The sequence below is a fragment of the Ochlerotatus camptorhynchus genome, unplaced genomic scaffold (assembly GCF_037179485.1).
Source record: "Ochlerotatus camptorhynchus isolate MF236.1 unplaced genomic scaffold, CSIRO-AGI_Acam_v1.1 ptg000146l, whole genome shotgun sequence".
Lineage (NCBI taxonomy): Eukaryota > Metazoa > Arthropoda > Insecta > Diptera > Culicidae > Ochlerotatus > Ochlerotatus camptorhynchus.
The window spans coordinates 2,156,402-2,228,490 of NW_027040636.1; the positions used below are offsets into that span (position 1 = coordinate 2,156,402).

General features: G+C 36.5%; 1 protein-coding gene across 2 annotated transcripts; it reads left to right on the forward strand.

Moving 5' to 3' along the window:
• The first annotated feature begins 14,519 nt into the window (after positions 1–14,519).
• FMRFa (FMRFamide) lies at positions 14,520–59,788 on the forward strand. Of its 2 annotated transcripts, none has more exons than XM_065221611.1 (2): positions 14,520–14,739; positions 58,468–59,788. In XM_065221611.1, the coding sequence occupies exon 2, from the start codon at positions 58,476–58,478 to the stop codon at positions 59,460–59,462; it is 987 nt and encodes a 328-aa protein (XP_065077683.1). In that variant the 5' UTR covers positions 14,520–14,739; positions 58,468–58,475; the 3' UTR covers positions 59,463–59,788. The 2 variants fall into 2 exon arrangements, with proteins under 2 accessions (XP_065077683.1, XP_065077684.1); XM_065221612.1 differs by lacking the exon at positions 14,520–14,739 and adding an exon at positions 41,718–41,949.
• Positions 59,789–72,089: the final 12,301 nt, after the last annotated feature.

The window sequence follows — 72,089 nt, forward strand, 5'->3', positions numbered from 1 at the left end:
TAAATAAAGCGAAGAAATGTTTTTCATCTAAAATTGCTAAAATATATTGTCTGTAACGAATGCAATACTTGTAGTTCACTGGCTGTGGCAACAATAATGTTTATTTACTTTGCTCGTTTGGTACTCCGCTTGACAGTTCGATTGGTATTTCTGGCTTCACTCTTGGCGGGCCTCTTATTATAACATTGACTCTGGGTATGACCAACAATCAATACGAAACTAACGATTTTAAATTGGCTCACCACTTTAGTAGCCTATTGGTCCCAAGCAAACGATTAACGTACCCCATTCTAGTAAAAATTCTACTACTACACAATGGTTGTTTTGATTTGCTATGAAAGTTTGACAGATAAAATGAGGGGTTAGTGGATTTTCCTATGTTTCGAGGGGTGAATTGATTAGCTTAGGACCGAAAATAGTACCAGAGCTGAGCCAAAAAGTTGAGCACGTTTCTTCGGGACCTACTAGTCTTAGAGTTACCTCTATGGTATAACTTATAAAAACCACAATGTACTAAATAAAGCGAAGAAATGTTTTTCATCTAAAATTGCTAAAATATATTGTCTGTAACGAATGCAATACTTGTAGTTCACTGGCTGTGGCAACAATAATGTTTATTTACTTTGCTCGTTTGGTACTCCGCTTGACAGTTCGATTGGTATTTCTGGCTTCACTCTTGGCGGGCCTCTTATTATAACATTGACTCTGGGTCTTGTATAAAAGAGAAGTGGATTCAAAACAAACTGTCTTGGCAACCTATAGATGATTTCTAGCAACACAGCGAGCCACGGTTTCAATCGGATTCAAATGACGGTGTATATAACTCTTTTTCACTGGAATTTCTAGGGTCATACCCAGGCATGGAAAATCATTTACATTCATTTAATGCATTCATTTATATTCATTTGCCTCTAACTATTCTCATCAACAGCATTCCGCAAAATGATGTATAGAGCTTTTGTAGGTTTTGTTATTAACTACAATACAACTTTTGACAATAACTCAAATCTGTATCTCTTATGCATCACGAACTAGAGCGGGCAGAACATGTTACTGTTTTTAGTGAATGTGAAATACATTCACTGAAAAACAGTAGTGGCTTCTGTTCGCTCTGGTTCGTCATGCATAAGAGATACGGATGTGAGTTTTTAACAAAAGTTGTAGCTAATAACATAGCCTACAAAAACTCCATACATCATTTTGTAGAATTCTGTTGATGAAAAAAGCTAGGGACAAATATATGTAAATGAATGCACGAAATGAATGCAAATGATTTTCCATGCCTGGTCATACCATAGAGGTAACTCTAAGACTAGAAGGTCCCGAAATAACGTGCTCAACTTTTTGGCTCAGCTCTGGTACTCTCTTCGGTCCCAAGCTAATCGATTCACCCCTCGAAACATAGGGAAAACCAATAACCCCTCATTTTATCTGTCAATCTTTCATAGCGAATCAAAACAAACATTGCGTAGTACTAGAATTTCAACTAGAATAGGGTACGTTAATCGTTTGCTTGGGACCAATAGGCTAGTCAAGTGGTGAGCCAATTTAAAATCGTTAGTTTCGTATTGATTGTTGGTCATACCCAGAGTCAATGTTATAATAAGAGGCCCGATAAGAGTGAAGCCAGAAGTACCAATCGAACTGTCAAGCGGAGTACCAAACGAGCAAAGTAAATAAACGTTATTGTTCAAACAGCCAGTGAACATTGTGTATTGTATTCGTTACTGACAATATATTTTAGCAATTTTAGATGAAAAACATTTCTTCGCTTTATTTAGTACATTGTGGTATTTATAAGTTATACCAAGCACTTATTTGAATATTTTCAGCTTCTATAATTGTTTTTGTCTACCAGAAGCTCCGCATATTAGCTTATTACTTGCTCTCAACTTAGTGTTCTAGATGCACTTCCACAGTTATTGATTGAGAGCTTTCGATGCCTGTACCATTTTTGCATTGGTATAATTGTGTGGCAAGTCCAATCATACTTTTATGCCCAGGGAAGTCGAGAAATTTTCCCACCCGAAAAATTCCTAGACCGGACCGGGAATCGAACGCAGCCACCTCCAGCATGGTCTTGCTTTGTAGCTGCGCCTTTACCGACTGAGCTTGAAGAGGGTTTGAAAATCCACGCTTCACTTATAACAAGTTTATTTTTGTAATGAAGACGATGTCGATATGTATAAATGTTTGTTATGTGCGAAAAAAGTAAATATAGGGTTTGATCGGTGCTCGATAGTTCCTGCGATTAATGTGTTGAGATGTTTCAATTGTGGAAAATTTGGGCACAAGATCATGGATTGGGAAAATTGTGAGAGACATCTATTTCATATGCTCTACACAGAAAACAAAGTTGTTGAATATTACATCCAAACTGCTGCAACCAGGTCAATCCATCGGTTGTGCTAATCGATTCACCCCTCGAAACATAGGAAAATCCACTAACCCCTCATTTTATCTGTCAAACTGTCATAGAAAATCAAAACAAACATAGTGTAGTACTAGAATTTTGACTAGAATGGGGTACGTTAATCGTTTGCTTGGGACCAATAGGCTAGTCAAGTAGTGAGCCAATTTAAAATCGTTAGTTTCGTATTGATTGTTGGTAATATAACGTTGTACGATGTACATCGATTCTGCGAACAAAATTACATCCATTGATGTAATATTGTATCTGCTTTTTGCTATTACATCATTATTTCATACATCAGCTTGAATTACATTGATCGATATTACATTTTTTTGCTGTGTAGGTGCAGCCAACAACTTAAACGGCGGAGTGTACGTCAACTGTATTGAAATGTGTTAATTGTTTGAAAATGAATAAAGAACGTAAAATGAACTTGGACGTCAACAATGCCGCATTTAGTTCTGTCTGTTTAGTTTATAAAATAGTTTTTGATCAGAAGAAAAGCAGCTTGCGTTTCAATAAATAGCAGCCAAGTTCCAGGAATGTAAATCAATTTGATTATTGTAGAAATTGAAGCATTTGATCTGGCGGTGTTGCTATTTATGTCAAAGAATCAGTTAAATCCAACCTTTGTACTAATGAAGTTATTGATGGAAAATGGATCTTAAGCATTACAGTTGTGCGTGGCATGAAGATGAGTAATTATGGTGTAGTAAATTAAATATATTAGCTGGTGATTTGAATATTAATTGGCGTGACAACCATAATTAGAATCATTTGAAGCGTTTAGTTTAGTTTTTCAATTTAAAGCAAACGGTAAATGAGTATACCCGTATTTCCAGGCACAGTAGAACTTTAATTGATCATGTTTACTTCAATTTTGATTCTATTTGTTCAGTTACGGATACTGATTTGAAAATAACCGATTATGAGACCTTAGTGATTAATCTCTTAGACCATGTTAACGAAAACGATAATTTTGTAAAATTGAAGTGCTGGAGGAAATATTCGAACCAAACTGTTTCGAATCTTGTGGAGAAATTTTCTATTCGCGGCCGGTAATTTAGACAGCTGTTATTACTAACGTTTTGAAAACGTGTACCAATAGATTAGTTGAGCAAAGTTTGTTTATTTGAAAAACTCGAACAGGTGGTACAATTTGGATCTTTTGCGCCTTAAACGGAAAAGGGACAAATGGTACAAAAAGTTTTGTAGATCAAATAAAGGCAATCATTGGAATAGGTACACAATCGCGCATAATAATAATTCACAATCGATAAAGAAAACTCGTTGTGAATATGTTCAAAGGAAGATTGATCAGCATCAAAACAACAGCAAATAGTTATGGAAAATTTTGAAATATTTATTAAAACCTAGTAATTGCAAACCGCGGTCCATAGCTTTTAATGGCACATTAGAACAGTCAGAACAAGTAATTGCATATAAGTTTATTGATTATTTTGTCGAAAGTGTTTCATTGATTAATCAATCCATTGAATTTGTCGATGAACTTGACGAAATAAAACAGCCAGTTAATAGTAGTTGTAGATTTGAAGTTTTTCACCCAATTAAATTAGATGAACTTAGAGTTATTTGTTTTTCATTAGGAAAATCTGCTGGAGTGGACAATGTTAATGCTAGAGTTATTCAAGATTGCTTTCATGTCATTGGCCACATCTTGTTGGACCTTATTAATGAATCATTGCAAACTGGACATGTGCCACAAATTTGGAAGGAATCCTTAGTGGTTCCTATTCAAAAAGTTGCTGAAACGATTAAAGCCGAAGAGTTTCGTCCCATCAACATGTTGCAAACATTACAGAAAATTTTAGAACTTGTGTTAAAGGCCAGCTGTTGGAGTATTTAAATAGTAATAGTTTGTTGATACCAGAACAATCGGGATATCGAGAAGGTCATTCTTGTGAAACCGCGTAGAATTTGGTATGAGTGAAGTGGAAAAATAACTTGGAGTGTAAAGATTGTTGCTGTTTTTTTGGATCTAAAACGCGCTTTTGAAACAATTTCTAGGCCCTTATTGTTACGATTAATCAAGCGCTTTGGAGTTACAAGTAGTGTATATAAATGGTTTGAAAGCTATTTGTGTGACAGAACTTAAAGGACTGTTTTTAAAGATTCTGTTTTCAGTCCTGTGGGGAATATCTTGAAGTACCCCAGAGAAGTGTATTAGGGCCCCTTTTATTGATTATGTATATTAATGATTTGCGACGTGTTTTACGATATTGCGACATTAATCTTTTTGCAGATGATACTGTGTTATTCATTGCAGCTAAGGGTTTAGATGATGCCGTTTCACACTTGAATGAAGATTTGCATTCTCTAAGTAGATGGTTGCAGCACTAATGAAGTGACAAACGGAGCGGTTCGAAAACTTTGGTGACGACCCTGCTATTGCAATTTTTCAGTGTACCACATGGCAACACTACTACTGGATTGTACCAACCGGTGGAAGCTAACGATTTTAAATTGGCTCACTACTTGACTAGCCTATTGGTCCCAAGCAAATCGTTTAACGTACCCCATTCTAGTCGAAATTCTAGTACTACACTATGTTTGTTTTGATTCGCTATGAAAGTGTGGCATGAGGGGCTCGTGGATTTTCCTATGTTTCGAGGGGTGCATCGATTAGCTTGGGACCGAAGATAGTACCAGAGCTGAGCCAAAAAGTTGAGCACGTTTCTTCGGTACCTTCTAGTCTTAGAGTTACCTCTATGATTGTACTAGCATTTTCACCAAATGTACTAGAATGTTTTGGTTCTATCTCTTTCACTCTACTCAAAACTGAAATGCATAAAACAAATGGCAAAATGATACTTCTAAGAAAATTCTACTACAGCGAACAACATTATTTTAATTGATTTCTTCGCCAGTTAGTCGTCTGTCACTTCGTTTGTGGTTGAAGTGTATGCAATTGAGAGTAGATAATAGAGCTTTCATTTCCAAACAGTTTCATCAAAATCGGATAATAATTGGATTATTACAGCCAAAATGTGTATTTTTTGTTTTTCGTTGGGTTGTTTTCCGTAGATCTTGTTTTCCGTACTGAGTACCAATGCTACCGATGCCAGGGAGGCAGCTCCCACACCTGGAGGACCCTACCAATCGACCCATCAACTCATGGATCGGAGATGAACGAGATGAGAGATTTTATGCCTCAGAAGATTCCGGCGGCACCGACAAGTATTTAACCCAGGCCTTTTGGGGTGAGAGGCATTCACGCTTACCACTATGGTGGAGCCGCTCCTGCAAAATTATGTAAAACAGGTACAAAACATAAGCATCCCCTGCCCGGATCCTTAGGAAAATCTACTGCCTGAACGATACCAAAAAAATATTTATCTCATCACCGCAATCTATTTTAGTTTACTACTTCGCACCTTCCAACGATCAATTTTAATGACGTACCACACTTTTCTGTTACTTTTTATAATAATGGGTGCCACTCATCATACCCGTAAGCAGATGAGTGATGCACGTGAACGAATGCAAAAATGTAGCAAAAGCAATAACATCTTACTGCTGATATGCTTCGCACTTGATCACATCGTTACTTTTGTTGTTATCATTCTTAACGTAATAAAGGTAGGGTTAAGGCATACATTTGGGCTTATGCTGCAGGTTTTTTTTTATTGCAATTGATAAAACTTTTCCATTATATTTCTATGCTAGTGAGATGATGCAAACCATTCAATACCATTGGCGTAGAAATTTCCCTTAGGAATTGCATCACAGACAGGTTTCAGTAATAGTTCCAAAATATGAGTACTGCCCTAACAAAATTGTTAAGGTTATTTTGCTTAACGACGTGTTCAGGGTATCATCCTAACCATTTGTGGAATAGTTCAATTATTTGGGCTATCGTTCGTTTAGGGGCACCAAGTTATTTTTACCTTTATTAAAGAGAGGCTTTCAGCAAATTCCATAGGTATCGTAACCCCATTTGCTGCCAAGTGGTTCTCTAGCGTATTCCTTTGAAGCTCAGTTGATTGATGTACTGTAAACTGGGAAGGGGGAGACGAATAATAAATCTGCATATTTGTAAAAGCATATGTGCTGTTTACACAAACAAATTCATTTCAAACCTGTAGTGAAAAATGCTTCATTAATGCATCCATACGGTTCAAAAAATACATTATAAACATATAAATTAATAAATTCAAATGTACTTAAAATGAAAATTTCAAATCATGGGATGAAGTTGATCAAGATGATTTTTATATACAGAAGTCTACAATTAATTTAATTCGCTTAAGCAGAACGTGATGTTAAAGCTTCTATAACAATTTAGCTGCAACATTTTTTGTAAAATATACCTAAATGTATGCTGCTGAATGTTGGCATCTATAGTGAGGTATTTAGAGCTATTTTGTAAATTGGAAACCATCACTCTAAAATGATGGTTATACATTGACTATACATTTTCATAGGCGTACAGAAATTTAAGCCGTTCAAAAAATCAATGTTTCGACAAGAAATGAGCTTAATATCTACTACTTTGGTTCCTTGTACTTAAAAAATAACAGTTTTAAAAAAATATGTTTTACTCAAATTATTCAACCTCAAAATACAAGCTCAGCCAACCAAGCCCAAAACTATATAAACAGTTGAAGCTTTCAGAAATTTAGATTTTCATCCTCGGGGCCTCCCTTAGCTCAGTCGGTAAAGGCGTAACTACAAAGCAAGACTGGAGGTGGCTGGGTTAGATTCCCGGTCCGGTCTAGGAATTTTTCGGGTTGGAATTTTTTCGACTTCCCTGGGCTATTGTGGCTACCTTGTGGCAAGTACAATTATTCTCTATTGAGAATTGTTGAGAATAATTGTACTTGCCACAAATTATACTAATGCAAAAACTGTGGAAGTGCATCTAGAACACTAAGTTAATATGCGATAAACAATCAGCTTGAAATGCTAAGAAGAATAAGAAGATCCTGAAAAATTAAAACTAATTAATGTTAGCTGCGATACTGGAGTAAATGTTGAATTTCAAGATAAATTTCGTAGCCTTTGCAACTATAATCAGAGGCAAATACTCTTAAGAATTCCATAAGGCTCGACTTATGAACGACACATATGAGTTTCATAAGCGTGACTTATAAATGATTTTCATCTAACATGAAATAACTAAGTTGTCAAGACACGGACCCCGTAATCTCAACGATCATGGTTCAGCTCCAGTCTGCTCCATTTTATTATTTTTTGTCAACATTTTTTTCAAAAGGCAAATTAATGAAATTCATACCGATTTCTTGAGGCTAAAGTTCATAAGTGGTTCTTGGTGATGATGATGATGGTCCCAACTCTTACCCCAACAAAGGATTGAGCTGGACGATTTATCTTTAAGATGATTAAATATGACATTTCAACCATATATAGTTTTTTTTCCTAGATTTGTTTTTCCGTCGATCTTGTTTTCCGTGCTGAGCACCAATGCTACCGACGCCAGGGAGGCAGCTCCCACACCTGGACCCTACCTATCGACCCATCAAATCATGAACCGGGGACCAACCCAACGGCTTTACTTCCCTTCAGATGATCAGAGATGTTATGCCTCAGAACATCCCGTCTGCGCCGACTGGGATTGAACCCAGGCCTGCTGGGGTGAGAGGTAATCACGCCACTACACCACCGGTGCCGCTAATGTACCTATAGTTGCGGGTTCAATAAATGTTGTGCCTGTTATCAAAATCTAGGAGTATAAATCTGTCGTACTCAAATATGAAATGGATACGGTGAGTCAATTCTTCACAGCTTTATAGTTCTTGATCTTAGCTTCAGGAAAACCAGTTTAACTTTGTATTTCCACTTGCCCCATTTTCCCCTATAGAACCATGAAATAAATGATAAATAAAGTTAAAATATGCTATGACTTTCCAAGAAATGATTAGGGTAAACGCTCCTATAGTTGCGGTTCGTTAGAAGCATTAGGTTCCTATAGTTGTGCATGGAGTCTCTTATAGGAGCATTTACTCTAAAGTGACTTAAAGCCTTCTACAAAAACATGTGTTTTTAGTGTTCCAATCATTCTCTAGAACATTACTTTGTTTAAATAATGAAACACAGAAAAGTAATGTACAATAAACTGAAAGGCTACCGTACTCAAATATGCACAAAAATGTAATCTTCTTTGAATATTCATGCTTTTTGTTACTTTCAGATGAGAGCGTTTGGCTTAGCTGGTTTTTGATACGGGTTTTTTTTTTATAATGGGTCAGTCAAATGGACAATCACGAAATTTTCCATTCTTTTTATCATTTTGTTCTTCGAGAATAATCTTAATCTTTTTTGTACATTCATGATTTCTGATATCTTCAGATGAGAGCCAAAGGCTTAGCTTGGTTTTGATAAGGATTTTTTTTTATGAAGGGTCATTTTGCCAAATAAAAAAAAATACCATTATTTTTCTCATGAGCTGCTCTTTGAGAAGGATTTTTGTGTTGAATCTTGAGTCATGGCATTATGCTTAACGTCATTAGGCCGAATGTGCTTAGCTTGTACGGCTTACTTGGATAAATAAATCAAGACTCCACGATGGCAATAATCTTTCAGAATCATATGATATAACCGATGGGCCCAATGGGCGTTGGTTCAATCCTAGTCGGCGCCGACGGGATTTTTAAAGCCATTGGTCCCCGGTTCATGAGTTGATGGATCGATATGTAGGGTCCAGGTGTGAGAGCTGTCTCCCTGGCAACGATAGCATTGGTACTCAGTACGGAAAACAAGATCGACGGAAAACAAATCAATGAAAAAAAATAGTTGCCCTTAAAAATACTCTAAAACTCTGAAACACTGGACTTGGAATTTTGACGTGCTTAGCCAAAGTTGTAAAATTACTTACTTAGACTTTATCTACAACTTTGCTGAAGATATCATTCCTCTAATTAAAAAAAGTTAGTTTTTCGATTTTTATCATAGAGTAAGTGTGGGGTGTCACCAAATCTCGATAGCAAACAACTTTCACAAGACGCGACGCGAGACAAGACACTAATTTTTGGTATTTTGTAATCGTAAAATTGTACTTATCGTCTTGTGAATGTCGTGTAGTTCTTACGTTAGCACAAAACATAAAAAATAAGCAAACAACTTGTTTGGTAATGAATTCATTTATTTTTATTATAATAAGCAATTAAGATTTAAGTTTACTTGTTGGTTTACTCACACTTGTATAACCCTTTCACACTTCAGTCTATATTACGGGACACAGAACAGTGGTCGGTAAAGGTAGCAACATGGAAATTTACCACTGCTCTCTGCACAGTTCCAGCCTAGGCGACTATTTGCAGCAATTCGATCCATTCCGTCTTCGCGTACCTTCAGTTGAATGCTCAGACGAGGATTGTCCAATCCAATCAGTAGTTTTGGCTGGTCTATATCATAATTCTCGAACGGAAGCCTTCGCAAATATGGATAATGTTGGCAGAGTTCATTGTACCCGAATGTTTGCGAAACCAGGACCAAACAGCAAATCGTCCGAACTTGGCACAGCTTATGACGGTTTGTATTACATTTTCCCTATATATGTTAATCTAGTTCCTGACGAGTTACCGTCCACTGTCAATGGTTCCAGTCCGGACACGCCTAAGCAAACAGTGATTTTTTTGTGAGTTTGGTAAAGGGGATGCTTAACCCGATTCGTACCTTCACCAAAATTGTCCTTTGCTCGCTTTCTACTTTTTATATAAAATTTTAGCACTGCCATACTATAACGGAACTATCAGCTCAATACTTTCATCTGCTCATCTTTCGTATAAAATGTCCACTTTAAGCCTGATATTTGACGTTAAGCATCTCCAACTATGTAAATCGTTAACTTCACGGATAAAAATAAAAACATGATTAGTAAAAGTTTTTAACACTAGTTGGGTGCTTATCATCAATCATATTGTCATTGGTCCAAAGATATATTTAGTTGCAGCATCTACCCTACCCGTGTCTCCTTGAGTCGTTAAGTTGACGACAACAGGTGCACATACAATGGTAGAGGCAGCAACAACAGGTCAGATGGCAACTTGAGTGTGAAACAATTGATAGAACTGTTTTCGCGCAACGCAGGTACATGAGCAAATCTGCGATCATCCCTTTTGCCAGTGGTGGAGGGAGGACACCCCTCACGATCTCTCATCAACGGATGAGTTTGGTAAAGAGCATTGCTCGCTTTCTACTTTCTATATACATTCACACTGTCGTACTATAACGGAACTATCAACTGTATACATTCATCTGATCATCAATCGTATTAAATGTTCACTTCAAGTTTGATATTTAACGTCAAGCATCTCCAACTATAAACAGTTGTGTTCAATCGGCAGCGCATGCCGATTTCCATACAAAATGGTCAACTTTAACATGATGCAACTTTGTTAGCTTATGATCAATTGAGCTGAAACGTTCGCCACAGAACTACAAATATGTTCAATTTTACGATTACAAAATACCAAATTTTTGGAAGCACCTTTTGGAAAGTGAGACACTAGTATTTGAATTTTTATGTACTGCAAAAAACCTTTGTAGGGGTAAAAGGTGGGACCATCATCATCATCATCATCAAATATTTTAAACATTTTTAACTACTATGCACATTTGTTAATTGGGTGGGGATTGTTAGAATTTGGAAAAATCTAAATTTTAAAATCTCAAAATTGAGCTGAAATGCAAATTATTAGTACTGCTATTATTTTGAACAATTTTACCTAGTGTCTCACTTTCCGACAGGTGCTTCCAAAAATTTGGTATTTGGTATTGAACATATTTGTAGTTCTGTGACGAACGTTTAAGCTCAATTGACCTTAAGAGAACAAAGTTACAACTTGTCAAAGTTGCCCATTTTGTATGGAAATTGGCATGCGCTGCTATTATATTGAACACAGGTGTACATACTATGGATTTTTTTCAAATGCAGTTGTAACTTAATGAAGATTTTTTTTATATCACTGGTAATTTCACAAAAAATCAATAATGCCCAATATTGGTAACATTTTACAATATTTAAAAATATATTTACATGAAAGTTTGAACATACTGAGAGGTAAGCACATATCATCGGTAAGAGCTGTAAATGAGCTGTGTTTGTTAACATCGACTGATACTGAGTGGTTGCTGTACAAGCACATATCGTCGATAATAGACGATTGTTGTGTATCAGAGAACGCTTGCGCAAAAAGACTAGGGTGGGGAACGGATTCGAAACTCAAATGTCATTAGCCAAATACATCCGTAGACCATAGGTCCACCGTTGTATAATTGGCAAATGAACCCGTGTACTGAATGGGAATTGTGGGTTCGAATCCCACCGGTGCCCTTTAGATTTTTTCGCAAATTTTCTCACACACACGTCTCTTACCGATGATATGTGCTTACCTCTCAGTATGTTCAAACTTTGCTATAAACAATTAAATTGACTGTAAAGTCGCTAAAGCGTAAATCAAAAAAAAAAAAAAAAATTAAAAATATAGATGGATTGACACTTAGTTCAATGAAAACTGTTACTTCCAAGTTAAGGACAACAATCGTTCCAACCCTATGATTGGTATGTTTAAAAACTGATATTGCAATTGAACAACAATCAAATAAAATTGAAAATAATGCAGAAAAATCTCGTCATCGCTACCATTGGAGTCTCATTATAAAATGCTAACAAATTTTTTATTGATATCTATACCCTACCATTCACTTTCACCCCAGTGATTAATTTGACCCCGGATCATAGTAGTTAAATTTTATTATCTTTTTGTGGTGAAATGTAGACTCCATACCGTTTTGATTCATATTTTGGACATCTTCATATTTTGGACACTTTGTAATTATATATTGGAACACCTATACACCTATATGATATAAACTTTAAAAATATATCACACATGTTCCTTTGATGAGCCCGCGTTTATACACCATTTTTTATAGGTATCACCTCTGAATGATCCCAGATAACCAGAAGTCGTATAACGATGTACAGACAGTATCAAAAATAACTACAGTTTAAGTCAACATCGTATATAAGTATGACATACGTCGCATTGTGCTTAAGTTAAATCGTATAGAATGCAAATTTCCGACTTATATGCGATGAATCATTTTTCCATCGTACTGTACTACAAATTAAATCGGTTTACATCGTAAGACTTTTCAAATTGAATTTGTTATGACAGATTAAATTGTATATGATGCCAAATCAACTCGTTTAATAAAAACTTAAAATTTGCACGTATATTACCTCCACTTTTGTTGGTATAAGCCCTTTTTGTTGCACTCTATACGATTTGATTGTTTGTATATATGTTTATATATCACAGAAACAACTTTGAATTTTCGTGCATCCTGGTTGTCTGGTATAACATTGCTGGCGAAAATATAAACGCGCTTTCAACATTCTTAATACATAAAGACTACGAAATCTGAATAACAATGTTTCACTGTTAAAAAATGTGATTCATATTTCGGACAAGACAGTTTTATTCATTTGTTTAATAATTTCATAAGATTGAACGACATTAAACATGAACTCAAATATAACGTAGGTATAATAAACGAATAAAATGAGATATTACAGTGATTGCTATCGTATGTAGCTTTAAAAACCATATACAAAATTGGGCATCCGAAATTTAAACCTTTTCTATCCGAAATTTAAAACTCCTCAAAGACAAGTGTCCGAAGTTTGAATCCTAGTAGCCCTAGGTAAATAATACTTTTTTTTTCGAAAAGTTTTGATATTTACTTTAAAATATCATCTCAGATAGCTCAATTTTAATATACTCCAGCAATGTATCTAAGAAACTAAACTAAATAATGTGTTACCATTGTATATAAATCCCACCGACCTCGGCTGGGGTTGAACCCAGACCCATTGGGGTGAGAAAGCAGTCACGCTTACCACTACACCACCGGCGCCAGCTATGAATAAGAACGGTATCTTTATTTGATTAAAAAAACATATTTTATTTTATAGCAGGAAAAAAACCGATCGCGTATTTGAAATTCAAACTTGGAAATCAGATAATAAGGGCCCCCAAAAGTTAGCTGCACCGGCCCCCTTGGATCCTAAATCCGGTACTGAATTGAAGACGTGTTACCAAAACTGAACAGATGCTGTAATTAATAATTATGTTTATGATCCGTGTGGAAAATTCGATGGTAATTATTTCTCATAAATTGACCCGCTATTGACCTTGTATTATTGTATCGCCTTCTTTGCAGACTTCTTTATTGTCTTTTACGAAAAAAAAGTGTCTTTTGGATAAGAACATTTCTAGACCAACAATTGAAATAGGCGGAACAACCAAACATAAACAATGGCTTTAAACGCAAATTCCTCGATAATCAAAACGCATCGAAGCAATCTAACATCACCATCTGATAGAGCAAACTTCCTTTATTGAATGGCATGGTTAGTTTGCGTGGGAGTGATTTGATTCTCAAGGAATTTGCGTTTAAAGCTATTGTTTACGTTTTGTTGTTCCGCCTATTTCAATTGTTGGTCTAGATTTAATTCAAAAACTGTTCATCGTAAACATAAAAGTGTGGTTTAGTCGGAAAATGTGATCTAGATGTCCGATTTTAATACCCACAATCTTTCAATTTTCTCTGACAACGTTTCTGATTGTCCATTAATCATTTTTTGTCAATTGTCAGCTAGACGATCTGCATATGGACAATTTCAAATCATTTATTTTAATTTGTTTGAGCCAAACCCGGTGAAATTCACTTTTCAGCAGGGCCAACGAATGACCTATTCAACGGATGTTAGGCTCCTGTAGTATGCGAAAGTGATTCCTCTGCGTAAATGAGGATTTGAATTTCACCGTTCATCAGCAGTGGCGTTATTTCTAGCAAGGGAAGCGCCAGCCAAGCTGTTAATAACTGTGGTAAAGCTAATAATGATAATCTGTAATCGTGATACCCACAGCTGCCTAGGATCGTAGTAAGTAGCATGTGGGAGCCTGTCCTCCCCCAGCACCGCAATGACCCGGCATTAGCCAGAAGTGCGTGCTGTTGTGCTCTTCCTGCCGCACATGTCCGGAAAGAAAGCTAACTTCCACCAGAGTTATAAAACCGATGTGATGTTCTGCTTTGCGGTCAGAAGATAAAAACTGTTGGTGAAGACTGGAGCAGCATTCAAAACTTGATAAGGTGGATGCACTAGCCACAGGTGCTGCCGCCGGAGAAAGGATATACATTGCTACAATGAGAACATTTATCTGAAAATTGTGCATTTGTAGTGAATCTAGCTTATAAGGTGGATACTTGAACTTGACAGAATTGTCTCGGCTTTGCTTGTGGATATTCAGTTGATCGATATATTTTTTTGGTGAGTTTTAAAACAGTTTATGTGAAGTTTGTGTTAAATGTTGTAATAAGGAATTATATCTAATCCACAAATTTAGAATGTTCTTAATCTTTCTTACATATCATCAAAAACATGTCGACTCAGCTCGACGAGTTGAAAAATGTATCTATGTGTGTGCATGTTCTTTTGATTATAAGTAAGGGGGTCTAAAATTTCTCAATAACTGTCCCGTGGTTTGTGGACAGTCACTAACTGCAAGAAACCAAAATTATATATATTTTTTTTGAACCCGCCGCCGCCATTCTTTTCTGTACCAAAAAGCTCGACGGGAGCCTCCTGGCAGTGAACGCAACTATTCTCAACTTGATGTTGATTTTTGGTAACTGTAAGAACTGTTAAGTTTCCAACTTTCGTGGAACTGTGAGATTTGTTAACAATATTGATTATATGGTTAGAATGTGTTCTTTCATTGTACATTTTACCATTAAGAGTGTTTGTAGTTCATATAACCTGCATTGGTATGACCTGCTAATTTTAATTTACATAGAGTTCAAAAGATGAGTATAACATAGGTTAGTTGAAAATTTATGTTTATGCATCTAGTCTGCAAGATTTGTACAATAATTAGAATTTACTTGCACGGCTCCAAACTTTGATAATAATAAGTAAAACATGTAAATGATACTTTAACTAATCATGTTTGTATTAGTTCTTGCGTGAAGTTAACGATTTACATAGTTGGAGATGCTTAACGTCAAATATCAGACTTAATGTGGTCATCATATAGGTGAGGAGATGAAAGTATAGGGTTGATAGTTCCGTTGTAGTACGGCAGTGTGAAAATTGTTTATAGAAAGTAAAAAACGAGCAAGGACAATTTCAAGCAAGGTTCGAACCGGATTGATTATCTCCTTTACCGAACTCCCCCGTTGGGGATGGATGGTGAGGGGTATCTTCCCCCACCACCACTGGCAAAATAGATGATCACCGATTAGCTCTCGTACCTTCGTGAACACAGTTCTATCGATTGTTTCACACTCACGTCGTCATCTGACGTACGATAGTTGGGTAGGATGGGTTAAAAGCAGGTGATGCGACCATAATAATTGTTTTGTTTTGGAGGAGTTTGGGAGTAAGCCCACGGTCTTCTACTCAGTAGGCAAAAGCAGCAGTCACAAAAATAGCCGAGCTACTCAATTTAAATTTTAGGACATTATATGGTGGATTGTGTTAGTTACTAAATTTGGTTCCTATAATAGTGGAACGCATTGGTTTCTAATCACTAGGTTAGAGAACTTCTCGTCTTCCCTGGGCATAGAGTATGATTGTACTTGCCACACAACCCAAGTAGCATTGTATACTTTATAGAGACTTTCTAGCAGGCCTGCCCAACGTTTTTGAACCGCGGGCCAAATATTAGAATCCATATCAGATGGAGGGTCAGAAATTTTCATTATGCACTGGAGCCGGTGTTTACGTGTTTTTTTTATGCGGTTTTAGGGCAAAAGTAATAAAATTTCGCACTTAAAAAAATTACAACATTTGGTGTAAATCCACATCCACAACACATTAAAAAATGTGTTTATTGACCCTAGCATGCTAAAATTATGTGAGCTAGCAGAAACCAAAAATTTTAAAATGTTAAGTTATGTGAATTTAAAAATCTCGGTTGGTCGGTTTTTACGCGGTTTTCCACATTTTTACACAATCAGAAGCTGTTGTGTCATTTAATAAGCATTAAAAATTGCTAAACTAGATAAAGAAAACAAATGAATAATCTTTCCAAGTAGCTCACTGTCATCAAGACAAGTTTCAGCAACTGTTTATGATTAAAATAAGTCGTTGTTTATGACCGAAATCCGCAAAAAATGCCACTGCCGGTGTACCTGTAAAAATGATTCTAAGATTTCGTCTGACAAATATGAACGAAGAATAGAAGAACCCGCGGGACGGGTGCGAAGGCTTTTCTAAACTTGTTGTGGGCCGCACATAATGAGGCGTACGTTAGGCAGGCCTGTTTTATAGCATTCTACGTGTCTAAATCGTGGTCTACAGAACAGAACCCTGATAAAACCAAAATTGTAATTTGGGAATACTACTAATGCATAAATGGTACAGGCTTAGAAACCTCTCAACTGTGGTCAACTGAATTGTTTTCCGTCCTTTTTGTGCTAATTTAATGTTTGAAACATGCAAATTAACTTTATTTTAGCTACCGATGAAAACTTAAATTGTCTGGTTTTCCAACATAGGTACACTACTGGAACAAATAGTCATATTAAATTTTTCGTCGGAATTTAAATTAGTAATTCACATCTCACAATTGGTGGATAAGATCAGGTTTTTATTATTGATTACTCTTGATTATAGCAAAGAGAAATGAATAACATTTTGGATAAACGCTCCTATAGTTGCGGTACGTTAGAACCGTTTTGTTCCTATAGTTGAACTATAGCACTATAGAAACCAAACGCTTCTAACGTACCGCAACTATAGAAGCGTTTAGATATTATTTCTGTTCAAATAAAAAACACTACGCTAAAAGAATGATGGCGCTTTTACCCCGTCAAAAGTGATCCGTCTGGATAGGGGACAATGGTATACAACGCACCCCCTGGGCAGAACGCACCAGCTGACAGCATAGCATCTGAAATCAAAATCCTGTATGAAAAATCCTAGAATTGGATTCAAAATTCCAAGAAAATCTCAAAATAAAATGAAAAAGTGCGTTCTACCCCAGGAGTGCGTTATGTACCTTTTTTTTATCCTTTGGTTTGTTTTCCGTCGATCTTGTTTTCCGTGCTGAGCACCAATGCTACCGACGCCAAAGAGGCAGCTCCCACACCTGGACCCTACCTATCGACCCATCAGCTCATGAACCGGTGACCAACGGCTTTACTTCCCATCCGAAAGAAGGCGTGATCAGAGATGTTATGCCTCAGAACATCCCAGCGGCGCCGACTGGGATTGAACCCAGGCCTGCTGGGGTGAGAGGTAATCACGCTTACCACTACACCACCGGCGCCGCTTTATGTACCGTTCTCCCCTAAATTTTTCAATTTATTGAAATTATTATCACATATTCATATTTTTCATATTTTGGAAAGAATTATTTTATAATTGGGTCGCCCACCTTATGAGAAGTTTGATTGAATTCATTGTGACGTTTTGTGAGTTCAGGTGTAAGATGTTGTTAATCCTTTCTTTGTTTAATATTTGCAAGAATCTTGAGGATTTCTTATATCACTGACTGTGGTCCGTCTTATCCCTCCGGGCATTCTTACTTCTTCTTATTTGTAATGGAAAACCTACTTTTTTGTTTTTTCATTCCTAGGGACCACAATTTTACTTTAACCATGCAACAAATCATGTGAAAACAGCCCAGTGGCAGGCGTGTATGCAACATGTTATACCGTGACAGCGGGTCCAGCACAGCAAAATAAACGATTTGAGCCCGGGACATGCTGCCTACTGTCAAACGCTGCTGTTGGTTATATGCCTTGTCACTGGCCTGTGTGAAAGTGTAGCCCAGGTAGTGCCTAACCGATGTCAATTATTCAAGGTCTGGCCCAACCGACTTATTGGTATTAGTGAAATGTGGAAATGTTTATTGGTTTCGTATGTCATCGCAATGTTTATATTTTTACACGAAACAGCTGTTTTCTGTGACGACACGTCTGCCATTCGCAGTATGAAATGTATTGCTGCCGTGACATCGGCATACGCTTGCACAGCAATGTTTACAACATTTTTGCTTCTAACACCAGCAAGCTGCCTGTTGTTCCAGACCTTGATATCGGTACATAACAACTTTGCCGAAGGGTGTATGGACGTATGGTGCTACAATTTATAAAAAGATACTATTTATAGCTGTTTCAAATTATATGCCAAACATCACTTTTCCTGCCAACACTGCCGGTGTACCTAGTAAATTCAGATTCCAAGCTGAAATAATTTCAGAATTTCTTTTGTAAATAAAACTCTATGTTTGAATTGTCTTGCAAATTTACATGGCAGGTTGCTATATCCAATTAATTTTTAAAAATTACTGTGCTGGAGTATGTTACCCCGTTGAACTGTGCTTAATTAAATGTAAGTTTATACTAACTTTACATAAAATCCTTATTATGGTACAACATGCCCGTTACGTGGCTAGATCACCTTTTCATGGTACGTTACGGTATGTAAGATCTACCATCGATTCCTACACAGTTCGAAAAGTAGTGTAAATTTCTGTTCAATATGATGCACATAAATGGAGCGTCATATATCATATAAGTTTACATTATATATCATGTAAAGTTCTGGCACATTTCATGGAATGTAGCAAATATTGTATACAAAAGCCCATCTTTGTAAACAACATTGTTTACAAGTTGCTCGGTTGCGTGAAATTAAATTTAAGTTTACGTGAATGAATGTTTACATCACAATTAAAATTCAAAATTTTTATCTGTGTAGTCTGGACTACTTCAAACTAGGAGAACAGGATTTTTTCAGTAATCAAAGGAACATATCCTAGTCCTTGTTACTTTTATGCTTTTATAATAGTGATAAGTCCTCGGATTGCCTGGACCGAGGATGTACTTGGAACAAGGAAAACAATAGTCTTCATATATGTGATTCTTAATCTTCTATTCGTTGTTCCATAATTTTGTTGCTAAGGAACCCAATTTTAACTGACAAATGGGTGCGCCTTGGGATGATGTTCTCACTCTTGGAAGGGTATAAATAGAGGGATGTAGTAATACGACATGGACTACACTAAGGACACGGGATATAATACAATAGATCAAATTACTGGTCGCAGTGGTTTTATGTTGCGAACAGATCAGAAAAAAATTGTACAACATTACTGAACGTTAGTAACAGGACGCATTACAAAATAAAAACAGATATTGAAAAAAATAAAACTACTGACAATTTGCAACAGTCAGTTGAACCAAATACGTTTTCCGTCTACAACATTAATTATTTATGATTGTATTGGGAATATTGAATACAGATTGGTGATTAATACCGTAAAAAAAACTACCAACCTGTCAAATTACAAAGGAAACATGTATGGCTAGCATAGCGTATTAAAATTAGATGATACTGCATTTTACGTTCGTTGACATTATAAATGCTTCATGTTAGACACACAAGTGTGAAACAAGATACACTGGTCTGTCAAAAAGTCATTTCGCTGCTCTCATTCTCCGAATAATCCAAACTTCTAAAACTAGATTATAAATAAGATTGCCGTTTTGAAACTGCCTTCTGCATATAATATTATTAGCGAGCTCTCATTTCACATTTTTATTCTGGTACCAGCAAATGTGTTTGATATTTGGTGTGCTCGCAGCAGAATTAAAACTCTTTCAATTTAACTAATTTTGCTCGGTGTATTGAAGAAAGAAGGAAAAACTTTATCGTTTAAACTTTTTCCCGAATCTGGTTGGATATCACATACAATATACAGCATACGAGTGGAAACTCTTGCGATTGGCTTAATCGGTGGAAGTACATTATAGAAAATCTGAATTTACGGAGTATTTGCGTTTGCTGTTAGCTAACCGATAATCGTATTGTGCATTTAGTTCACGTGCGTATCAAATTGCCAAATAGCGTTTCCTATTGTGCTGTTCAGTATCAGCATTATTAATAGCTTTTTCTATGACAATATGCTTTTAGGCCATGAAAGTACAACTTTCTTGGAGCTGTCTGTTTTTATCTGTATTCAGGAGAGGAAGTTTCTTTTGTACGTTGCATTGAGGCTGGTCTGCGTTGTGTTCGGTAAAAGTCATAAACTGCATTTTCCTTGAGTAACTTTAGTGGCCAACTTCTGGCAAGCGAAGCTGTCTGATACGGACGAACAAGTGCTCACCCCATCGTGACCTCTAATGTATGTACGAGCATGTATACGTAGGAGATTTGTAATTTTATTGCAAAGTTTCAAGTACGACAATGGCATTAGTCCAAAGCAATACTACCGCATGTATGTACGTTGTCTTATCGTGGTTACTTTCCTTCGGTTAGTGAATGAATCACTCAAAAATAAGGGACCTAGTATATTGCTCCACGTAGTTGTCTTTCTTACAAGTAACAGCACATAGAGTGGGCATCATATATGGGCCAGTATGTCACATCCTAGGCAGGTTTATCTTCATCAACGAGTAGATACATAATGTTGGAAGATTATGTTCATGCTCAAATTTTTTCATACCCGTCTAAGTGCCTCCACACTCTCGGTAATTAGCGGTGAGACCTAATAAGGGCCCGTAAGCAATGTACACACTTTTGGAGATTTAAAATTTTAGGCTTCTATACTTCAATCTAGTCCTTTCCGTTTATGATCTGATTATTAAACGTGTGAAATTAGTTGGTTTGGGCCTTTAAAAATACAATTTTCAGATTGGTTGACAATGATATCATATTTTAGAGGTACAGGTGAATTGGGGCATAATTATCATATCGTACAAAAACGGGTAGTGATGGTGCTTTTTATTATTAAACTTTCTCAAATGATTTGCAAAAATTAAAAAAAAAAACTATATGGAATGATGATGATGATGATGATGATGGCCCACCGCTTACCCTTACAAAGAGTACGATTTATCTTTAAATTAAGTAGGGTAGAGAAGTACTTCGGCATAATCGCCCATTTTGGGCCTATCGAGCAAAAACCTTCAAATAAATCCATGATTTCAGAGTTAACATGTCAATTATGCGTTTGGTACGATACTTTAGTTAATAAGCTACCAAAGAAAGTCAATGAGAACGCGTGATATGAAGGTTTGCACCCATTATTCCCAAAAATAAAAGAAGCGCTCCGACCGAATCAATTTTTATCTTCATCAGATAGGTCGAAGTTAATTCATTGGCGTTTCAATGGTGTTTCAATGCGTTAGAGCGAGTTTAGAATCCGTAGGCCGAGTTTGGCGTCAAGAAGTAGTGTTAGACTTTTGACAATATCTCAACGATTGGTTTTTCTTTATCAAATCTTACGGTACGCACGGAAAGGTAAATAAATTTGGAAGCCATCAGTAATAATAACATTCCGTTTGGTGCTAAACTGCGCTAGATTAAGAAAGACTAAGTGTGGATTGTGCTTAATAGGCCGGAAATCGGGTAGTTAACCCTATAACATGGTGGCTAAAAGTCTCCTTAATAAAGATATATAAAAAAAAAAAAAACCCTATAACATCTTTAATCAAATATTAAAAATCCATCATAACTAATATAGGCATAGAATTCGATAGTTCCTTGCAATTTTCTTGATGAAATTATCAATGTGATAGTTGAACTTAAGTTTGCCATCAATAATAACGCCAAGATATGTTATTTATCCAACGGAATCAATAGTCTCATCATCAATTACAACCAGGGGTTGAAACTGTTAACGTTTTTTACTACACCAGCTTCGTTGTCGTGCGCGACAGTCTGTTTGTATTCGTACTCTCATCCTCTACCGTCGTCACTCTTACACAACACAAACGGTAGAACAACATTCCAGCAAAAAGAAAATTTTCAAATAAATATCATAAGAAATGTGTGATTTCGTTCTAATTCCTCAATTTGGTGAAAATTAAACCATTTCTGATCATGAATTGTTATTAATAGGACATCGTTGCTGTTTTGCAAGTGTCGGAAGCAAAGGTAGTCGATAATCACAGAAAATATGTCGACTACGATGACCGCTTACAAGACTGATTATAACAGAGACGTTTTCATTTACTCGATTTCCTCATTTTTTTTTCTTTGATTTGTTTTTCGTCGATCTTGTTTTCCGTACTGAATACCAATGCTACCGACGCCGGGAAGGCAGCTCCCACACCTGCACCCTATATATCGACCCATCAACTCATGAACCGAAGACCAACGGCTTTACTTCCCTTCCGAAAGAAGGCGTGATCAGAGAACCGACTGGGATTGAACCCGGGCCTTTTGGGGTGAGAGGCAATCATGCTTACCACTACACCACCGTGCTCATTTCATTTCATTATGAAGCTCAAAAATTGTCTAGACCAATTATTTTTAATTAATTGTATTTAAAATATGAAACACTGTCGCAGGTTTGTTGATCAAATGTTTGAAAAATAACTAAATATTGGGCCGTATGAATAAAAACCCGTTTACTTTACTTTCCCGTGCTTTTCTTACGGGAAAAGGAAAATAAACACTTTTATTCATACGACCTATTGCATCGAAAATGTTGCGGGATGAACAATTTTTGAACTTCATGTTGCCTAATTTAGTACTATTTTCCACAAAATCGCACGAGGAAACGGACAACGAAAATTAATTTTTAAATAAAATTGGCGCTGCCGTAGATGTTTTTTGAACGCATCGAAATAGCACTTCACACGCGCATATGCACGATAAATCGTTGCACATCACCAAAACTGAGTTCACAAAACTTGCAATACACTTTTTCCAACATTTTCCATTAAAGAAGTGACTCGAACTATACGTCTCGGAGAAAAAATTTATCGAATAATACCGTCCGCTGTATTAGCTTTCTCAATTTGTTTGTCGTTTTAAAGTTACACGTGCATGTAAATTTAAAGGTTTTTTCGTTGAAAATTCGATGTTCTTCGATAAGTTTTTACATCGCGTGGTGATATTACACTGTAAGAAAAAAATAATCGAATAAACGTGTAATTTTATGAGATTTATCATGTTCTTTTAATGTGCATGATTTTAATGCAAAATTAAATTAAAACATAGTTTAAAGCGATGTAATTCTAAAATGGTTTTGGTTTACATGTCTTGTAAAAAATCTTATTTTTTGTTGAGTACAATTAGTGTATTGAAACCTCACATTGTTCCACACACAGACAAACCGCTTAATCGATTGAGGACGCTGCTAACAACATGAACACGAAGTTCACAAACTTACAGACACTTCTTGCTGCAGAATAAGTAGTTTTTTAGACAGCTAAGCTACATGATAATCTTTATTTTCGTGATTGAAATTTCTATCTGCTTTGAGCATTTCCACGCTACAAATCGGTAGGACCTGACTCTCTTCGATTTGAATTTAAAACTTTGCGTACCAACCCTAGATGGCATTTTCCATAAAAATTAATTGTCAATTGTTCCGGATAATTTGTTTATAGTCGCGTATGTAATAACGGGTTTAATTTTTTTAAATCTTAATTTGAAAACACTATTAACTCAGGTATTCATTTAATCAGGTTTTAAGTACCGCGTAAAACAAATCTGTTTAAAAAAACCTAGCAAGAGTTTGGATTTTTACAAGCTTGGATGTTTTTAAACGTTTAGATTTCGATGCCAGTTCTGATATTACCAATAGTACTAAAACGTAAAGTTCAGACAAATTTTACTTAAGTCCTGTATCAACCACCACATTTGCAAAGCTTCGTTCAAATTTAAAAGGTTCGGGATAAAAATGGCTTTTATATTTGCTGATTTGAGCTGGCAATCCTCTATTCTTTTTTTTTTTTCTTTGGTTTGTTTTTTCCGTCGATCTTGTTTTCCGTGCTGAGCACCAATGCTACCGACGTGCCATGAAGGCAGCTCCCACACCTGGACCCTACCTATCGACCCATCAACTCATGAACCGGGGACCAACTGCTTTACTTCCCATCCGAAGGAAGGCGTGATCAGAGATGTTATGCCTCAGAACATCCCGGCGGCGCCGACTGGTATTGAACCCAGGCCTGCTGGGGTGAGAGGTAATCACGCTTACCACTACACCACCGGCGCCGTTATCCTCTATTCTATCGATCTAGAATGTTTTATCATCTATTATTAATCATGGTAATGTTTTATTTAGAAATACTTATACTGTATACCCGCGAACTTTTTTTCCTAATTTTTTTTTTTTGACGAGATTAGAACAGCTTAGCATTCGGCGACCGTTCCGTTAATTTCAACAGATACTGAGTACTCGGTAGTTAAGGGACTCTTGAGAACTATCAAATATTACAGAAACGATTAATTTAACGAGACAACAAGTCAGTACTTTTTAGAAATACTTTCGGTTTAAATATGCAAATGCTATGAGTTGATGGCTGAGTAACTCAGAAATCAGGTCCCGGAATTAACTGTTATGTAGCAATGGGTAAATGGCCAACAGTATTCCAAGCAGAGATATTTGTGATTCTAGAATGTGTAGAAATATGTTTAAAAAGAAATATATGCATTTTTCGGACAGTCAAGCAGCATTGAATGCCCTTAAATCAATGATCTACACTTCAAAGTTAGTGTGGGAATGCTATAATCAACTTCAGAAATTGTCCTGTCGTAACAAGGTAAATCTATATTGGGTTCCTGGTCATTGCGGCATTGAAGGAAATGAAAAAGCTGATCAATTAGCAAAGCTTGGCTCATTCCAGCAATTTATTGGTCCCGAACCGTTTATTGGTCTATCGCCTTCTAATCTGAAAATGGAATTAAAGAACTGGGAAAAAAGCAAGGTACAATCCAATTGGAATAATACCTCAACAGTCCGGCAATCTAAACGATTCATTAAGCCCAACGTTTTGAGTACGCAAAGGTTACTCAATCTTTCCAAAAAGGATTTAAGCACCTACACTGGATTAATAACAGGACATTGTCCTGGTAAATATCATTTTAAAAAATTTGGAAAGCTTAGCGACGATAAATGTCTCTTTTGTAATTTGGAGAGCGAAAGCTCTGAACATTTATTGTGTGATTGCGCTGCACTATTTAATAAACGATGCAGATTTCTTGATAAAGGACTCACCGTACCTGGAGAAATTTGGACCAGTACACCCAATAAAGTTGTAAGCTTCATTCGAAGTGCAATTCCATATTGGGATAATGCCGATGATCAATGATGAAGACCACTCTACATAGTGGTTGATCATCAAAACACACGACAAACAGTAAAAAGAGGATACACCACAATAGATCAAAACACTGGTCGCAGTGGTAAATGTCCACGACACGGGGAAAAAAAACTCAGAAATTATAATTAACGAAGTTTGCTAAACATGGAATGTTTACTTATTAGGTACAAAAATGACGACTGAAAATCTATTTTTTTTTAACTGGAGCTTCTTGAATAGAGGAAAGTTCCGACTAACCTTCTCTATTTCCTGGCTATTCTCTAACCCATTGAGTTTATATGGGGAAGTTTACCGCTCCGAAAAAAATAATTACGTTTCGATGTTTCTAAAAATATTGGAAATCTAAATAAATCACATTTTTCTAATTTTCTATAGCAAATTTACGTGCAACATTTTTTTTTGTAAGTCATCATGGCATAAAGCTGGACACATTCTATTCCATGGTGTTTATGTTATCAAAAAACTCTCTTGAGCTCACGGGCTCATAAAGATTGTCAAGACATTGTTCTAGACTTCATTGAGCCTGTAGAATTTTAAGATCTTGGGCCTCAGTCGGTAAAGGCACAGCTATAAAGCAAAACCATGCTGGAGGTGGCAAAGTTCGATTACCGGTCCAGCTCAGGAATTTTCGGGTTTGACATTTTATCGATTTAGCAGCGTGATTGTCTCGTACCCCAAACGGCCTGGGTTCAATCCCAGTCAGCACCGCCGGGATCTCTGATCACGCCTTTCTTCGGAAGGGAAGTAAATTCGTTGGTCCCCGGTTCATGAGTTAATGGGTCGATAGGTGCAGGTGTTTGAGCTGTCTCCCTGGCGTCGGTAGCATTGGTACTAAGTACGGAAAACAAGCTCGACGGATAACAAACCAAGGAAAACAAAATCGACTTCCCCGGGCATAGAGCATGATTGTACTTGCCACACAATCATACTATTGAAAAAATAGTGCAGGCTTAGAAAACTCTCAACTAACAACTGTGGAAGTGCTCAAAGAACACTAAAGGGCCGCCCACATTAGATCCGTTTGCATTGCGTTGACGTTAATTTGACAGTTAAACAATAGATTTAGCTGTCACTTTGCCGCAACGCGTCCGATCCGGATCTAATGTGCGTGGGCCTTAAGAGTCAAGAGGCTTCACGGATTCAAACAGAATTTCAGGACCTTGTTCACGACTACATTCAGCCTGTAGAACTTCAAGATCTTAGCTCCAGAATACTTTGGAGAGCATTAAATATCTTATTTATACCATTCGATGATGTGCATATTGTCAAAAGGCTTTCTTGAACATAACGGACTCAATGACATGAATGCATCCGCAGGATGTAAAATGTCAATAATAAAGAACAACAAGAACAACAAAATCACAGACTCATAAAGATTTTCTGGATATTGTTCAAGACTTCATTAAGGTGGGATCTTCATGATCTTAACTCCAGAGTAGTTTGGAAAGCATTAAATGTCTTATTGATACCATTCCATGATGTGCATTTTGCCAGGAGGCTGTTATGAACTTCATGGATTCAAAAAGATTTTCGGGACTTTGCCCAAGACCATATTGTGCCTGTAGAACGTGAAGATCTTAGCCCCAGAATAGTTTGGAAAGCATTGAATATCTTATTGGTACCATTATATGATGCGCATGTTATCATAATCTTTCTCATTCATCTTTAAAATGAATGTGGAAGGTATACTTTGGTGCAATAAGACCACTGAAAAAGCGCATGGGTAGAATATTGGAAAATATTTTTAAAAAGCGGCTGACAAAATCGGGTCATTATTACAAATACAAAAGGTTCGCATGTGATGAACTTTAAAAAAGTTCAAAAAGGCAAATAGGTCTCAAGTTTTATGGGGTAAAGTAAAGTTGTAAAGTTTGTTCAAATGATACAATTTTTCATCTCAAAACAAACTTGCCGGTAACTCTTTGAAATAAAGGGTGTCCACGATGAAATTGCCACACTATGAAATTGCTCTAACTTTTTAACCGTTGGGTAGAATTTAATGAAAATTTGGGTGGATTTAGTTCATAGTGCATTATTTACATCCTGCAAGTTTTAAAGTCCTGTGATCAAAACTCGCGGAAATGGAGTCGAAAGAACAGCTCGTGCGTGATAAAATCTTGCGCATTCATCACGAGAACAAGGATCTCTCGCATCGTTCCATCGCTAAAACGTTGAGAATCACGAATTCCACGGTGTCGCGAGTGATTAAGCGATTCGAGGAACGGTTGACCACCGATCGGAAGCCCAGAAGTGAAGGAAAAAGTATTCCGATCAACACCAAAAATCACAACCGCGTAGTTGGGGCCTTCAACCGAAATCCGAACGCCTCCGTTAGGGATGTGGCTAAGAAGCTGCACCTAAGCCGAAGTTTTGTCCAGAAGGCCAAAACTAAGGCTGGGCTTCGAACGTTCAAGGTACAAAAGGTCCCTAATCGCGACGAGAAGCAGAACAAGTCCGCCAAAACCCGTGCCAGGAAGTTGTACCTCAACATGCTGACGAAAGTTGAATGCTGCATCATGGACGACGAAACATATGTGAAGGCCGACTTCAAACAGATCCCCGGCAACCTGTTTTTCACGGCCAAGGATAAGTTCAGCGGTCCGGAGCATGTCCGCACTCAGAAGATGTCCAAATTTGCGAAGAAATTCCTGGTTTGGCAAGCCATCTGCACGTGCGGGAAGCGGAGTGCACCTTTCGTGGCCCAGGACACGATGAACGGACAGGTGTACATAAAAGAGTGCCTCCAGAAGCGGCTGCTTCCTCTCCTGAAGGCCCACAACGTACCAACAATCTTCTGGCCGGATTTGGCCTCATGCCACTACTCCAAGGACGTGCTGAAGTGGTATGCGGACAATAAGGCCAATTTCGTGCCGAAAATGTTCAACCCTCCCAACACTCCGGAGCTCCGCCCCATCGAGAAGTACTGGGTGATTATGAAGCAGCACCTTCTTAAACGACCTAAGGTAGTGAAGACAGTCGAGGAACTGAAGAAAGTATGGGTTTACATGCAAAAAACGGTTGATTCACAGGTTGTGCAGAATCTTATGGCTGGGGTTAAGGCCAAGGTGCGGGCATTTGCGTATGGACTGTAAATAAAATACGAGTAAAATAGTAAAATGAAGTTTAATAGTTATTTCTCAATCCCTGAAAATTTGATGGCAATCGGATGAAAATTCGAATTTTGCGAATCAATTTTGTGTGTGGCAATTTCATCGTGGACACCCTTTATCACCATTTTTTTAATTTTTGGTCACATTTGAGCTTTTTTTTCTTCCTTTATTTAACGTCGGTCTCTGTTCCGCAATCTAGTGCCAATCACCGACGGACATCGATTGCCATCTATTGACGGCAATCGAATGTGCAGGAACGCAGCTTCCACACCTGCGTAGGGTATCGCACCCATTCAACATACATGGGCTGGGACTAACGGTTTTACTTCCCTTCCGAAGGAAGACGTGACCAGAGATTTTTATGCCTCAGAAAAATCCCATCGACCTCGGCTGGGATTGAACCCAGCCCCATTGGGGTGTTAGAAAACAGTCACGCTTACCACTACACCACCGGTGCTGGCACATTTTGGCTTTAAAAGACCTTCCAAATATGTGTCGAAAAACTAAGTTTTATTTTAGAAAATCTCAACACTAACTTTTGCCCACCTTGCTCTACCGATTTATATCCCTGGCTAGAGATGGGCGATCCACTCACGAGCTATAGTGAGCTGATATCTCGTGGTTATTTTTTTTAGGAACCGCAGCTCATCAGCTCACTCACATTACAAGTCTAAGCCATTAGGCTGGGCGCCCACTGGTGGGGCGGTGCTGTGCCATCATACAAAAAAACATCATGTCAACGAACGCCACACGACTTCCACATCATGTTTTGACATGTTGCATATATTCGTCGCTTCCAGCGGGACTCTTTTCAAAAAAGGACTCATTAAACTTCACGTAATTGTTCATGCTTTCAATTCGGCCATTTTTACTCACGCCTAATTTTTCAAAGTGATGGATCTAAGATTAGGCCCATTGCTAAAAATCTGGTATTTATTAATTTTATCTAGATGAACGCGTTGGGAGTATACTAATGGATATTTTTGGTCGCTACCAGGGGCAGTTAGGCCTAAATTACATCCATTTCCCCTACAAAAAAAAAAACAATGGTTGATCATCGATGATCACTTAGAAGATACATACATTTAGGCGTTGACGAGCTAGTTTCTGTGTATCCATGTCAGTTACAATCAATTATTATAGGGGAAATTACGATGACATCGAACACGCAGTTTGGCAATGTACGGATAATGACGCCGCCAGAGAGCGACTTTTGAATACCCTCGAGGCCCAAGGAAGACAACCCTATGTTCCTATCAGAGACGTGTTGGCAACCCGTGATCTCTGCTATATGCAGTCCGTTTATGTCTTTCTTCAAATGTCTAGTATAAGAATTTAATTCCTTTTGTCTTTTGTCTCTCTTTATTAGTTTTTGTTTGTCTTGTCCCCCCGTCTCGATGAGTCTCATCGTCGCCCACTGGTCACCCACCATAGCCGGTCAAACTCCGGACGAAGCTAGAACAGCACTACCGTTCATACTGGCGACAACGCTCTGATGAGACAACGAAACCCTACCCCAAGCTCCTCCCCTGATCCTATCCTTCGAAAATGTACCCTTCTAACCTCGAGTAAGCCGCGAGTAATCGGCCCAACTCCTACTAGACATAGAATTAAGTGAATTTTGTTACACACAGTGAACAATGAATTATCGGCTCCGTAAAGCTAACGCGATTGAGCCTTCCAAATAAACGAACTAGATAAAAAAAAAATATAGGGGAAATGGATCTAATGTCGGCCTAAATGCCCCTAAATAAATTCAGCAATCGACTAATTTTTAAATAGCGACCAAAAATATTAATTAGTACCGTCCCACGCGTTCATCTAGATAAAATTGATAAATAGCTGATTTTTAGGGATGGGCCCAATCTTAGATCCATAGGCCAGCATTAGAGCCATTTCCCCTATAACTTCTACCAATTGGATTGCCTCAAATCTTCGCAAAAATCAAATGAAATGATTATTTTAATTAACTAATTATTTATTTTGGTACCACAACAAGTTTTAACATGCTTAAACAAGATTCGAAATTGACTTATCTCCAGTACATGGGTATTATTTAATCATGATTAAGCATGTCTATACTAATTTACTAAAATTACCAATGAGCTAGATCAAATAATCATTGAACTTAATTTTTACAAAGTTTTGCAGCAATTCAATTGGTAGAAAAAATACAACGCAGTTACGCCAAATGCTAATTTTTCTCTGAATTAATAATTGGCATCTGTCATGGATACACAGAAACTAGCTCGGAAACGTATCTCCTAAGTGATCATCTGGTTAAAAATAAAAATAAAATACAAGTTTAATGATAACTTGAAATAATTCTTTGATTAGTTTGGTGAAACTATAATTTTTGAGATCTTAAATCATGCCTCGAACATACACGATTTAGAATTCTGATTTCCCATTAGTGTTTAGTCAAAAGGAATTCATCAAAACAAAAATATGTGTTTTTTTTTCTAAAATCTCACTTCATGTTTCATTTTGAACTGTCAAAACAAAAAAATATAACAAAATTTATCAAAGATAAGGGATAAACAAACACAATAAATTTAAATGATCTAGATTTATAAATTTTATTATGTATTAGGTATAGTGTTGAATTTCATACTGTAAAGAAGCGATTTGAACATATATGTAAAAATTCTAATTAGCTCAGTATTATGTTATCATTGAAACCATATCTGTTTACCACATCTCACAGAGGTAAAATGGGTGGAATACGAATAACAGATACCTAGCATCAGTTCAGTTACCTCGACGTCTAGCGCCCAATTTATCATCGGTTGAACTGAGGTGTTCTATTACCCCTTAATTAAAATGTTTTCTCTTTTCAACACGGCAACTGTGTACAGATTTTCGGCTCCACACAACCGCAAAAACTGGCATACCACGCTACACATTCTGTAATGACGGGTGACCAAACAACGACAAAGCCGCACGTTTCATAATTGAATCTCAAAGGAGCAGCACCATTGTTTGCCAGTCGGATATAATCACTCGTTGATGGTGGTGACAGCCAGTGAGTCGACCGAGGACGAGAATTATAATTTATCCAAACTACAATCATTACTGACTGCACTCTGGTGATATTAGAATCAGGATTGCATTTCGAATGACATTATTCAAACAATGTTTTAGCTTTCCTTGTACATACATCTGAAGTTCGTATTTGTTGACCAGAATTTTTCCTTTCCCAAATGTAATGTCTCATGAGTCCAATCAGCACGTAATATGTATTGATGAATTTGGTACGTTCTTCCCTAATTGCATGGACAGTAATAAATTTTTCTACCTGTCGTTTGGAATGTGATCCCAAACATAACAGCCATTTGTATCAATTTTTACCTCTGTCAGATACATATCCTTATCGCTTTTCAAAGATCCTTATACTATTATCCAACGTATACAGCACTGCAACATAAATTATGCAGAATGGCTATAGCGTAACTCATTCCATAGAGAGGTTTCCCTGGCTTGCATTATTATTTTAATATTGAACTAGAACAAACAGCTAATACACCATTTGACATGCTTCTCAGAACGTTGCACGGAGAGTTTACCAACTCACTGCGGCCAACAATAAAGGCAGTATTTTTTTATTCCTCATTCTAAGGGATTAGTTAACATATTTGAAATGTCGCGACATCAACTTCAGCTCATTTCATCATTCTATTCTGGTTGTGACGTTCACTATGGAATCGCCCAACTGGATTGGGCAGATGATAGATTTGAACTTTTATTAGTCATTGTAAATGTTTTTATCCATTCTTTCTTGTGGATCTTTCTTCTGCAACGTAGTAGTGGGATGATTCATGCTAAAATTGGCGTCTGTCTCGCAAAAGGATATAGTACAATGATTGAATGAATGGAGTATCATCAAAACCGTGCCCTCCCAACGAGGCGAAAGAATTTTTGTAGGGGCTAATGGAGTGAACAACGTATCTAATGGGAAAATCAATGTTCAAGTGCCTGCGTCACACAAGGAGGTTAAGATTCTAGGCTTTATTTTTTGAGTATTTTAAATCATCCTGTTTTTCAACGTTTTTCGAATGCACTTGCATTATATGATAGCTTAAGCTCAATTGAACTGAGGGACGAACATATTTATCACAAATTTGTAACAAAAACTATTCTCGACTTTATAGTACAAACACCAGGAAAATAAATCAACGATGTGCAACCAAACTTAGACACCCTAAGTTTGGTTGCACATCGTTGATTTATTTTTCTGAATTTCATTAATCTTGACATGGTAATCTTGGAGTGGAATAAGAATTTATTTTACATTTTCAGCCTGCGTATCGAATTTATGAGGAGTTTTTTTGGAAGAAGATCACAGCTACCGTTTTTCAACGTAACGCATTGAATATCCTCCAACAAATTTACCATCAAAACCTGGCAGGCATAAATACTAGTTACGGTTTAGGATATGAAAGGAGTTAATTCGAATTACTTTGGGAATCTATGAACAGTGGGTCAGAAATGCAATTTAGACGACAAAACAAAGCATTTTCGAGGCTTGGTGTTTTCTAACAAAAACCATCTGACACAAGAGATCATGCAATAGTTACGTAAGCACTTTTTTTTGGGATAAACCCACACAGATAAAAATTCTGAATTCTAATTGTGATGTAAACATTAATTCCCGGAGACTTATATTTCATTTCACGCAACCGAGCAACTTGCAAATAATGTTGTTTACAAAGATGGGCTTTTGTATACAATATTTGCTACATTGCTTGAAATGTGTTAGAACTTTACATGATATATAATGTAAACATATATGATATGTGACGCTCCATTTATGTGCATCATATTGAACAGAAATTGACACTACTTTTTCGAACTGTGCATCTTTTCCCATTTTAAGACTTAGTAATATTTAACAAACCCACCCCCTTGCATGATCTTACATCGAATATTTGAATGGTCTTTAAAAGACTTGTTCATGCTCACGTTGCCTCTCATGTAAGATAACGTAAGAAAATGTCTAAAACCCCTCCCACCATAGTGCTTACGTATTTATTGAATGGCTTCTTAAACAGATAATTCGAAACTCACCCGCATACATGGCGCCAAAATCTATTTTTTCCTCTGACATTGTGGAGACGTTGTCGGAAAAGTTGTCAGTCTTGTAAAAAAAACTCTTCTGGAATCGTCATAGTTCATGCTGTTTCTGAGTTGTTTGGAAAACAAATACAAAATTGATGAAAAAATTATGGAATGGTAAAAAAATAGTTATTTCTGTGTTCTACATACATTGACACAAAATTGAATGTTTCTAAAACAGATGACTTCTAAATTTATACATTTTTTTTTTCTGTCAGAAAAAGTTCAATGAGCTGTAATTTTTTAGGATGTCATTAAAATTTCTCAAAATTTGATTGCTGGTTCAAAATTTATCGGTATTGTTTTGGGCTTGGTTGGATGCGTCTACATGAGGTTTGAGAAATTGTCGTAAAACGCTTCTCATCCCATCCAGATGAAAGCACCATACAGGATACAGCTATCCTGGGAAAAATCCCTTTTCGTAAAGTTAAAGTCCGAAGAGTCGATGCATTGCTGCATAACCCTGTGCATTTAATTTTCCATTATGATGTTGGAAAGGCAATCCAGAATCACGTCGAATGCGGGGGGTTGGTGTATCGCCATTAGGCTTCAATTACGCCAAATGTGTCATTAGGCCGAACTTCATTACGAACTTCATTTCGCCAAATGTGTTATTAGGCCGAAAGCCTTTAGGATGAATGGGCATTAGGCCAAATTTTGAAAAGTAAAAGAAGAAACTTAGAGTATTCATTGGAACAATTTTTAAAACTCTGGTACTTCGAAAAAAATCCCTGTGTATCTGTTTAAGATGGGAAATACATAAACTAATTCATGAAATGATTTTGAAAAAATGCCAATTATTCAGAATCTTTCAAAGAATATAAAAATCACACATTAAGAAAATAAATCTTTGGGCATATTTTTCATAGTTTAGTGTCTTTGATAATTTTATCAATCTTATTCTAAGGTAATCAATCTGTTTTTTTTTAATATGAAGAGTTCCAATTAAAACATTTATAAAATGTGAAGATCAAAGGCTTGGAAAATGTTTTAAGAACTAAAACTTTAAACATATTCGAGAGATATCGCAAATAGGAACATTTTCAGATGCTGAATATTTAGCTTCTGATTTTTCATAACAAATTTTTCATTCTGTAAATCTAGTATAAGATTATTCTTATCAGATTTTTCCCGTGTTTCAACGAGTGGTCGAGTATTTTGCGACAATAGGACATAATGGTTTTTAACATATTGGAGGAACAATGCATCAATATAATTTCTTTTTTTTCTGATTTGCTGCTGATTATTTCTATGCCTTATTTCTGATCAATCTCTTCTTCAGTTAAAAACATATGAGCACAAATATCAGCTCCAATAATAACAATATGAAAATGGATCGCAACGTATGCTGCAGTACAGCGAACATGGAGTTGCATTTACAAAGCGTGAAGTTTATGCAGCATCCAAGATTTGAACTATGGAAAAATTGAAGTGATAGTGCAAGTTGGTCATCATGTCCACCATATTTGGACTCCATCAAATATGTCCTCAAATTGGAACAACGCAGAAGTGAACAACTATAGAAATTTCGCCATAATGACCCATTCGGCATAATGACGTTTGGTCTAATGATCCACCTTGATTATCATTATGCTAATGGAAATGCAGTCGAGGTACGAATGTGGAGATTATGTTCAATGTATGCGAGTGTGTGATCTGCCACATGAAGTACCTTACAGAGATCTTGCGTTAGTGTAGGGGAAATGCGATAATGTTAAACGTGTCATCCGGGAGAAATTCCCTGCAGAGCAGTGCTTCGACACTGGTGTAGGTGGCTACTTATGAATGTGAAAAAGGAAATACCCACATCGCTGCATTTCCTCAATTGGAAGGGTAATGCATTCTATCAAGGGAACCAAAAGGTGTGTTTTCTGTGTAAGATGACGGGGCACGGAATTAATTCTTTCCCCAAGCGGAAGGTCCGGAAGCAGCCAGAGAAGCAACAAATACACGAAGAACTAAACCAAAAAGAAGGAAAGCATTACCAGGACAAAGAACGGAGTGTTAGCAGTTGGGATGCTAGTTCGTACGCAGGTGTGGTAAACGAAGGTGCGACAGCGGAAGCAATTGAGGTGCTTAAAGAAGGGATAACAATCGACGTGATGGCACCGGATACTGAAGAGAACATAAAAGGAGAATAAGCAAGTGGAAGTCACGATCAGCAGGTAGTTATTTTGGTTACCGGAAAGACTAGACCTACTTAACGACAAAGGAACTGTTTAACCAAGATCTAACAGGATTAAAGAGAAAAAAGCAGAAGAAAGATCAACGTTGCGGGAGTGTTGCCCTATAACAAAAAATCGGCTAATTAGAGTTTTATAAACATGTGCGACTGTACAAATAAACGAATGTAAAAAAAATGATTTAGCACACAAAGATAATTATGAACTGATTCTCAAGATTAATCTGGATGGATTCTTAAATTTTCCGGCACATAGTTCTGAGGCTTATATGGAAAAAATTTCAAGGGAATATTACTGATACATTCACTGAATTTAGTATGCCGACGGTCCATAAAAATTAAAACAGGTTACGTAACGGGTTTTTATTATGCACAGCCTCTTATATGGAAGTGGAGAAGCAGATTCCATCCACGCCTCCTTAATCGGAAACGGAAAATTTTCTGTGACGAGATCAAAAGTAAGTGTTTCTTATCAAGGGCGTAGCCAGGTTTCGAGCTAGGGAGGAACGAAAAAAAAAATTACTATGGAAAATTTGGCCGAATGCCATTTCACCGAACGCCATTTCTCCGAAAGCCTTTGTGTTGCTGAGTTGAAGGGGGGGCAGTCACTCCCCCCCTGCTACCTCTGGCTACGCCTATGTTACTTGTGCATGTAGGAGGGGCACTGGATGGGCTCAAGCCACAAGCGTAAGGTCCGGAAGCTACTGGAAAAGTCAGAACAAAAACAGGACGACGAGCACAGTGGTGGTAGTACGTACACGGTAAGAAAAAAAGAACCCAACGGCCACTTTACTTTTACCTACTTTTGACTAGTTTGTCTCCTTTGTCTGTTGTCAAAAACGGAGGAGCAAAACCACCCAACAGGGATAGCAAAGTGTGGGAACCCAACGTTGAGTATAATCATATTTACCTACTTTTAAGTACAACTAACTTACTTTTGGGTAGAAAGCGAGTGGAAAATTCCATAAAAATTGCACACAAGTAAATGAAAACTACTTTGACCCACTTTACTAACATTTGGGTTCCTGCACTATAGTGCCGAGAAGAGTGAAAAGAACTTACTTTTGCGTACTTGTTTCTTACCGTGTACACTGCTTCGGTAGCAGGAGGAGCATCGTTCGACAACAACGACAAGGTAAGTGACAATAACGTTGAGGCGCTAGAGGAGGAAGTAATAGAAATGGACGTGAAGACCCCTATGGCCTAGGAGAACTGTGAAAAGAAAGCGAGCAATGCCCAGAAACAGCAGCCACTGGTATTCAAGGATCGTTTTACATCTAAGAGATTGGAGTCGTATACTGTTCAGAAAAGTCGTGTACAAAATAATAGAAGAACACAAGGCCCAGTGGCTGGCACTGGTGAAGGAAAAACAGTTGGAATAATTAAAGAAGAAACACACTATAACAGTTTATATGACCATTGGTTGACTTTTTTTTTGACTGTCAGAAGAGCACTCAACATAATCCTATGATTTTGTGTTACTTGGGACTCCTCCCATACACGATAAATGGTCACCTATTAGTCATCAGAAGAACACATCACTTTTTGGCACTGGTTCGGAATAGTATTTTAATTTATTGAAAAATTGTAAGACTTTCGGCTCCGCAACGTTTTTTTTTTTCGATTTTTAAACAGTTAAGCCTTATGTAAAAGAAATTATTGACAATACTAACATCGACTCTGAACACATTATGGTATGATTTTGAACATTCCAACGATATCGTGTGAAGAGTCCAATAGAAATCATCTTCTTAATTAAGACATTACAATTTGTATGACCCCAGACACGGAAATTCTACGTTTTGAGACTTCAGTTGAAGTTCGTTTGTTCAGCAGGACAACGACCTGAAGCATACTGCCAAGAAAACCTAGTCTTTCCTTCGGTCTTGTCGGATCAAACCACTGGAATGGCCTCCATAAAGCCCGGACATAAACCCCATAGAGAATGTTTTGGCGATTTACGATCAAGCATGGGAAAATTCGTTTCATTTTGTATTTACTACTCACTCACATACATACAACATCAGAAGCGAACAGCAGCTTGTGCGAGCCACACTGATTTCGTCCGTATTCGCTTTGCTTCTATTTTCTTCGATGAACGCAGAATTGAGCAAAACAGACAACTGAGCGTAACATGAATGATTCTGAGTGTAGTAGTGTGAATCATTCCTCTCTTATTATTTTTTATATGCTGAACCTTTTACGATTGCATTCTGCTGAGTGAGCTGAATGAGAATTTTGCAGAAAGAATCACTTTTTATTTTCTAGCTTTACAACATACATTGACACATTTAAATTGCTATTAATATGGAGAAAAAGGTTATACTGTAACACATAAATATAAACGTCAAGCAAATACCGTAAAACCATAGAGGTAACTCTAAGACCAAAAGGTCCCGAAGAAACGAGCTCAACTTTTTGGCTCAGCTCTGGTACTATCTTCGGTCCCAAGCTAATCGATGCACCTCGAAACATTGGAAAATCCACGAACCCCTCATTTTATCTGTCAAACTTTAATAGTGAATCAAAACAAACATAGTGTAGTACTGGACTGTATACTAGAATGGGGTACTTTAATCGATTTGCTTGGGACCAATAGGCTAGTCAAGTAGTGAGCCAATTTTAAATCGTTAGTTTCTTATTGATTGTTGGTAAAACTGCTGTGGCCAATTCAAATGATTCAAATCAGTGAGCCAAAAACTATCGGTTATTTAAATCGTTAGCATTCGGATTTTACGCATTCAATCTGGTTCTCCCTCGGTAGAGAATTTATTCGGCTGTCTTTCAGTTTATTCTTCTTTCCTTCAACTGCTGTCAGTTCTGAGTCGACCTGCAGAGTCACTTGGTTGGAATAATTTACACTCGTTCGGCAATCTGTGTGTAGGTGATGGCTATTTTTATTATGTGGTGCTCGCACGAGTGAATGAATTTTCCCATGCTTGTTCACGATGTCAGGGTTGACAAAACTGGTGTTACCAATAAAAATAACTATTTTGAAACCCTGGAGCACGCATGGGAAGAGCTAGATCCACAGCATCTAAATAACTTGGTCGATAGCATGCCGAAGTGCCTGCATCAAGTCCCGAAGGCCAAAGGAGGACACATTAATTATAATTATTAAAATGCTTTTCTTTTAATTTAATTTATCTTTTCTGGACCCATGATTTTTTTTTAAAGTAAACTCTTTTTTTTTGTATTAGTGAAGTGAAACATCACAGATATCAAAACTGACTACAGTTTTTACTTTAATATGAACCAAATAAATGAGAGAAATTTATAAAAAAATGTGATTAGGTGGGGACTTTATTTTGCCTATTAGCACACTTAGAAATTACTACCGACTTCGGTAATTTTGCACTGAAATTTCAACAGCTGAACGTTCGGTAAAACTTTGACCCTAATTTCAAAAGCTGTTTCAATAACTTTTAATTTCAAAACACTGTCAGCCTTGTTTAAACAATTGAGTCTTGCCGTTGTGGTGAAGTTTTTCTTGTTTTGAAGCTTTAAACTAATGAATTGAAATGCTTGATTTTTACCGAACAGTGTTGATTACTTACTTATATCAGACCAGGATCCCTCAGGATTGCACCTGCATCACAATGTTACGCCAATTCACTCGGTCCATGGCTGTTAGATTACGCAATCTAAATCTCAGGTTTGAGAAAATTTTTACAATTTTTTGAAGTTTTCCCGTTTGGCAGTTTTCTTTTAGATTTCTTCATATCAACTTTAGAATTCTCCCGCTAATTCAAATCGCAACCAATTTCGTTCAAATTTGGCCAAACCTTAATACAAATCTAAAATGCAGTGGGAACTACAGTCGCAATATTCATAGTCTGATAGAATCTCGGGAGCAAATTGAGCTGTCAAATAGCGGAACCAATCTTGACCAATCCCTACCAAACCCTATCCAATGATGCTAGTAGTTTGCGTTCGATTGGCGAGAAAAGAATAATCAACGTTTTGTTTATAAAAGTTGATACTACCTTTTCAATTGTTGGTCCGTTTTTTGAAAGATCGAAATTCTGGGGGATAGAATGATTTTGCGATTATATGGGAAACCTGCTATACAAACCTGACCCACCCTAATGCACATTAACATTTGTTGAGTTTCAATGTGTACATACATTGTTTGTTCAGTTATGATTTGTACTGAAAATAGGGTCAATGCAGAAAACTTATTGTTAAATCTTTCAACTCAAAAATAAATTTGCATGATACACTATTTCTCTACCAAAATAACTGAAATTAAGTTTATGAAATTCGCACGACTTTTGTAAAAAGTGAATGTACCAACAAATTTGTTCCGCTGGAGCATAGTTTGGGTTCTCCAGTTTTATAATCTGTGTGGTTTAAAACATTTCATCTGCATTGGTTAGAATGGTTCAAAAATACTTTGCCATGAAACCTGGAACCACACCCTTGATATGGTAGCAAAGGGTGTTACAAAAAATGTTTTTTTTTTTATGACGGAAACTCTGAAAAACGTAATTTATACATAGCATTGTAGCAATGTAGAATGATATTTTCTCGTGGCCTAAAGCATAAACATTTGTTAGCATGTGTAATTTTGACGTCTTCGGAAGAGTTGCCAGAAAAGTTGAAACATGCAACTGCACCGAAGATTTTCCGCTTCTGTCACAAGATAGACTTAGTGCCATCTGATCGGTGCGTTGTAAAACTATACTAATTATGTTAAAAGATAGACCTTATCGGCTTGAACTGAACTTTGCAAAAGACAACAAAGCTCCAATTTACATGGGTACAACTCTACGATTTTTTTCCAACAAAAGTACCATTATCATTGGGGAGCGTAAATAAGTGAATAAAATAATAGAATTGTCGGGAGCTTCAACACATAGTGCCCGATTTCATCAAGAAGAATGCAATGTTAAATTTTTACCCAAAATGCCATTGAATCTAAAATTGCAAATCATATAATTGTGCTATAAAGCATTGATTGATTTTAATCTGTGAGGATATTCTCCTATCGCCCAAATGTTGCAACAACCTACTTATACTTACATACACGCGTTCTTTACAATTACCAATGGTCCGTAAAACCCGTCGCTTCCTTCCGCCGTTAGTTTATCCTTGGATGAAAATTACCGATAGCGACCGTGATTTTTCCTCCTCTGCACAGAAGTCAACTTATTCGAGCTGTGCGGAAGACCGCCCAGCCACCCAGCGAAATGTTTTCCGTATCCTTCGTCTACCATAATGCTGGCTACAACCACGCATTGGCAGATCGCCATAGCAGGAGAGAAAAAGACATGCGAGTCGTATTTCAATTTTGTGCTATTTTTTTGGCAACTGCAACAAGAGAAACAACACAAATAACAAAAACATCTCTGAATGAATTTCCACCAAACACCATGCGGCCACATGAGACGACAGGAGCCGGAAAGCTGAAAACATGATCGTCATCGGGCGAAAAAGTAAGCGCATGACCAGTGCTGCCGGATTGTTGTGAACTGTGGAATAATTGTAAACCATAAACCTTACCGAAAACATATTTTTTCAAATGTTGTTACGTCTGAATTTTGTCGATAAATTGAAGTATTACTAATTGGAAAATACACTTAGTCTGAATATAATAGTTATGCTGGCATTCCCACGCATCAATGGCAGAAGAAGAAACTGTTCGCCTCCGCATCAACATGCTAGTATAGTGTGTATGTATGGGTAGGTACGCACTGGTAGGAAAGGACGAAAAATGCTACATAAACTTATGTAGCGATGCTTTGCCGCTACATTTTTAAGACGGATGGCATCGAAAATGGTTCAGCTGAACCAGTAGACTCGTAGACTCCAGTCTCATCAAACATAACAAAACGGACGGCCAGGAAAAGCGGGCGTGAATACGAGTGTCAGTTCTCACCGCGGCTATCGTGTTGTAGTACATCAACGGGTGGCAGTCCACCTGCCCATGCGGTTCTAATGTGCTTCCAGTGCAGTTTTTATTAGAATCCTGCTTCGATCACGATGTTACATCATACATAAACGTAATTTACCTGTGAATGATTCAATTTTTTACTAATATAATTCGCGTTAGTTTGTTAGTTTGTTAGTTGCTAGTGAGTTCATAACCTAATTTTCTACTTTTGGATTAACGTACAATTGTTTTACCTGGTTGCAGAGTGCACACGTGGATCATAGGAAGAATTGTGTGAGACTAGTTATACAAACAGTGGAACAAATATCGACAATGAAAGTGAAGATAAAACATGGTGTGTTGAAGAAATGAGAAGTTTGTGTTTTAATGGGTTTTGCTTGTGTAACATTGAAACACATTTAAAAATAATGTATTCCAGATTTCTCACCTAACTTGGAAAATAAGCGCATTTCCTCTTATTAAAAAGTGTGATAAGTGTTGTTGACGTGCATTTTTTAAACACTTTTTTGCATTTTTGGAATAGTCCAGTTTTAGTTGCATTCAACAATAAGTTACACTTTTTATTATTATATTCATTTTTCTGTTATAGTCCTGACCTGTTCGGAGATGAGATTTGAACTCGTGACTTTGGCGTTCAACACTAAACCGGAGCCGTCCCTGTAGTGGACCGTCCTCTTAATGGACTAATGAATCTCATTTCCGAACAATCTACGAATGACCTCAAATGTGTTTAAGTGACTACCACACACAAAAAGATAATGGTGTGACAAATACAATGAGATATTTCATATTTCAATAATCACAAGAGCTGGCAAACAATGCATTAAGATCTATGTATTCATTTATTGTAACAACTTTAATGAAGGATATATAATCCCAACAGAATATTTTGAGTTTACAATGAATTTGGCATTGATACAGCTGTATTTATGTTCCAAGGAAAAATGCTTAAGCAAAAAGTTCAAATCGTTGCATCTTTAAATTTTTGAGTCATTTAAACCCTAGTAACGAGATATCAGGAACATTTCAGGACATTGATTTCCAGATCAATAATTTAAGCTGTTGACCTTTTAACTCTTCGAGCATCAATCCGAAACCACATTTTTCTCTATTTTGTAATATCTTCGGTAATTTTTAACACATTTCTAATATTTGTATAACATTCGAAAAACATTCTCAAATCTCATTCATTGAGCCTCCCTGCGAGAATAAACTCGCGTGCGAATGCGGCAAACAAAATTCACGCTTGAGATTCTCATGCACTCACACTCACAACGCCGAAAAATCATTCCAGCTTTAATCTCATAAAAACCACTCAAACGTCAATTGATATCATGCGTATGCATGTTGTGTTAGTTTTCCAACCCCTGATGCACAAACAATAGTAATAACAACGAATAACGCCAAAATATAAAGCAATGAATTTTTGAACCTGAAAACTCATCGGTGATTTTTGCGACGTCGAATTTTGCAAGGCAAAACTCATAGGCGCATAGACTCATGCATGAGATTTGAGTTTTTGAGTTTTTCCGAACAATGAATGTTGGAAAGGATATTATTTCCCCTTCTTATTGTTTAATTGGCTAAGTCACATGGTGATTATTACGATTGTTAGTTCAATTTTTGGATTTTCAATTTACGACAAGCCGCTTTGGAATTATCAAACTGATTTGTACTTGCATACTTTCCCAGCAAGCTAATACAAATATCTAGTTGAAAGCTACAAAACCAAATTTTAAACTAAATCCTAGTGCTTCTGGAAAATTTTGTCAGAAAATAATAATCTGGATTGTATGGTGCAATAACAAAAATAATTATGTTAATTACTGGCTAAAAATCTCAATACGACAGGAATAAAAACGTAATCAACATATTAACGAAAATTTGACAAAATAGCCTTTTCAACAGAATAACAATATTACAAAATGAATAAATAGAATACGAGATACATTATTTTGATTTAAAAAATATCGAGTACATTTTCCGTTTGGTACTTAATGGAAATATGTTGATTAAATTACGTATAGTATTGTACAATGATAGTCTTTTATAAAATAGAGTTTTGAGTTAACAGTCGGTCCAAAACAGTACACATATGTTTCAAATGAATTATTCGAAAATGATTCTGAAACACCTAAATAACTAGCTTAATTTTTTTGAATTAATTTTATTCAAGGCAAAAGCGAAACAGATTGAATTGCTTGTTTCATTGCTTAATAGGGTATAAATTTCACTTAATTGAGATGAAAATTATGTTTTAATGGATTACTCATAATGGCATCAAAAGCAAGCTTGCAAATGCTCATTACAGCTAAAATGCTATTTTTCGGATTTATGAAGCTATGAGATATTTTAATGATAATTCTTATTTACAAGATGCAAGAACAGAAGGTAAAGTGTGTGTATGACACATAAAACATGTCAATTTAGCTTTCAGAGGGTCACAATAGCGATTAGCTGTAACGATGAGCAACGCGAGCAATCAGCGATCATAAAATCGCTAGTTGTGACCTTCTGAAAGCAAAAATGACAAATTTTATGTGTCATATACAAACTTAACCACCTCTTCCTTCATCTTACATATAAAAATTATCATTATAGTATCCCATTGTTTCATAATACCGAAAAATAGTATTTTAGCTGTAAGAAGCCTGATCAATAGTATGGCTTTTCCATGAAATTCCTGATATTTAAATTAATATCCATTAGCGCATTTCAGCTTCATAACGTAAACTTGTGTATGGATCCCAATTTAATCATACGGAAGTAAATAAGAAAGGCTTTAATCCTCTTTATTGCGGAAATTTGCAGGTATCATATGTTTATAATTGGGCCGTTAAAAATGTCATTCTCACTATTTGTCCCAACGGAATGATCATGATTTTTTATTTTCAATCTAAAAATGCAGGAATAATGCATTTGATAGTTAATATAGGGTGTCCCAGAATGTCTAAGCACGATTAAAAAAACGATAACGTAACTTTGTTTACAGCAAATTTGATTTTTATTTCGTATTCAAGGACATCAGCGATCAGTTGTAAGCCAAGTGGTGTAGTGGTAAGCGTGATTGCCGTTCACCCCAATGATTTGGTACTCAGTATGGAAAACAAGATCGACGGAAAACAAACCAAAGAAAAAAAAGGAGCGGATTTTTGATCTCACGCTACTCGTGAGGCACAGATGCCTTTCCAACAATTTTGGATACTTTTTCCCATTATTTCACAAACTTTGTAACGGAATGTACTGCCTTTAAATGCCTCCGCAAATATTCTTTGGCCAGGGCTCAAAAAGCTTCGATTGACCTGGTCTTGGGACAGTTTGGCAGACTCATCTCCTTGGGTACGAATTGGACCTTGATGGGTTTATACCAAGGTTACCGTGTCCTTGAAGTAAGGAACCCACGCCAAATCCGGCCAAAACAGTACTGAGGCGTCGTGTTTGCGGATAATGGGTAACAGGCGCTTGTTTAAGCACTCACGCACGTAAACATTGGTTGTCATTGTATCCCTTGTCACAAAAGGTTTGGAAAGCATACCACACTCACAAATGGCTTGCCAAACCACAGCTTACCGAATTGTTCAGTAAAAATCGACTTATCTGCATCGTCAACACTTCTGCCATCACGAACGGTGTAGTACTGATCACCAGGAAGAGTTTTGTAATCCAATTTAACGTAATCACGCACACCGATTTTCCGCACAGCAATTCGTTTTATAACATCCGAGCCCTTGGTTTGACAGATGCGGCTTGTTTTTCACTCCGCTTTGGATTCTTCTGCTTCTTATACGTCTTTAGTCCCATTTTTGTCATGACCCGCTGGACGTTACTCTTCGAGGATCCCACTTTTTTAGCCACGTCTCTAACCGAAGCACTTTTCTTGCACGATTTTCCGGTCCAAATTTCGGTCAACAGGGTTCGGTTTACGTCCAGATTTTTGCTTGTCCTGGAAAGGTGCTTCATCACCATACTTCCGAATTGCGTTTCGAATGGCTCCGATGCTTACACTTTCCAATTTCGCTAATTGACTCAGAAAAATGTTGGGGATAGTACACCATTTGTGCACGATCTGTTTGCGCTTATCCGGAGAAATGCATCGCATTGTCACGGAAATGTAAAGAACCGTCACTTGCGATACACAAAACTGTTGGTCGAAATTTAACAATGATTCAGCCTGATAATCAGCTGTTTAAACGTCATCTGAAACAAGCAGGGGTGTTCCAAAGTCGTGTTTAGTCATTCTGGGACACCCTATATTCATATTTAAGCTTTTGGAATCTTGTTTGCTAGCCAATAAACCTTTTACAGCACAGTATTAAAAAAAATCGAGAATTGGTTCACTTACAAAAGAGATATTCTACGAAGTGAGGGTTTGAATCTAATCGGTATATTTTTCGTAGAAGGTAATTCGCACAATAGTTTACTAGGTACTTTGGCTAGTTTTAAGGGTATATTCTGGTTGAAGTGTTTTGGAAATACACTGTTTGCAAAACAATAATTTACTATCGGTCTGTGTTCTTCGAATTTTGCCAATTTTAAAGTGTGCATGGTTTATAATATTTCAAAAGTTTTTCAGTTTTTTTTTTGTATAATTATAAAAAATGTAAGATGTACTTTTTGAGATATTCGAGTTTTCAACACACTTTTTTACTCAAAATTACTAAAAAGATATACCGTGAACATTTTATCCAGAAACTTTTAAATTTTGTCTCAGACGAAATTCCGATTCCGAAAGATGCATTTAAAAAAGTAGAAGGGTCTGTGCCTAGCGGTACGAACGGAAGCTTGACGTAGGAACGCTAGTGGACGGAATAAATGTGAAGAGCATTTAGTTCTTTTAATTGATCAATTGTCTATTATCTCAACTCTTTCCGTTTTTGAATTGTGGGCGTACCAAATTTGTAGTAATTTTTTTCAAAGAGAAAGTTGATTAAGAGAATCAATCAAAATCACTTGCACCCCTACTTCCAAGTTTGGTTACAAGATTGCAGCATTTTGTGTGGTCGTTGTAGGCTTGTAGTTCTGAATATGGACAAACAAGCGCAGATAAATTCTATTCCAACTCTTTACTGATGTAAGCTTGAAGAGAACGTCCATGGCCACTTACGCTTAGCGTGTTTTGTGTAGGTGACAGCATCACGGACCACATTTTCTAGGAACACCTTCAGAACACCTCGTAGATCAGACCGGAGATACGTTTGACACCACCACGGCGAGCCAGACGACCGATGCGATGGCGGTTATCTCGAAGAACTTTGCGATGACGCTTGGCGCCTCCTTTACCAGACCAGTCAATTGTTGCTTGTTAGGTGTGAAGGAGTGGACTAGCCACCACCTTCCTTCTGCTGCCATTGCTGTTCACCATGCCGTCCGAAGCGAAAATGAGCTAATGCCTTACAGCAGTGCTCTTTTATATCTTTTCAGGTTAAAGCAGAATGATGTGCAACCAAGTGGTATAAAAGCTACAAAGACTCCTCCCATTATGAGTAGTTTGCTATCAAATAGCGACACTGGCTCTTTTCCTTTTGCGTACACGGCGAATGAGAACGACCCAAATTTGAGTTTAGTTCACTCATAATCGCCAAAAGTGCAGGAACTCAGCGATGAGTAAATTTGTTACATGTTTTCCTGTGCAAAACCTAAAAAATCTACCAGAAAATGATGAAATTTACGAATATTTTATTCAGTCTCGGAGTAGTACCAATAGACTGAGTTAATTAAATCTTTACTTTACTCAAATTCTGGAATTTCCTGGAAAAACCTGGAAAATCCTGCAAAAACCTGGGAAAACATGAGGCAAATTTACTCATCGCTGAGTTCCTGCACTTTATTTCTTATTTCTGAGATAACTAAACTCAAATTTGGGTCGATCTCATTCGCCGTGATATCACCTTGAAAGATATCGGCGCCGGTGATTAGCGTGATTACCTCTCACCCCAGCAGGCCTGGGTCCAATCTCAGTCGGCACCACCGGCATGTTCTAAGGCATAACATCTCTGATCACGCATTCCTTCGGGAAGTAAAGCCGTTGGTCCCCGGTTGAGTTGATGGGTCGATTGGTAGGGTCCAGGTGTGAGAGCTGCCTCCCTGGCGTCGGTAGCATTGGAGCTCAGTACGGAAAACAAATCTCGCGTCACTTTTCAATAGATCCCATCTACATTGATTGATTCTATTCATCGACACTCTCTTTCGTAAATAACTCGGCTTCACAAATGTTTCCTGCCGTCTTCGTCGAATTAGATGCTAGATTGTTGCTTCTTCCATCGAAAATATCCGGCCGTGGCGATTCAAAGTTGATCAAGGTTGATCAAAATAATTTGTACCCCTGCTTCCAGTTTGATTGAGCATGAGCATTTTGTGTGATCGTTGGTTCTGAATATGGACAAACAGGCAGATGAATTCTATTCCTACTCTTTACTGTAACAAGCTTGGTGGCCCTGAAAAGAGCCGTTTTGTTGCCAAAGTTGGTGATGATTTAACCTCCGAAACCAAACAGAGTGCGTCTCTGTCGCTTGAAAACGTAGATTACATCCATGGCCGCTTACGCTTGGCGTATTTAGTGTAGGTGACAGCATTACAGATCTCATTTTTCTGGAACACCTTAAGCACACCTCGTAAATCAGACCGGAGATACGTCAGACACCGCCACGGCGAGCCAGACGACGGATGGTAGTTATCTCAAAGAATTTGCGTTTGGTTCTGAATATGGCGATGAGTGTGCAAAATATTACGCAATTCCATCCTCTCTATTCGCACGCGCCCGAGGATCGGAGGCGAATGCCACTTCGACTTGTTTCGTCTACTTACTACTCTCTGACGACTGTGCTGGGGAAGCAGCATATGCATGTAGGTAATTGGTGGATTTGTTAGTTAATTAGACGCTTTTGGACAATGCTGGACATTTACCAGTTTTTCAATAGTTTCTTGTTAAAAATCAACATTCGGAAGCATTGTTATCGATGCGTACCCATATGTATGATCGATTGATGATAAAATTATTGAAATTGGACCAGGGGCAGCTGAGTTATTAACGTTCAAAATCTTTCTTAATTTGTTACATGTTCCATTTTTGGTTTTCACAAAGTGTACCCCCATATAAAAATCAAAGACGTAGTCCTACGTCAAAAATTACAAGTTCTAAAATGACCGATTTTTTTGTCAAAATGTAAATGTTTGCCCACAACACATAATTATACAAAGTTTTGTGTAAATCACAGAAGGTTCGAGTCATTTTTTCAGGCCTATCTGGCCTGAAGCTGCTTGAAATTGCAGCCAATCAAGGAATGCCTCAAACCAGGTCTCTAAAACTTTTACAAAACGCTAGTCACTGCGGTCTGGTTCCGCATTGAACACTAAACTAAGATTGAACTTTGTTTCCAACCATTCATTGGTGACTGTAACTAACGGATTGATTCCAATTTATTTTAAAATATGTAGGTGTTCCTTAGAATTCCTTTCATACAGAGATTCAGTTCAATTGAGTCTTTGTGCATCTTTTCAGCATCTAAATATACAAATTGATGTATTGGAAGAAAATTTAGGATTGCACCTAAGGCTTTAATGTAATCCAAAATGTTCTGCCACCACACATCTTTAAATACCACATGATAGTGTGAAGGACATAAAGAAACCGCACGTTTGTGTTCATATTTTTTTCGAACTTGATGATCAACGTACTCCACACTGAAAAAAGTTTTCATATAATTTCCATTGGGAACGCACATGATATTTTTCCAATAACAAAATTAATGATTTTTATCTGAAATTCAAATAACGTTCATACGATCACATGAATTGTATATGGCAAATCACATAAACTTCATTGGACACATAAGGTTCATGTGATTTTGTGATGCGATTCCCAATTATGAGATCACATGAAAGTTAAGTGAAATTCTAATGGATATTTTCCATTGGAAATGTGATTTATTTTTTGAGTGCACTAAAAAATAGTGTTTTTCCACAATTAGGTTCGCAATTTTTTCGAGGTTTTGTCACATTCTGCTCCATTTATGATTGTTTAGTGTGCTTAAACGCGTTATAGACATTTGTGAATGATTTCATGGGACACGACACGAGTTGAACATTTACACGCTGACTCGAACTTTTTCCCAACTATTGGCAATTCCAGCTTCCTGATGACATATCAATTTCAGTTTCTACAATATGAGTTTCAGCTAAAAAACGTTTTTCCTCAATAATATGATGTAATGCCATGTAGTTTGTTGACAACTCCGCAATATTCAATAACAAAAAATCGAATTGATTCTCATTTTACGTCCTTTATTAATTTTTAAACAATTAACACATTTCAATACAGTTGACGTACTCTCCGACGTTTTGTGTAGTTGGCTGCACCTAGCGCACCTCTCTCAATTTTTGCAATATCTGCTCTTTTGTACGAATTCACTACATTTGAAGCATCTCAACACATTAATCGCCGGACTAGCGAGCACCCTACATTTACTTTTTTCGCGCATAACAAACTTTTATACGTATCGACATCGACTTCAATTACAACAATAAGTGAAGCGTGGATTTTCAAACATATTGACAACTTTTACATCTTTTATTGCGATGTCTTCATTTTGAATTTTTATGTATAGCTCATGCCCACTATTTGCAATCATGGCACCGAAGTGGGACCATCAGCACAATATTTTTTACCCATATTGTTTTTCAATACCATTTTCATATAATTTAGATTAGCTTCTGGTGCACACTCAACCAAAATTGAGCCATCTGTATCATTCCTAAAATTACTGATTTTGTGTGTTTCTGGATCCAGCCGTATTTTTAAAAAACCTGCGAGCATGTTCGCAAGCTTTTTTGGAATATTTTGGCTTAATCACAATAATCGGACGTGTCTTACGATTATCCAGTTTGTTACTGTTACTGATACTTTTACTGAAATTGTTACTTGTACTAGTACGACTAGCTCTTTCTACAACATCCGCAAAACTCGCATTTTCATCAAAACATCATCATCATCACTATTTTGGAATTTACGTTTTTTGCGTCTAGTATTTTGGTCCGACTCCGGCTGAATCGTCCTTGATGCACTGTACTGATCATTATTTTCAGCTAATCTATTTTAAATTTAAAAAAAATAACTTTTCATACTGTCCAAATTCTCAAAAGTTAATTTTCTCAAGAAGACCATTCACATTTAGTCTAATGTCTTCCATCCCGCATTTTAACGCGATGTCCATCTGAGCAGCAATGTGATCTTGCATGCAAGTGGCCGAGTCCAAGAGTTGAAATACCTTCTTCAGCTCTTCCTCTATACTTTTGACGCACGTGATCAGGTAATTCTGCTCGTCACAACTCTGATCTGATAGACAATTATCACACTTGAACAGAACAATGCTGGCTTAGCAGCCCCTAACAAAAAGCTCCCAATAGTGCGCCACGACGAAAGCAACATGTAAATCCAACGAGAACCAACTGCAGTGAACAGTGCAACTGTTTACCTACTTATCCAGATAGAAAATCACTACGGGGCACGCGAAGGAACAATTCTTCTTTGGTACACAGGACAATTTCACACTAAATTATCAATAAATTATCACAGCACTATTATTTTTGGACATGCTTTATTAAAACTAGAAAGGGCGAACGTAAGTTGTTTCAGCTATACTGATTTTTTAATTAGTTTTTCAATCAGAAAAAAAGACATTAGTCATTTATATATTTATAGGCAAAACAAAATTGTGAAAATGTTTGAAGAAACGATCTGAACTCATAAAGCATGTCCACATAAAATTTTCAAACTAACTCAACAATATTGTACTGTTAAATCAATATCTATGTGAACCAATTCTTAATTAAAAGGAACATTCAGGATAGCATTAAATCAATGCCACTAGGTTAGTAGCATCTTCTGCTGATCCAAATTTCATGATAATCAAATTACGGTAGGAGATTATGTCCTGCTGCTACATGAAAGCAGTTCCATTACTTATCGTACGGATAGTACTCTTAAAATAGGTGAATATCTACACTCACGCTTGACACTTTTATGTCGGTTATTATCAAAGATTAGCTCGAATTTTATGCAACGTTCTAGATTTATAGGGATTTGACAGATAATCATCATTCTCATTGTGTTGGGAAATTAATAGCAGCAGATGTTCATAGACGATGTTCTTAGAATCATGGCTCACTTAGTGCAGTAATTAAACTAAATTGTTAAGGTATTATAGCAGGAAAAGCAGATATGCAATATACCGCCATAGAGTGACAAAAAGCTCTTAATTAAAACAACATAAACCTCAGGCAACTGTGCCTTGCACAATTACCGCTTAGACTGGTGTCTCCGGATTTTGACCTAGAGAGTATGAATAGAGCACGAAAAGAGGAAATATAGACAAAAACTCACCCAGATATTGTTCTCCAGCAGCCGCTTTTGAAAAGTAGAAAATAAACTTAACTGCCGCGGAGAGCTGCGAATGCCAAATGGGGCTTTATTTCCCTTGCAATGGAAATGGAATTCAGCGTCCGGTAGACAATGTATTTGGAATCACCTGCTGAACTGCATATTATCCTGAATGGATGATACAAAAAAGCAACCCCACATTGTTTGTCAATGAGAAAATGGATTCGGGACACACAGTACCGGACAAAAATATTCGCATATTAGTCCCATATGGAAAATCTAGATCTCAAGAAAATGGCAGTCGATACTTTGAAGTATAAAGGCTGACTAAAAGTAAATTGGTACGCGTCTCGCGCGCCGCTAGCACGCCTCTAGTGTTGGGAGTCGAAATATTTGAGAAAGGTTTGCTTACACTTCTATAGAGAACAACTGGTGCAAGTTTGATCAAAGTAGTCGATCGCGTTCAGAAATATCGTCAAATGGAACTCTAAAGAAGAAAAAATATTGTTCACAAACACCTGGAAAATCCAGAGTGGTCCGTTTGCAAGTTGGCTAAAGTGCTGAAGATGCCGAAAACAACAGTTTGTCGAGTGATCAAAACCTACAAGGAAACCCTGAGTGTGGAAAGGAATCAGCGGTCCTACGATAAAACTGGAACCAGGGATCGTCAGCTGCGCAGCAAGGTGTTGAGGTGCGTTAAAGCCAACCCCGGTCGTTCGATCTGAGATGTGGCCAGAAGGTGCAAGGCCAACTTTCAAATGGTGCGGAACATCCATGCCAGGGAATTATACAAGTCGTACAAAGCCAGTAAACATCCGAACCGGCACATGAAGCAGAATGCCGTTGCCAAAAAGCGTGCAAGGCTTTTGTACGACCATGTTTCGACGAAACACAACGGCTGCACTTTGATCGATGACGAAACATACGTCAAACTCGATTTTAAGCAGCTTCCCGGTCAAAAGTTTTACATCGAAAAATGCCTGAAAAAGTTGTAACTTTTAAGTTTTAATAAAAGTACTGTAAAGCAACCATTGATGGACTTTTTAAACTTATTGAATCACGAGTTACAGGTCTTTTTGTGCGTACCAATAAGCCTTTATTTCCCAAGTTAACTATATTTTTTCTAGTTTAAATAATTTTGTATGAAGCTTGCATATTTCGTCAAATTAGTTTAAAAAAATCAGAACTCAAAAAGCAGAACTATGACTTGATCCCTGAATATTAAAATTTCAGGTTTGGACTGATTTCCGATTACTTTGCATGATGGGACAAGCTGACTTGATGTATCTAGTTTTCATCTTTATAATAATCATAGTGCATGGTTTTATCTCAAAATATAGTAGTTGATGAGCATTGGTAGTGCAGTAGTGTTAACTCAAAATTGACGAAAATCCATATCCATATAGGGTTAACTACCCCATTTCCGGCCTATTAAGCACAACCCACACTTAGTCTTTCTTAATCTTGCGTAGGAATGTTATTATTACTGATGGTTTCCAAATGTATTTACCTTTCCGTACGTAGTGTAAGATTTGATAAAGAGAAACCAATCGTTGAGATATTGTCAAAAGTCTAACACTGCTTCTTGACGCCAAACTCGGCCTACGGATTCTACACGCAGGCAAAAGAACGTAAGAATTCCATAAGAAACACTTATGAATTTTAGCCACAAGAAAACAGTATGAATTTCATTAATTTGCCTTATGAAAAATAATGTTGACATAAAAAAATAATAAATCGGAGGAGACTGGAACCGAACCACGGACGTTGAGATTACGGAGCTCGTGTGTTAACCACTCGTCTTTCAACGCTTAAGAAAATGTAATGGCTTAAGGCGTATAAGAGCTGCGTTATGTTAGACGAAATTCTTTCATAAGTAAATAATTATAAAATATCGTACCAAACGTATAGTTGATTCGTTTACATCGACTTCATTGATATGTTTAATGTTTCTCCGCGATATGATGGAAATATTGCCGAAATGAATCTACCCTATTGATCTTTAAAACGCCTTAAATTTTAGTCAAACGACGAAAAATGCTACAACAGTTTGAATTTTTCTTAACAATCAAAGAAATTTGATCGTTTCGGTTTAACATTTTTAACCAAAGATTTTTGTTATTTCTGTTCCAAAAGTACTTATATTTTAGTGTATTTGAAGCTTTTTTGAAAACCAGAATCTCTCCATCTTAAATAACAAGGTGATGTTATAAATTGACTATAAATATTCGTCTGTGTTTATGTGTATGTGTGTATTTTATCTAACTTCCACTGACTAGCAGTACTACTATATAAGAAATTTATCTGCAATGTCATATTTTACTTCATTCCGTTATTCAACTAGGAATTTTTAAATTATGTCACACGAGTAGTGAAATAAACAGTGATACAAAATTTGAACTATATACTTTTTTTTATCCGTAATAGATTTTAGAAAATTTCAAGCCGCTTCAAAGAGCAATATTAAGAAATGAGAAGAATAAATAAGCTAAATCGATTCATTGTGCTTCAAGAAATATCAGTTTTCAAAAAGGCAGTGAAATAAGAAGCGTTTGGCTAACATTATCTAAATTATTGCCAACTAAAATTATTATCAGTCAATTAAGCTTAAACCCATACTGATAAATCTTGTTAGTTGATGTACCAGTAGTCAAAATTTCAGATATTTGGATGCACTCCCTGAAAAGTTACTGTGTTATACTTTTATCCTGTACTGTATATGTCTTATTAAAAAAACAACCAACAAAATTTATCATAAAAAAAAGCAGACGTTACTGATTACTGTGAAAAATTTGTGTCAGACGGGTGTTCAATAAAAAATGAGAATTTTTTCAGTCATATAGCTAGTAAAAAAAAATTTTTTTTCAACGAATTCAGTATTTTTTTACTAAAAACATTATGTTTATTCTTCAAAAAAAACTTCAATGAATATTGGAGAAGGGGCCCTGGTCAGCCGTACGACGCAACTTAGTCGCGATGCTCTCACAAGAGCGCTGGACGGCGCTGAAATCATTCTCATTTTTTATTGAACACCCGTTAGTGTTTTATAAAGTTTATCTAGTTGATTTGGACTTAAGACTTCAAGGCTAACCTGATAATCGTGGCTTTTCGAGGCAACATCGAATCAAACGTGCAAAATGTTGACTGTTGATGCAATTGTGAGCTATTTTCTACATTGTGTATCAAAAAAGCCTTGTTGTGCCTGGTCTAGTTATCTCCAGAGTAGTAATTGGTATGCATTGATGACCATGTGAGCAAAAAATGAGTTGCCCGTTTTGTCTTGGTATTTCGCTAAGAATTTTCTAAAAACTGCATAACTATCTCGAGACATCGTTTGAGTGGATATTCCCTGGGATTGAGACTTGAAAAATAATAATATAAAAACGGGTTTTTCGATGAACTGACCAACATTTTAGAATATCTCATTTTCAGTAGTCTGTAGAATGTATACGTTTTTGGAAAAGATCGGCTCGGATGCCTTACTACGTTGTGTTGCTGATGTTTCATTTGACGGTGGAGGATTGTAATACCCCGTTCACATTACAGCCTATATCACGTAATATAGGCTGTCTTGCAATGAGCACTCATACATAGGATTTCCAGAGAAAACTAGATGTATGAGTGCTCATTGCAAGACAGCGTATATCACATGATATACACTGTAATGTGAACGGGGTATAAGATGTTTCGGTGCAGCAGAAAAAATACTTTTTACACTTTAATCGATACATTTTATTGTCTCCGAGAGGCATCCAGCCTGCTATGAGGAGGAACGAATAACTTAATAATGTATAGAAGATAAATTTCTTCCTTCCATACTAAAGCACTAACAAACAATTAATTTAATTAAAATTATTATTTCCAACTACAAAATGTAAACAATAGCACTATACAACGAAGTAAACACAAAGACACATTAGTCATTGTAGTGGTGTGGGATAGTGATGGCCTGTTTTTGTGGATCGCATCTGGTTGGAATGTTCAATGTTTTAAACGTAATTTTTGTTTGTTTTTAGTCTAGTGTTTAATTTTTTTTTATTTAGAATAAAAAGCCTCAAACGAGTAACTATAAATAAATAAATAAATAAATAAATAAGTACATAAATAAATCAATCAATAAACATTCTACACGCAAAACAAAACACACACATTTGTATTGAAAAATTTCCACTTATTACTTATCTACACACACACTTGAACATAATCTACTCAGGAATACACATGAAATGTATGTGTCATATGAAAAGTACATTTGTGGGCTTCGTAATCATGTGGTTATAGCATAGAGGTAACTCTAAGACCACTGGGCCCCGAAGAAAATCATTATTATTTTTGGCTCACTCAGTACCAGAACAACGGTCCCAAGCAGTCCCAAGCTATTTCACTCACCCCTGCATGTTCTGCATGAATCCACACACCCCTGATGTTATCTGTCAAACTTTCATAGCGAATCAAAACAAACATAGTGTAGTAATAGAATTTCAACTAGAATAGGGTACGTTAATCGTTTGCTTGGGACCAATAGGCTACTAAAGTGGTGAGCCAATTTAAAATCGTTAGTTTCGTATTGATTGTTGGTTATAGCATAGAGGTAACTCTAAGACTAGAAGGTCTCGAAATAACGTGCTCAACTTTTTGGCTCAGCTCTGGTACTCTCTTCGGTCCCAAGCTAAACGATTCACCCCTCGAAACATAGGAAAAACCAATAGCCCCTCATTTTATCTGTCAAACTTTCATAGCGAATCAAAACAAACATTGCGTAGTACTAGAATTTCGACTAGAATAGGCTACGTTAATCGTTTGCTTGGGACCAATAGGCTACTAAAGTGGTGAGCCAATTTAAAATCGTTAGTTTCGTATTGATTGTTGGTTATAGCGTCACCCGTCGTTCAGGTCGAAGGCGATATCAATAAATTGTCTTTTTTTTTTGTTAGTGTGGGTCAATTTTACAAATCGCTGTTCCCTACTTCTATGTTCTATTTGGTCCCTAAAAACTATGTGAAATTGGAAATGCTAGAAAATGTTAAAGGAAGTATGGAAAACGGCTAAACACATTTATTTGCTTGTAAAAAAAATCACGCATTGCCTGAAATTCATATTGGGAAAACAAAGCAGAAAAACTTTGTTGAAGTTATTACCATTTATTCTGTACAAAAAGTTATTACCATTTTGTACAAAAAGTTATTACCATTTATTGGTTTAATCTTCCGTGTATACCTCCTAACTGACGTATTGACGCATAGATATCATTTTTTGATCTTATTGCAAACACTCATGTGTAAAACAAACAATACCAACTTGTAGCTTAACGTAAATAAACTATACGAACTTGCAGAGGAATCATTCTCCATACCTGATTGTGTTGCTAGTTTGCGAGGACGAGTTTATATGTGTGAAAAATCGGCGTATAGGTAATAAATAAAAAAAAAATATTAGGAGTGATTCAAGACTAGGGCGCATTAGGTTTTGTGAACAATGACTTATGTTCACAAAACCTTATGCGCCCTAATCTAGAATTTTTATTAATTAGCTATACACACTACGAGAAAGTCACATATATTTCAGTGCACTAAAACCGAACATGCAAGCGGCTCATATAATATGAAAATAAGTTGAATGAAACGAGAAATTCAATTCAATCAAAGCCACTTTTTGCAAGTTACAATAAGTTTCGGTTCCGGAATATTTAATTTTACATGACATATTTATTTATGTTCTATGGATAACGTCTAGTATAAAAATAGTTATTTCTAAGTGTAGTCTCTCTAAGTATGGCGCGCCTAAATCTTTCTGGAGGCGGCAAGTTCCGTTCCCAGCTCGCTCTTGGATTTGATCGAGTTGTAATTTTATGTTCGACTTTTCTAGGCAAAGTCTCCTTAATAAAGATAAATATAAAAAAGGCTTTTCTAGGCTTGATGCAAAAATGCTACGCACAACAAAAAATAACATTAAAATGGTAATGGAAATGGAAATTTGCACCTGGCCTCACAACTTGGTGTTCTTTGAGCACCTTCCTGTTTATGAATTGAGAGCTAAATAAACCGGAGGTTTCCATGTTTGTTGTGTCCTAAGCACAAATTAACTCAATACCCAGAATGGTCATGAAATTCTCCATCACGACAAATTAATCAACCTTACCGGGAATCGAAACTACCGTCTACTGGCATGGTATAGCACGCTTTTACTGAATATCAGGAGACTCAAATTCGACTGTAGGATTAATAATTCAAACTGCTTTATTTTTCTTTACAGATTCCGCAATGAAGATGTATTTATTCCTCGCAATTCTGATATACAAATGCAGTAATCATTTATCTTGTGCTGAATATGAATTGGCGGAAACGAGTCAAGCAGAGAATGATCCTTCCGTCTCTCTGGATTATAACCCTGGGAATGAAGGCGATTACAGCAACAACAATGGAGTAGTCTTTGAGTTCCGCCGTAGTATTAAAAGTGATAATACGGAAATAGAAGCAAGAAGACGCAGTGCTTTGGATAAGAATTTTATGCGATTCGGGCGTACCGATCCTACCACCTTACAACGTGTAGCACGTGCTAGTAAACAGGCTAATTTGATGCGATTTGGTCGTGCCGGTCAGGGATTCATGCGATTTGGAAGAATTCCTACTGATGTGCCATATTCACTCGTGCATTACGAAGATTTGAATGATCACTTAGACAACGAGAATGCCGGTGACTCGAGTGAAGAATCCACGTATTCTAAACGAACACCTAACTCGGATGAAATTACAGAAGTCAGTGATTCTGGAGAACAAATCAAACCAAAGCAGTTTGTATATTACAGGCGTGATTCACCGAAAAACTTGATGAGATTTGGTAAACGAGCCGATGCTAACAAGTTTCTTCGATTAGACCGAGCCAATCTCATGCGATTTGGTCGAGCTGGAGCGAATCTTCAACGAGGGAATCTGCTTCGTTTTGGCCGTGCTAGTGGGAACCTTATGCGTTTTGGCCGATCGAAAGGTAATTTGATGAGATTTGGCCGATCGGATCCACGTTTTTTGCGGCTCATGAAGATGGATAACAATTTTATGCGATTCGGACGGTCGGACAAGACACTGAAAGCATCCAGTAGAAACGGAACAGGCACGGAGTCTTTACTAACCACAAACGTTGAAATTAATCCATCGGATAAAAACAACGCCCCTTCCAAATCTGATGAAGACTACGAAATACATTTACGAGAAGAGGACATCCTTGCTCCTTTTTACGTTTCTAACAATTAGTTCTTTGCACACTGATAGACAAAATTTAAGCGAACTGATACCGTTTTCTATAGCCAGATTGTTAGTGATATTTAAAACGTTCAATGTATGCTCTATTTCATTGAAGTTGAACCGTTATGATAAGGCTGGGATTAACAATCTGGCTATAGCGAATGATGGTGAAATCTTCCTTTAAGCTTCAAGGATACCAAATAAACTAGTCAACAAACCAGATGAAGTGATTCTTACTATTTAGCTATATTTATAAATTTACAGATTGATTGTAGTCGTTATTATCATTATCATCTCAGTCATACTGATTTACTGTAATATAAAATAAAATTAAAAAATACGCATTAAAATCACGTGGATGAATTATGCCATCACTTTTCCGAAATCCATTGTAATGAAATTGAATCTATTGATGATTTTGTTTGTTTTTATTTAATATGCAGGGCTGACAAGGGCTTTCGGTAAAATTTCGATTATTTTTTATTTTAACACAGGTGTAAATAATGTATGCGGCAGAAATCTCAAAGCAATATAGCAATAGCTATTGCATATATATCATATATAATAGCAATAGCATATATATATCATATAGGGTAGAGCACTACTTCGGCCTAATCGCCCATTTTGGGCCTATCGAGCAGAAAACTTCAAATAAATCCATGATTTCAGAGCTAACAAGTCAATTATGCGTTTGGTACGATATTTTAGTTAATAAGCTACCAAACGAAGTCAATGTGAACGTATGATATGAAGGTTTGCACCCATTATTCCCAAAAACAAAAGAAACGCTCCGATCCAATTAATTTTTTATCTTCATCCGATAGGCCGAGTTTAGAATCCGTAGGCCGAGTTTGGCGTCAAGAAGCAGTGTTAGACTTTTGACAAAATCTCAACGATTGGTTTCTCTTTTTTTTTAAATCTTAAGGTACGTACGGAAAGGTAAATAAATTTGGAAGCCATCAGTAATAATAACATTCCGTTTGGTGCTAAACTGCGTTAGATTAAGAAAGATTAAGTGCAGGTTGTGCTTAATAGGCCGGAAATGGGGTAGTTAACCCTACCGTTAGGAAAGAATCATAATAAGTTATTTAAAGAAAACATATTAATTATAAACGATAAACAAGTTGCATATTTATGATGCGATTCGTTTGTATGAGAAATCCTCGTAGTTTTGAATTACTCCCTATTGTCTATATATAATTCATCTATATATGCTCAGTTTTCTTTGGTTCTGCTTTGTTTCCAGCGTTGGAACCCAGGCTAGACCTCCGTACCTCAGTATCGACGACGACACACTGGCCAGAAGACGCCTCTTGCTACTGCTAGGATTAGTGGTGTTCGGCATGTTTCGAAGCCTTCTCACAGGTATATTCGACGTGGATTTTGAAGTTTAGCCGGTCATCGATCATCACTCCCAGGTATTTTCGCTTCGAGGCTATGGTGTGCTCCCCGACGGTGATTTCTGCCCGCTGTGTTGCTTTACAGTTACTGACCAATAACACTTCCGTTTTGTGGTGGGCTATCTGCAGCTTCGCTCCTTGCATCCAGTTACCAATCATGTCGATCGCCTCGGTTGCCAACACTTCCACCTCTTCCAGCGTCTCGCCTGTTACCATCAATACGACATCGTCCGCAAAGCCAACGATCTCAACTCCTGTGGGCAGCTTCAGCGTTAGCACGCCGTTGTACATCCCGTTCCAGAGCGTTGGACCAAGGATGGAGCCTTGTGGAACTCCCACTGTGATCATAATCGATCTCTGTCCCATGTCTGTATCGTAGACCAGAACCCCATTCTAAAAATAACTTCTCAGGATCCTGCACATGTAATCAGGGACCCTCATTCTATGCAGCGCTTCGGCGTAACAACTACATATGAAGATTCCGTTAATTTTGGCGATCACGAAACCTTCATACGAGCTCGCAACCACTTCTTGAATAGGGTATCTGCCCATAACTTGTATAGCCGCCATCCCAGCTCTATCCGCCACCCAGTTACCGTTATCGGGAGGGACTCGATACGGTTTGGCAATAACTGCAGCCTCTTGCAATGTGGCCTTTCTCCCCACATTTCCTGCACCGATCAGATCTGTCAGGGCTATTGTAGTTCCTCGCCTGGTGATCGAAACCCATGCACTTGAAGCATCGCTCAAGTTGCTTGGTAATCCGAGGAGTGGCTTCCAGCGAGCACACCGACCACCCAACCTTGACCTTGCCCTTCTCCAACAGCTTGTTCGCTGCAACTGTCGAAAGCCGTATCACCGCCGTTTGCATGCCGCCGTACATCTTCCTCATCCGGATTGCCATCGGGACATCTCCCAGATTGCAGTGTACTCTTAACGTACTTCTCAGCTCCTCTTCTGTAGTGATATCGTCCAGATCCCTACACTCGACCACTGTCTCCTGGGATAGGGCTTGGCCAAGAGATTTTTCGACGAGCTCCTTGAAGGCTGAGCTCTTGATCGAAGGATCCTTCTTCAGCTCAAAGAGCATCTCACCTTTCTGGGTGCGTATGGTTTTCACCACGTTCTCTCCCAATTCCTTCAACTCCGGATCCTCTCCGTTGCATACGTCGTTTTGTCTTTTGCTTCGACGATCAGAGCTGTCTTGTCCTAAGCTCAAACAGTCAAATTACAATAGCACTGCATGGTGAGTGAATTCTGGTCCATCTTAATAACTTCACTCAAGACAGAAACCTGCTTTCTGGTCGTGCTGCTATGTTAAAACATGGAATTTGATGCAAATTGCACTCTGAGCTTGACCATTCAATAGGTCTTATGTATTTGAAGCACTTGTTTCTAGCCGATATGGCATGTTACACTGAAAACAAATCTTACTCAGAGAGTGAGTCACTTTTACTCAATCGTATGGAGAAATTTCTAAAAACTTGGGTAACCCATGCTCTGAGTAACCTTGACACATAGATTTTTTCGACGAGATTTTTACGCTTTTAGAAATTTCTCCATACTAATGAGTGACAATAAAAGTGACTCACAACTGATTAAAAGTTACTCACTCTGAGTTAGTTTCGTTTTCAGTGTACAACGCAACGAACACTCCTTTTCAGAACTCGGCAGTGAAACGATGACTGCAGTCAAATTTTCTACGTTTCACTTATTTATGCATTTAGATTAGTATTCTAAGCACCACCTTTTTCTTCTGTATTTTACTGATGTTTTGAAATTGAGTGGTAACGGCGCGTCTCTTTTCTCTCTCGATAGTCATAGTGAGCAATCACGTGATTGTTTGATTACAGCTAAAAATATTGATCAATTTTTAATAGTAAACCTTTGATAAACAGCTGTTATATTATGTTAACAAACAAATCCTACGTTCAATCTGAGTAAAATTGTGTAATTAAATTTGAGCTTTATTCATAAATGACCATGTTATAAGCGTTCATAACCTGACACTAGTTCGTCACACTTTTTTTTTTATTTGCACCCCAGTATAGTCCAAAAAATATGCTAATCAGGACAGCATTGGATTGGAGAGATTAGTAAAGGACAAAAGAAATCTACGAATAATCACTTCTCAATTACATAATCATGAAACTAAATTTATCATCAATTAGGTATTTATTTATTATTTCGAACACAAATACAGGCAGCGATGATGAAATGAATCCTTTTTAATTGAATTTATTTAGTGATATTATAACAGTGTCAGTAAATTACTACTGCCACTAGAGTCATAAACTGGTACACCCACCCTACTCATAACTCAAAATCAGAAACCCAAACCATAAAAAAAATCAGTAAACATGTTTTAGTATTTCAGGAAATTCTAGTTTCTTATCACTTTTTTTATTTATATTCACACAATCTTTGACAGTAGAGCCACCCACACAGATTGATTATCGTGATTTAATTCTATTCTTAAAAGCTACTCTATTAATATCAAAGTCAATAACATCACACATATAATTTAATAACCTGCAACATTTGCAGATTACAAGATTGTAGTGATACTGTCCAAAATTGTATTTTAACTGGTGTTCAATCAAAATACATCATCAATGAGCAAACTGCATTTTCCAAACTCTACAGATGTGAAAAGCTACATATTCTATGAAAAAGTAAATAAATTCAATGCCACTGAGAAAGCTGCATCCCAGAAACAAAGCAGCAGCACCTCCAAACGACACTAGAAGAAATAAAAGCAGATAATAAGAGAAATACTTATATTAATATTAGCAAATATTTGAAAATGTTTAATGATCAGTTTATCTAACATGTTGCTGATATCCATACATTATTATTTTTTTTAGGTTTTGATATTCATACGAGTTATAACCTACCTATTAAGTCACTCAGACTAAACAGAACGCTCCTTTTAATGCGTCTTTTTGGGAAAAATAGCTCCATTGAAACTTGGCTGTTCAATTGTTGAAAGTGCTTTTTATTGAAAAGGAATAGTGAGATAATGTGTTAAGAAAGTATTAATGTCTGAAAAATAAATTACTTGAGATAGTTGTAAAAATGTTACCAACGCCACAAAGATTTACCCAGAGAGCCAATTCGCTTCTGATGTCAAGGCACCAGGTTGAACCTCTCATTATTGATCACGTTTTTAACAGTTGGTATACTCGAAACAAGCTATTGTTTCGATGCATTGCCTCTCTCTGTTTATGTTACAATTTTGTAGGTTTCGGAGACAGCAGGTGGCTTGCATAAGGTCTCCTATACTCGTGATAGGCTTACCTATTGTAACTCGGTTGGTGTCTTATGTCACCGTTGAAAACAAACATTTAATACAAACAGTAAATAAATAAAGAACACTCTTTGTTTTGACTTAGTAAATAGATGCAAAAGGCCTACCTGGGTCGATATTGCCAATTTCGTCAATAAACTCGATGCGAATGCTGGTGAGATGGAAGCAAATTACCAGATTTCATAAGAGAAAGCGCTTGTCATTAAGTTCAAGCCTGAGTCTATGCTGCATGTGTTTAGAAACAACTATGAAGAATCAATTGTCCATTATGCAGATTGAAATGCAGTGAAGGTACTGCTTCGCAGTTAAACGTGTCGTGGGAGCATTATTTATGACGAGATCAAGAACAAATGTTTTTTGTTCAGTGAAGAGGCACCAGATGCATTCACTCAAAATAATGTGTAATTCTGAGGAACGATGACATTTTTGGTTATTTGAGAAGTACCGACTAGTTCATAACGATTTGTTAACAAACAGAGATAAAATGATTTAAATAACAACAATTTTTATGGAGACTCTATTGTCCTGACAGGCACTGTATATACTATACTCCAAAGAAATTATGTTGTCGCTCCCTGCGCATGACTTTTTATCATTGATGGCAACGTTCTAATAACGAAAATATTTACAAAAAAAAATAATAAATACATCATTAGCTTAACTTACCATGACTTTGAAAGATGTAAGCGTGTACTTGGTTGATTCGCACAGTTCCATGCAAGTGCAGTTTGCATAGTACCATTCGTTGAATTTCACAGATAAGCAAACCATTCCTGAGGCATCGCATTTTTTCAGTTTATCTACAACAGGTTAGATATTCAACATCTATACAAAATTATATGTGTCTCAGAATGGATGATACCAGGTCACACTACTTTACTATTTGATGTATATCAAAAGTGTAATTTCTACAGGAAAAGTGAACATTTTACTTGAAAGCAGGTTTGCTACAAAATTATTTTAAACGGAATAATGAAATCATTGGATGTTAAGGTGAAAGTGACCTAGTCAGTAGATGAAAAAAAAATGGTAATCTCTGAGCCATCACAGAATATTGCAAAAAGCTCTAGTCGATGTTTTTCTTTTATTATTTCGCACAAAACGACGAGAGCATTTTCCAATCTGAAGTGATATCTTAGAGATTACCATTTTAGAAATTTTATTTAGTCACTAGGTCACTTTCACTTTAATGAACTTGTAAGTAAGATAGTTAATATACTCCAATGCATCATAGTTAAATTATATTACATATGCAATTTACCATACCATATAGACTAAGGTCAATTTACTCATCGCCTAATCTATTGATTAAGTATCGCGTATGTATTGGTATTGGTTTTCTACTCTCATCTTTCACCTCTACCGGACAGAGGTATGTTTAATGAAAGAATGCAGAGAATGAAATGTGGAATTTCCGCAAATGGCTATTAATTGAAACCATTCAAAGCTCTTCATATTAATTGATGTTTTTGGATTTCTAATTCGCTAATGAAAATAACTTAAATTTATTATGTTTAATGTATTTTGTAAGTGTTGACTGCCCGTTTTGCTCTGTAAGTGTTATTTGTATAATAAATCACACATTCTTCAGCACACAATCTCAAAAAATATTTTTTAAACATTTTTGTTGTCTTCAGAAGAACACAAAAAAGCGTACTAACAAAAAGTTCAAATAGGGGAAATGAAGGTAATGTCGGTCTATGTGTCCCTAATTTGGGCCCATACATAAATTCAGCAATCGACTAAATTTTCAATAGCGACCAAAATAGACATTAGTACCGCCCCAATGACACGTTCATATAGATAAAATTAATAAATAGCAGATTTTTAGCGATGGGCCCAATCTTAGATCCATAGGCCAACATTAGAGACATTGAATCCTGATGAATGTGGGCGTCTTAGTGGAATACCTGTATATTGAGAGAGAAAGATTAGTATTTTTCATTTAATTCCACTACTTTATTTGCTTATCCTTGACAGATACGCGTATTTCGTCTGCACATTGCAGACGAAATACGCGTATCTGTCAAGCATAAGCAAATAAAGTAGTGGAATTAAATGGAAAATACTAATCCTTCTCTCTCTCATTATATTAGAGACATTTTCCCTATGATTTGTTTGTATATCATGCAACTGTCAAAAGAAATACAGCTGGACAAAAAATGATGAATTATTCTCTAAACTTACATTATTTTATTATCCAAGACCTGTTCTGAGACACCCTCTATATTAGATTAATAAATAATAGGTCAGTTGGATGGTTTTCATTATTAGACTGAAAATCCCTAATATATAAAACCAATCAACCAACGTATCCAATAATATAATACAAATATTTACCTATGTTATAAAAGAAAGGAATACAACTGCACGATTGCAATGCTTTTCTTATGCGGCAGCTTATTTTGCACAAATTAGGTGTATGCAACTGAAAAAGAAATACAATGAATGTTATAAGTTTGAAATTTGGTTGGATGGCATCATTTTGATATTCATGAGGTGATACGATCCAGCGTTCACAAATTATAGGCACTTGTACTGCCACTAAGTGTTTTCTTAGGAGTTAATCTCGGACACTATTGCGATTAGAGGCATTAAATTTGCATCATCATATTTGCTGTAAGACACACACAGACTAATGAGCAAGAGAAATCAAGAAGTCAAGAAACCCAAATTTAATAAAAATGTATTTAATTATATTTATATTTATTTAATTTAATTAGACGTTGTAATATTGAGCATTAAAAAAAAGTCCTCCTAAGTAACAATTTAGGTTTTATGAGAGTTCTATAGACCATAATTTAGACTTGTAAAATGCTTTAAAACCTAAATAAAACATGGAATGTAACTTGGGCTAAAAAAAAACTTGACACAAAGCCCCCGACATCCAAACCTCTCACGCCAAAATCACGAGTTCAAATATCATCCCGGACAGGATACAAATGACCCATAAATGTTAAAGTGACTATAATTAAAAAAAAAACGCCTAATTTAATCAATTAGAAAAGGATCGTCATTTTAATGGTTTTTCTACGACGTTTCTGGGTTCATTGATACTGATTTTTGTTTAATAATATTTTATTTCAGAGACATCGTGTAAGCCTTCCATTGCCAAACACGGTTACTTATTTCGGTATTTGTTTATGACTTTAATTATGAAATACAAAAACCAAAATTTTCTCATACAACGTATATTAGGGAGGGTCAAGTCTATATGTTGGATCACAAACCCCTGTTCTCCATTGCACTTCCAATGTGAAATGAGGTCCCCAACAACGGTACCAAATTTGAACGTGTTTGTTTATGATCTGTATTTGCGGGAGAATTTTAAATTTTGTATAGGAAAAGTATGGGAAGCAAAACGAACCTAGTCATTTGCTTTCCAAAAATTCAAATAATGCTCAAATCTCGAGAATACAATGCAAAACAACTTTGTCTATGACTGCAAATCGATTAGACTTCTGGGAAAAAAGATGTTATTATATTAATTTAGACCTATTGCTCCACGCATACACACTTAGAAATTACTACCGACCGAACAGCTTAGGTGTTAAAAGTTTGGTAAAAAATACCGAAGTCGATGATATTCTCTACCCATGCATTTTCCCATACAAAATTAACAATTCTCCCGCAAAGAGAGATTATAACAAAATTCGTTGTAATTTTGCACAGTTGTCAATACAGGGGGTTTTAAAGTTGACCCAAACAAATGTATACAGAAAGATAGGAAAAGTAAGAAACTTTACTTTTACGGTCATATCTCTGAATCCAAATGTCTGATTGGAATAAAATTACATAAAGCCATTTGGATATGATAGAACAGAGACAAGAAAAAAAAATTAAATTAAATTGCATTATGTAATACTCTAGGGTGGTCCCGGGATAATACAACGGCAAGGCAAGAATGGGGTTTGGTGGATAAAAAAAACATTTAACGAAGTCACTGTAAAAAAAAATTTATTTTTCTTCTTCTAAACCTGTTACGCTTTTTCAGCAAGTTTTTTTTTTCCTGCTCTCCGCTTAGTGTGCTAGATGCACTTCCACAGTTATTAATTGAGAATTTTCTCTGCCAGCCACATGAATTTGTATATTGTGTGATAAGCACAATAATCCTCTATGTTCAGGAAAGTCAAGACAATTTCCAACCCGAAATATTTTCACGACCCGACTGGGAATCAATCTGCCGCCACCTGCTTAGTAATACCATGCGTTTACTGACTAGGCTATCTGAGACGCCAAATTAAAGTGTCCCATAATCATAAAAATAACGAATAAACACCCACCCGTCATTAGGTCCCGAAGCACGACATAAATTTACCTTGTAATACGATGTAGTTTCATGTGGATAGACGCATTTTCGTCGGGCGGGAGATAAATACTTTAAATTGGTAGAAGACACTATCTGGTCAACCCACAGTACCATTTCAACTTGTTCCGTTTCCTTCATTACGAGGTTGATTATATCGGTTGCCATCATAACTTCATCTTCCGAGTGCACAAACTAAAATGTACGGTAATTATTATTAGTGATTCTAATATTTAATCGATAAAAACTGTGTGTAATACCAGAAATATCTTGATTTTACCGTAAGCACTCATACGAACGCTTGATTTGCATAGATCGAAGGAATAACAACTATCGAGCCAGGTGCGATTTTTATAATTCATCTCACTGCAAATAAACACAAAAATGCAATTATGTTCGTTCAGGAAAAAAAAACAATAGACATTCAAAGAAGCCGGTCTTCAGTAAGCAGATACTGTATCTACCGATAAAGATACAAACACAATTGTTTTCACAAAGTTCACAAATTTGAACTTTTTTGAAATTTTATCAACCCAACATTATGTTTCGAAGGATTGACTAGAAACTTAATTTTATGTACCGCAATATTAATATTAAAAAATGCTTGATGCTGCAAAGTGCATTGAAAATCTGTCTGTATTTTTTGGGTGATTATTAAATTATTAGTTTCTGTTATTACATGAGCTCTCTGTAAGTAAATTTCTCGTTAAGTGAACATTATCAGCAATATTATTGAGGACCGTAATTCGGGGACAAATTGATCACAAATTATTATAAAATAGCAAAAAAGGTTATCTTCCATTTAATTCCACTTAATTAATTTTGATATCTATGACAGATTCGTATTTCGACTACAAAGTGTAGTCTTCATTTGTGTCATTCCCACTAAAGACTGATCAAAATCTAACCCCCTTAAGTTCTCATCCCCTGGGTAAAAATGAAACTACAATGTGTAGAATCTGAACCTACTTAAGAGTTATGTAAAGTATCTAAAGGAGACAAATCTATTCAACTCTCTAATAAGGAAAAAATCCTAGGGTATTAGTACTTAAGGGGGTTAGATTCTGATACGTATCTATCAATCATACAAACATTAATTAGGTGGAGTTATATGGAAGATATCCTTTTTATATAGCTGTTTTATTTTAGCATTCCGCTATCAACTCAATTTCATTACTTCACCACAATTTATTGTAAATATATAAATAAATGTATATACATTAAACGAATTTAACAAACTAATGGTATTAAAATCAGTAGCTATGATTCCTCGTCATATTGAGTCTTTTGTTTATTATTAGGACATTTTTTAAATCTTAATTTTGAAAATACGGAGTGAAATTGATCAACCCCTCAAACCGCCTTCGAGTAAATTTTTAGTTACTATTCTAATTAAATTTTCTCACACGCACGTCTCTTACCGATGATATGTGCTTACCTCTCAGTATGTTCAAAGTTTCTTACAAACAATTAAATTGACTGCAAGTCGCTAAACCGTAAATCATTTAGGGTAAATGAATCCCAACCAGGTGTTAAAATCCTTGTGTGAAGTGTTAGCAAATACACTGAAGTCTTTTATTAAACGGTTTTTTTACGCGGTTTTTTTTACACGGTTATTTTTACACGGTTTTTCACGAAACAGTGTAACGTTTTTAACGATTTCTCGACAACGATACAACCTATCAACTTGATTCCAATCACATTATCCATTTCAAACTATAGGTAATCGAATGGCATACTTTAAAAAAAAATCACAGTTTTTGGTGTAAATACAGAAATTTTTAAAATATGTTTATATGGATCATAACATGCTTTTAATTACAAATGGCATCAAAATCCGATTTTTTAAAAACATTTCAACATGTGAAAAATCAAAATCTCGTAGGTTTTTTTACACGGTTTTTTGTACACAGTACGTATCCCCCATACGTAATCATACAAATCACTTTTACCATAGATGGGAATTGTTTCGCCTGGCCGATGTTGTCATTCTTTTGCTTGATTGAATGATCCATTGCGAGAAATCGGCGATGGAAGTAAAAAAAAATGACAGTAACGTTATATCGAGGTATACCTGTATTGGGAACATGTTACCGTAATTTATTAAATAAAACAGTATCATTGACACTTAGTTTAATGTAAAATACCACTTTAAAGTTAATCTCAACAATCGTTGCAACCATACGACTGTTTGTTTGATTGCTGATATTGAATGCTATTGAACTTCAGTTATATATAGTTATAAAAAAAAAAACATGAAAAATCAAAAAACACAATAGTACTGATAATTTATCAATCTGTTTGGACATATGCAATCAACTGAATTTATCCATCAGTAATGCATTTGAAGAATATGATTCAAAAACTGAACTTGAACTTCTTTAATTACGTAAAAACCAAATTTAAATCTGACAATTTTCCCCGAATTATGCATTTTGCCAAAATCGGTCAGCGATAGCTTGGAAAAAATCTGTAATCTATTTGCAATTTTTTTTTCTATAGATCCAAACATTTTCAAGATCGCGACCACGATTATTTTACACTTTATCCAGAATTTTCAAGGGACATTGGCGTCAATCAAGTGCAGGATATTTTGTGACTTCAAGTGCAGGATATTTCGCAGGCTTTAAAAAATATAAACGCCTCTAAAGGTCCTGGACCTGATGGAATTCGTCCAGTATTAATGAAAAGTCTAGCAATGGAACTCGGAAACTTCCCAATTAAAGTCACTTCAGGCGTCCTCCAAGGCTCTCATTTGAGACCTCTTCTTTTTATTATATAGATAAACAACTTCCCAAGCAACACACATGTTCTATAATGGTTTATATAACCTTTGTATGACTGATTTTGGTTGTAAAGCAGATTACTCAACATAATTCTATGAATTTGTGTTATTTGAGTTCTTTCATTCTCAAAAAACTAAAATTGCTAATCTATGCCAACGATATGAAGCTTTTGTTGGAAATAAGAAATGAAGCAGGCATCAATATATTCCAGAATGAAAGAACCATATTCTACGTATGAAAAAAAAATCCTACTTGAATTGATAATAAAAAATGCAACTAAATATTATTTAGCGGAAAAAGAACAACAACAAACATTTCAATTGCATTAACTTGCTAACTATCATAGACCATTACAACACAATCATCCACATGACAAATAACATGCTAGGCTTTATCAAGCGCTTTTGCTACAAATTTCAGGACCCATACACAATTAAAACACTATATATTGCCTATGTGAGGTCAATACTGGCCTATTGCAGTATTTTATGGTCTCCTTTTACAATCACGCACGAAGAAAGATTAGAATCAGTACAAAAACAATTTCTATTATACGCCCTTCGTTAATAAGGTTGGACATCATTTCCTCTTCCACCATATGAAGCACGCTGCATGCTTTTAAACATATAAACATTAAAAGAGCGTCGTGAATATGCAATGGTTTCATTTGTAAACGATATCATTTCACAGCGGATTAACTCAACAGAACTTTCTTCAAAATTAAATTTCCATGCACCTACTCGGCAACTCCGAAATCGAAATTTATTTGCCATAAATCATCATCGCATAAATTATACAAAATAAGGGTCATTACATTGCATGATGGCCCTTTAC

What these genes read in the sequence shown, in the direction of transcription:
- FMRFa (XM_065221611.1), top strand. Translation starts at nt 58,476, where the DNA reads ATGAAGATGTATTTATTCCTCGCAATTCTGATATACAAATGCAGTAAT.